General features: G+C 38.1%; 1 protein-coding gene and 4 non-coding genes across 7 annotated transcripts; 3 read left to right on the forward strand and 2 right to left on the reverse strand.

Annotated features, from left to right (window-relative positions):
• Positions 1-24,386: 24,386 nt before the first annotated feature.
• trnar-acg (transfer RNA arginine (anticodon ACG)) lies at positions 24,387-24,459 on the forward strand. Its single transcript has one exon. It is a non-coding gene; the product is annotated as a tRNA-Arg (tRNA).
• Positions 24,460-25,814: 1,355 nt separating this feature from the next.
• trnar-ucg (transfer RNA arginine (anticodon UCG)) lies at positions 25,815-25,887 on the reverse strand. The gene has a single exon. It is a non-coding gene; the product is annotated as a tRNA-Arg (tRNA).
• A 2,183-nt stretch (positions 25,888-28,070) lies between these two features.
• trnar-acg (transfer RNA arginine (anticodon ACG)) lies at positions 28,071-28,143 on the forward strand. The gene has a single exon. It is a non-coding gene; the product is annotated as a tRNA-Arg (tRNA).
• Positions 28,144-28,569: 426 nt separating this feature from the next.
• Positions 28,570-28,642, forward strand: trnar-acg (transfer RNA arginine (anticodon ACG)). The gene has a single exon. It is a non-coding gene; the product is annotated as a tRNA-Arg (tRNA).
• Positions 28,643-28,689: 47 nt separating this feature from the next.
• On the reverse strand, positions 28,690-57,491 carry kif7 (kinesin family member 7). 3 transcript variants are annotated; one of them, XM_017478750.3, is made up of 20 exons: positions 57,440-57,491; positions 56,061-56,462; positions 52,827-53,027; positions 51,971-52,045; positions 51,079-51,466; positions 49,464-50,004; positions 48,623-48,763; positions 48,317-48,511; positions 45,126-45,256; positions 44,297-44,424; positions 42,242-42,403; positions 41,681-41,883; positions 35,483-35,680; positions 35,073-35,198; positions 34,523-34,699; positions 34,083-34,298; positions 32,123-32,329; positions 31,751-31,949; positions 29,747-29,896; positions 28,690-29,417 (listed from the first exon to the last, which is right to left on the reverse strand). In XM_017478750.3, exons 2-20 carry the CDS (start codon positions 56,389-56,391, stop codon positions 29,047-29,049), a joined length of 4,140 nt encoding a protein of 1,379 aa, XP_017334239.1. In that variant the 5' UTR covers positions 56,392-56,462; positions 57,440-57,491; the 3' UTR covers positions 28,690-29,046. The 3 variants fall into 3 exon arrangements, with proteins under 3 accessions (XP_017334239.1, XP_017334238.1, XP_053539222.1); XM_017478749.3 differs by having other exon boundaries at positions 57,368-57,470; XM_053683247.1 differs by lacking the exons at positions 51,971-52,045; positions 57,440-57,491.
• Positions 57,492-71,135: the final 13,644 nt, after the last annotated feature.

Raw genomic sequence — 71,135 nt, forward strand, 5'->3', positions numbered from 1 at the left:
TTGACAATCAGAACCTCATCATAACACGAAACATAATAGACTAATGTTTAGTTCTTCTTCCTAGACGATTAACTTCTGTGTGCTGTTTTTAATAAATGGACCCTGAATGCTTTTTTAGTACAATAGAAGCTATGCCTATTTATCTCTCTTCTGACAAGCAGAAAATCTGACCAGAATATAAAAATGAATACAAATGATGGTCGAGTGCCACACGCAGAGCAGTTCTCATATATAATCCACTGCACAAAATAACACTCACACACAGGCGTATGCTTTTCATTTAAAATCTTTAGCTATAGGCTCTAATATATAAATACAGCATTTTGTTTCGAAATAAATAGAGTTAGGACAATATGAAATGTAGGCTACTGTGCAAAACGTGACAGGTTGAAATTAAATAAAGCTATACGGGTCGCCCTTGGATGGATGGACGGATGGATTTATCTCTAAAGGCCCATTATAGCCTATATGAAGATTATGTCTTAAACTCGGAAACAGACGTGAACCTTGATTATTGCACGTGTCGATTTTTAACATGAACTGATATGACAATTTGAGGAAAATCGTATCATTTCCTGTTAACGTAGCTTGTCAGATTAGCCATTAGGGAATAGCCGGACAACCCACTTGAACCCTGATCATCACCTCTGACCCTGGCCGACCCTCCAGAGACTGGCGATCAAAACCAAACTCACACACCGACAGTTTCATCTGACAGCATCTTATTCCAATTAATATAAATCCATATCGTATTAGTTTTGCTCACAAAAGCAATGCAGATTTCAGATATTTTACAGCACAATTAGAATAATTATCTGCATTTGAGCATTGTATTTAGGCCTATTGGGTGTAGCCTCTTTATTTAATCGAATCCACTTGAGATTTGGTTAACGTGTGACCTTAAAAATGGTAGATGTTACAAACCTAAATTGGGATCTATAGGTCCTTCTGGGGGAAAAAATGGATATTTTAAGCACTTTGATTCTTGTGTCCTGGTGGTCAGAATCAAGTAAATTTTTGCTTATTATTATGCTGATGCGTATTCTTTTTATTATGAATATTTAAAAAAATATATCTGCTATCTATGTGGACAACCAATTTAGGACAATATAAGTATTAATTTTATTAATATGGAGTATGTCGTCGTTGTCAGGGGGCGTGGTCTGGTGCCCAGGTGACCATAGCAACCATCATCACTCGCATAGATCAAACAGAGCTCCGATTGAACAAAAAATTACATTGACATTGAACTTAAATTATTTGTGGTTTTCTGTCCATTTATTTATTTATTTATTTATTTATTTATTTGCATTTATAAAAGAGCAAGGCTTACCAAGTGAGCAGATTCTGCAATTTTATGGTCAAAAGGTTACACAAAAGTAACCAGATAACATAGAGCTAACATAAAACAATAAGTAGTTATACATTAATGTAAGTTAAACTCCTGTAATAAATAAATAAATAAATAAATAAATAAATAAACAGCTGCATTGACAACCTGTATGCATTTTAGAAATGTTTATAAAAATAGACTAATATTTTTTTTTCAAATATACACTATAAAAGATTAACATTTTATACTGACCTATCTATAAATACATGTATAAACCACATTTTTTTATGTTAAAAACATATTGTTAATAGGACAAAAATCACATCTCAGACACTCAAGGTCAAAAGCAACTCTTTTTCCTTGGAAATGCACCACTGTTAATGCTTTATCTTTATCAGTTTTTATGGGCTATTAACTTGCAAATGTAGGTCCATGTTATTATTTATAATAATTCAGAAGAAAAATATGTATATCTGTAAATAATGCAACATTTTGTTTGGTTTTATACTGCTTCTATGGCAATTTGCCACTAGTGCTTCAGATAATGTCTTATATTTTAGCTCCAATAGCCACTGGGAGATTTCAAATTTGCATTTCAATTTGAAATTTTTTTTTTCTTCCATTATTTGTATCTATTTTACTTGCAGGATCTATAAAGCAAGCCTGATTGCAGTGTGCTGTAACTCTCTTTAATCAACCAGAAGATATCCCGTGACAACAAGAACTGCTTCATTTATTAAATCTATTTTAGGCTAATTACTCCAATTTATAATATATACATAGAATTGTAATATACCTAAGTAATTTTACTAATTGTATGAATATGCATATAATTTCAATGTTTTATAAAACCGTAACTGTAAGAGAGTATACTATTTGCTTAGATTTGCGTCAGTGTGATATTTTCTTGTTTTACGATGATGACATATCATTATATTTTTCTCAAAAGGCTGCAAAATGTATTCATAATATGCTGAGAAGTGCATTAAAACTACTGAGATAATGTGGCTGCTTAAATATACTACCTGTTTTCATGATTTTAAAAAAAATTAAAATTGTTATTCAGTTTCGTTTGAGCACAATAAAACAAATCATTAAACGTATTACTTTAGAGCTGATATATTTGTATTTTTTGTATTTATTTTTGCTGATGTACTTCAGTGGTAGTTAATTCATATACATAATATGTGGATTTAAAAGCAGGACCTGCTGTGGTCCCACATGAAGGACTCATTACCTAGTACACATTTAAAGATCATCATTGCCATGGTACTGCCATTAATTATTTAATTGTTGATTGAATCATGATTTTAATGATGCAGGTGTTTTAAGCAGAAGACTACTGTTTGAATGAGAAATTTGGTGTAAAGTACCTGGTGTGCTATGCATTGTGGATGTCCAGGGTGCCGATCTACAACTATGGCATATTATTTACCAAAAATATTTAACCTACTAGCTTTGGGAATAACAATCCAACTCATAAATATCAGTTTTATAGTTCACATGTTTATTGAATCTTATTTATCTAACACTGAGTAAAGAAAACATATACTGTTAAACAATAGAGCCACTGAAACTGTTATAGCTCTAATTTCTGCTATATTAAGCACAGTAAAATTAGAGATTGAAATGCTGAGCTTAATGCAAAAAAATTAAAGAAATAAAAAAATCAAAGAATGCCTTCTTGTTCAACTGAAATTTCAAGTAAAACTGAAAGACAGGTTTTAATAGATTTCATTTTCATCAGGGAACGGAATACATTTAATTTATTCACAGAGACAATGAAACACTGAAGGCACAATTAAAACAGGGGCAACAGAAATGACTCCCATGTTCATTAACTATACAGTTGTCTATTGAATGTCATTAATAGCAAACTACGGTTTTACTGTAAACAGTTCACACAGTAAGGCACATTTTCATTATCCAGCATTCTGCACAGCCTGCACAATAAATACTTAGCATATGCCCTTTGCAGTTTAGAAAATACACATTGTTCAGTTTTATACAGATTGTCATGTTTATTCAAGAAGCAAAACAGGTTATATATGAGTTTTCTAATATCATATGCTTTACTTGTTTTGATTGTCCGCTATGAGATAGCCAGAAGCAGTCATTATATATCAGGGACCAGAGTAGGTGATCTATATGAGAATGGCCAGGGACTTTGGAATAGGATATACTCTCCATTCGGTTCAATCTTGTCCTCAACATAGTCCCTAGAAAAAAAGAAGAAAAATTAAATGGCTTACTATGAACATTTTCAACTCTGACACAACACACAGTTGGTTCATCAACATGATTACACAATGTATACAGACATTTGATTAAAACAGTAGAGCTTGTAATCTACCAATTTCATATAACCTTTATTACCCCAAAAAAGTCCCAGAGTATTAACTCTATGCTTTTGGAAGGGAGAACCAACCCCTTAATCAGTTCTTTGCCATTCCAGATTGACTCAGCAAGAGAGAGAACATGCCTGCTCTGACATTGACAGAATCCCAGGAAGCATGTTATGTGTAATAAATTCTCTCAAAATCAAGAGATGTCTAAAGATCCAGTAGCATTATAAAGTTTGGTCTCTATGCACAGTAAATAAGTGGAAATTGATATTCTGAGTGACGCTTTTATGCCAAGCACTAAAACTATATTGTGGTTGTAATTTATGCCATCTGATAAGTTGGCAAATATGAATTTTTTAAGAAATGTGCATGTTTGCTCAATTTCATAAATGTGGTAGCATGCATCAATGATCATGTTTTACTGGAACTGTACAATACGTTTTTATATTTTGGAGTGTTCTTACATATCATTTCAACTTGAAATTTTACTTTATTTTGTTGTAATGTTGTTTAATACTGATCAATACATTTTCAGTCCGTCAAAATGATTAATAATTCAAGCTCCTCTACATGATCAACTGGCAATGTCATCCCCCCCCCCCTTTTTTTACTCTTCTTCTGTTTTTCCTGTTCGCCTCACAAAGTCATAAAAAACACTGCTGTACCTCATCATGCCCGAGTACTATGTAGTGGTGCCATTACCAATTTGACCAAATTATATGTAGAGAGGCTTCTGGACAATTTAATCCCTCCAGGAAACTTGGTGAGACCTCTTTCTCTGTTAATTTTCACCCTCTCCCTCATTCAAGCAAGCTCTCTCTTTCTCTGCCTCCACAATGTGGGGTTTCTTTCTTTCTTTTTTTATGTTCCCTTATATCGTTTTTCCCTCCCCAGCTTCCACCCCAAGCCCTCAGACAGCATGCAGCTTATGCAAATCATTGGCCTTTTATTCTTGATACTCGTCCTCCGACTTCAATGAGACCTCAAGAAAACACAGCCTCACATGCGTGCTCTCTCTCTCTCACACACACACACACACACACACACACACACTCTGTTAAGATTTTCTTTCTCACCAAAATTCTCCCAAGCTACTGTACACTGTACACACACACACACACTCACACACACACACACACACACACACACACACACACACACGCACAGAGCTCAGCATTATTGTGTTACACTACCAATAAATGAAAACATTTACTATAATTATCCATAAGCCCAATCACAATGCTCTGTGGAAAGCAAAATCACACTGAAGAAAAGTATTTAAATATCCTCACGATATAGCCCATATTATTTAACTTTGAACATTTCCTGGTTTGCTTTTGAAAAGTGCTTCTCTTATATTTGAATGTAATGCAGTAACTGATGTCCAGTTCAGTTTCTATAGCTGTATCAGTGTATTAGGAAAGCTTGGCCAGCGTCATAGACTACCAAACATTCATATAAACATGTACAGACAACAATGTGCCCTTGTTAACTAACCCACAATTTGTATAAAAGTGGAGTCTAGTCTTTCAGCTGCACTGTCGTTGTTGTTTTTTTTTTTTTTACCAAAAGCTGATCAGACATTGGGGAGTGAGACTCAGTAGATGGAGATAGACTAGACACTTAAGATAAGGGGGGGCTGTTTACCAAAGTCACTGTGAGAGGGAGAGGGAGGGCCTGATGAATATAAAGTGCTCATTGCAAAGCTGACTTTCCCAGGCCCTGGAAATGCACCCACACTCACACTGTAGTTGTGCCCAGCTGCTAGGGATGGCGTGTGGAGTGTGTATGTGGGTGCGGGGGGCAACTAGCCTGACTTCCCTCAGACACTTTGACAGGCCAGCCTTTTCAGCAACAAATTTCTGGGCCTGTCTGCCCCCTCTCCCTTGGCGACTGCCCTGTGCTGAGAGCCCCCTCCCTTTAGTTGGGGGTGGATGGGAACACAAAGTTGACAGAACAAGATGAAGAAGTACCCGGTCTGTCTGGGCTTGGCTAGACATCCCTCCGAATGAACTTGAACTTGACTCTGGTGCAGAAGCTCAAAGAGACAGTATCGAATTACTTGTGTAAATTTATTGTGTTTATTTAATTTAAAGAGGTATCAGGCTTAATTATAAGTGTGATGGGAACCAATTATACAACTCGTAGATTATTTAACTGTAACCAATTTGAGTTTACAGAAAAAAACGTGTATTCTCATTTGCCATCTAGAAAAAATATTTAGCTTTTCTTATATTGTTGGATCCACTAGCAAATTCATGAACATATACCCTAGTTTTAAGCATTCTGTAACTCATATTATCTCATAATGCAGCAATCGGTGCTCAGTGTATCTCCTTCTTTTAGGATTTGAGCTGAAGTCAGAGATTGACTATAATTTCTGCAGCTCTATCATTGTGTAACACAGCAGAACTCTAAATCAGTTTCTAGACAAACCGTATAAATGTCTATTATTATGGACACGTACAGAAAACATGTTTATCGTAATGGGTGCAAAAAGCTTAGAAAATACCGGTTAGCAAAGAAAAAGGCATTTAGGTGATTTTATTTCAGTATATATTTTTCTTGCAAAGTAGTACCATAGGTATGGTAGTGGCGCCATTATAACTCATTTTAGGTAGGATTGGAGCCTGGTCATAGGAGTAACATCTGTGCAATTTCTATAAATATTATAATAAATATAATAAGCTACAGTGGAAACATTATCACAGTTAGCATCACTGTCATGGTGAACGCAAAATCGTTAGCCTCCAAACTAAGTCTGCCAACCCATGTTCCTGTATGTTCGAAGACCAGCACATTTGGTGAGTTCCCTGTTCTAGCAAACTTGGCCAACAAACCCATCTCAGAATGCAATTAATGATCTGGGATCACCAGCAGAAGAACCTTCTTACCTTCATACATGGTTATGCTCACACTACAAAAAATTACATTTTAGCAAAGTGAAAATATCTTAAATATAGTTAAATTGATCTAGTATTTCATATTACATATGAAATAAATACATAAATAGGTTTACTAATTTTGTATATTGTCTATTGTAATCTTAAAATAAAATTAAATTTGACTATATATTCAAGATATTTTCAGTTGCTGTCATTTTTTTCTTGCAGTGTAGGAATTCCATGGCAAAACTTTCACGGCCAGTTGGCCAGTGACGAGGCACAGAAATGGGAACTGGCCGTTTGAAAGCACCCCTGTAGCCGATATATAGCTGAGAACAAGCATGACATCTCAGGATAATCACTTTTATGCTGGGATTAAAACAGGATCGGCAGCTGAGGTAGGCACAATGGATGAAAAAGGGATTTCACCATAAAACATCCTTACAGAGAAATCCCAGAGGTGGTTTGGTGAGATTCTTACTGTGTTGACTGATCAGTAAGGTGGTTGTAGGTATCTTTATATCTTGTCAAAATTCTGTGGTCTGCATCTAGGGCATGTACTAAACACATGATGACATGTATCACAAACCTAGATGAACATGAACATAAATAGGGTAGTTTTGAGACCTTCAGTGATGCAATAACAGGTGTGTGTAAGGTAATGCGTTATTGCAATTGTGTCATTTCCGCCATGTAACACATCATGGATGTGTCATCAGTATCATAATACTGAAAACAGATTTCCCTGTGTTAAATTAAAAGTGGTTATGATATTAAAATTGAACAAAAATCTTTATATTACTGGACATGAAAGATGACATATTAAGTTTGGGGGGCTTGACTGCAGGCAGGAGGGGGGTCTGCTGGAAATGATGTTAGTATGCCAGACAAATATTCCCAGATAGTCGGCTCCCATAGGCCTTTGCTATTAGCATGCCAGCTGCAGCATCTGCCACATGGGGCCACAGGCAGAGCCAGAGAGTAAGGCCCTCCTGCCCCTCCCCATACAGCAGATATCACCCTCCACTCCTCACCACATACACAGTGGACCCAAAGGTTCCCAGCATACAAACACCAACCCCATCATGTTATTATCTTAGATTTGTTCTTAATAATGTCCTTATTTAATCTGGTCAAAGGGAGACAACCCAAGGGTCCAGGTGAGTTTAACACAGAGAGATTTATTTTGTCTCTTATTCACAACTCTTTGGGAATAAATTATTCCCTGTTATGTCTCCACTACTTACTTTCACTTCTCTTTCTCTGTGGTTTTCTGTAACGCTGGCTCAATTCTTCTGGGTAATATATTATAATGGCGCTTTAATTAATTGCTCTCCCAACTGCTCTGCCATGGCAGAAGGGAAAAGAGAGACAGGCTGTCTGTCAGGTCTGCACTGTTAATTTTCCTGGACATCACGTTCAGACCCATTGTTTTATTTCTGTGATAAGACAAAAAATGTTGCTATTTATCTAATTACTAATATGCTACTTCATACCATGTTTTATGTGCTGCAGAATAGTGAACAGAAATGTAAATATCCTGCACTGAACACACAAACATCACTTGCAGATGGTTGCTATTACACGTTCACACACGTGAACCACCCGTTTATCCATATGCACAGTAAAATAAGGACTCTCTCTGTTGTTTTTTCCTCCTCAGCAGATTGTCTCTCAGGGTTTGGCCGCTAATTTAGGCATCTGGCTCCGTCTGGGACTGAGCATCTTTCCCAGTCTAGTGCCTCCTGTGTCTCTCACTCCCCATCTATGCTGACAATGGTGGGAAAAAGGGGCACCATAGAATCACGTCAAGAGCTACACTCACAATGCTGCTATTGTAGAGGGCAGACGAGGATCAGAATAATAATGCAGTAACGTCTAACTGTTTACCAACATGTACCCTACAGCTGTAGACTTCACCCCACTCCAAGCCAACCATCTACAGTGAAATAAACTAGAATTTAACACCCAGGTAGGTTTTTTTGTGTCATGATATGTAATTTACGGACTGATTTTCCAGCACATCATTTGTTGGATAATGTTTAGAAAGCCATAAATGCATTTTTTTTGTTTTGACACTGAACAATTTGCTGTTTATTATACAGAGTGGAAAGGTCTGGCATTGCCAGGTCTTCTGAATACACACATACACACACACACACACATTAGCACACACACATTTGTATTGCTATGCTTTTGAGGTCCTTCTACAGATGCTAATTATTAATGCAGCTAATTAATACTATGCCTACACTAACACCAGATATTCTTATCCTTGTGGCTACATTTAATCCCCACCAAGATATAAAATTATTAAAGACAAAGACAACCAACGTACTGCACTACACATGAAGATTATTACATGCTGAGAAGCAATGCAGGTCAGTCCAACACACAGCTCAACGTGGTTATATATTCAGCAGTCAACTTCAGTATCCTAAAAATTATCATGATTTAATCCACAGTTTAATTGCACAGCATAAACTACATGTCAGATGTAGATTAAACCTTCAGTGCATACAATTAAAAATTAACAGAAAAAGGCAAGCATGCAGTTTGTGTCATTATCCTGATTCCTTGCCATAAACAGGTATTATTTCTCAGAACTACATCATTAACCACAAGGTATACATTTATCCTACACTGCTGAAACACACAGCGGCTGTTAGTGCTGAACCTCAATAACAAAGCTCATTTCAATTTGCATGTTGAAAACTGGAAAAATCTGGTATAGGATTGGCACCGTGCCAAGTGGCATAATTAACACTTAATGTCAGTGCTCTGCAGCAGTCATACTATGTTCTCACACACACACACACACACACACACACACACACTCTCTCTCTCTCTCTCTCTCTCGCTCTCTCTCTCACACACATACACTCTCTCTATCTCACTCTCTCACACACACACACACTGCTTCTCATCGAATAAACATAACAACATTTGTCGAATAAATTAATAAAGCGATAAGTGAAATTTTTAGTGCAACTACATATTTGTGTTTGCAGCCATATCTTATCTTTATGTGGTCACTTGTATTGTTCTGTGAATTTATCTTACACACATAGGCAGTGTAGATCTTGGACATAAAGGTCTGAGAGATGCAAAGCAGGAAGGGGAGCCTCCCCTCCCCTTCCTCGAGTAATACACCGCCTAATTAGAAAACAGCTATTAAAGGCGAAGCGCTCTCATTTCACAGACAATTCTGACCCTGAATGTAGAGAGATGTGCCAAATATTACATATATAAAAAGATAATGCATTCTGTTGTTCTGTTTGCAAATACATGACATTATATTAAAATATGTAGCACACAACAATGCACTTTTGAATGTGGGATTTTGTACTGAATTGGGATTTTGTACTGAACGGGATTTGGTCCATTTGCATAACCTTAACCTGAATAACCATCATCACACATGTCTGCCAATAGGCATGGTGAAGATTCATTTAATTAGGCATTCTAATAGTTTCCAGTGCATTTATGTCCATTATGGATGCGACAGCATCTCCCACACTATGCATTAATGTGCATGACATTTAGACTTACTGAATCTGTGCTCTCCTGCAAGTGCATCTTGTTTGTACTATCATTGCTCTGTGAGTGCTGTCATTTTGGTTTTTAGGGCTTCTGATTATTTATTTTTTTTATATATATATTATTCTATTTTAACCGGACGCTTTGGCTTGGATTGATATTAGTTTTAAATAGGAAATTAAACAAATAAATCCAGTTGTCTATCACGAGGGATGCTTTATAGAATATCTGAGAAGGCTTAGTTGGATGTCATTTCATACAGGGACTCATCACCTGAATTCAAGATCTGAGGCTGTCTCGCGTGACCTCGACATACGTTGGCGCGCGCGCGCACACACACACACACACACACACACACACACACACTTCTCAATATAACATGAAACAGCTCGATGCTTTTTAGAAACTGAGGCTGCATTAAAGTGTCCCTGCGCCTTTAATTGTGAGCTCGCGCGCCTATGCAATTATGCTAATACGAGCGCGTGTCCTCTTTTTCATTAACACACTGCGTCTGCGTTGTTGCTTACGTTTTTTTTAAGGCACACGAAGCCAGCAAAGCGCTTCTTATGGCTTCAATTTTAATTCCACTTTATTTGTCTTCCACAAGATGAGTCAACATTCTCTCTGTGAACGGCATTTTTTTATATGGCCAATTAGGACAGAGAATCAACCTTTGTTAACGACAGCCTTCTTGCTACAGGTAAGCTTTGTCCTGCCTCAGGACGTCGAGGATACGTTACAGACACGCATTCATTCATTTCATACATAAACAAATGACAAATGTTGATCCTAACAGGCCAGACTTGCTTTCTGGTTTGTCGTCATGTTTGTAGTCACACACATATGGTCTTCTTTATCAATGTCCTTCCCATGTTAACAACCTTCTAGATATTTCAGGCTTACACTAACAGCATTTTGGCACATTATACATGAAAACGTGCATATCTAATGCTTTTATGATATAAAGGTTGTATCATAATTACACAGACTGTCAAATCATTACATCTCCACAACATTTGCATGCCTTTCAGCATTTACAGACCCACATATAGGCTATAGTTGTGTCTGGACGTGTTGTTGTTGTTGTTGTTGTTGTTGTTGTTGTTTCTTTTTACTAATATTTGCTCAATTCTGTCATTTTGTATATACTAATCTTTCTAGAGTAGTATTTTGGCAGGAGTGTGTTTATTTCTTTATACAACCCCTGGTTCCATCTGTAATCTTACACTCATATACCAGATAGTATAGTACAGTGGTTCTCAAAGTGGGGTCTGGGGACACCCACGTGTTCTTTACTTTTCATTTTGATACCCTGGTGGAAATTGCAACCTGCCATTGTCAAAGTTTTTATATTTATTATTGAGTTCTTCTAGTTATTAGCCTATTTTACTGATCACTTGAGGTCCAAACCTGAATAACTCTAGGCCTATAAATAATGTCAGCTTGAATCTAATGTATCTTGTTAGTGGAAAGTTGAGGAATAAAAATCTGTGGTACCAATAAATAGCCAGATGATTACTGTAGACATTTAAATAATAACCCTAATATTTGAATAGTTGGATTATGTTTTAAAAACAAACAAACTGTGGTCTGTGGAATTTATTCTACAGTTACGTTGTGCCTGGATGGAAAAGGTTTGAGAAACTCTGGTCTAGTCTGTTAAAAGACATCCATTTACGTGTATATGATGATGTGGTTTGTTTTTCCAGATTAGATAAGTAAACCAGTAGAGGCTAATTGAACCAAATATTTAGCCTTTTTTAAATTGAAAAATGTTCAACTGAGGTACACCACATTACAATCAGTGTACACTACATTATTATGTTGAAAATTAGCTGTTGATACCTGTAAATATACCTATATTGTTTTACAACATAATAGCATTTGGAAGTCCTAGGAGCGGCCTTGACACCTCAGCATGAGATAAAGGGTAGATGATGTGCTAAATAGAGTGAGCAGTTCAACTTCTCAATATTGCAGTTGGCTAAGAGTAAAAACTAATTTTATGAAAACTACTCAGTAAAGAGCCTGAGAGCACTTCAAAATGGGTCAGCTCTGGTTCACTGGTCAAAAGGATGTGAATGTAAAGCAACACTTTTAGTTAAAAGTGAAGTAGTTATCTTATGATCTTTTTAAAGGAGGTTCAGTAAAATTTGACAAGCAAGAGTCTTTCTGTGTATACTGGTAAAGTGACAGTTCATGTGATGATGATAGTGTTCCTATTATATAATTTTTATTCTCTCAGAATTTTCATTTACCCTTTTACATTGTGCAGGCTGATTATACATATTTTAATAGAAGAAACTGGGTGATTTAGTTTAGTTAGAAATGACAAAATAAGTTGAGGAGGCTTATTTTAAACTGCGATCACCTTCTTACTGTATATTTGTAGTTATTTATGTAACCTTGTTATGATATTCTGTTGATTTTGACTGAAGGCCTGTCACTGTTGCTCATTTTGTAGAATGCATGCAAAAAAAAAAAATCCAATGAGTAATATGCTGTTAACATATTATCAAGAAGCAGATTTAGTACTTTTTCTGTATTTGGAATGACTGAGGTAATTGATGAGATGATTAGCATGGTTAGTGGAGAGATAAAAGTAAGCTCAAAGCTTTGCTATGAACTAGGACTAATGGCAAGCGCTTGGTCAAACAGAGTCAATGATGCAAACGTACCTCATGCCAACACAGCCATTTTAGGAAGCAGGCAGCCAGCATTTCCATCAAGATGGCTTCCTCAAAGCACAGCCCCTCATTCAGAGCTCCAATCTTCAGCATCTGTGGGGATCGTGGCGACTGGCAGCCTCTTTGTCTCCACTGGCACACGAACTGTAGCCTCTTGCACATCATTTTTCTCTTCTCCCGCCCTCTGCTCCGGGGGGCACACATGGCACCGAATGCTTCCGTTGATGGAGGGAGGAGGCTGGTAGAAAGAGGATGAAAGTTGACCATTATTTTTTGCTCTTTCATTTAGATGGCCCTTTTTTTTTTTTTTTGCTATTATGCTCTATCAAGACAGGGTGAATGGCCTGGCAGTCGCTATGGGGGTAAAGCACAATTAAAGAAAAAGCCCCTTTTAATCACTGCCAAATAACTGTCATGGCAACTACCATATAATCTGTCTTTAGATAGGGAAAAAAATATCAAGGAACAAAATAACTGTAATTCCTTTGTGTTCTCCGCAAAGCAAGTCCACAATAAAGAACTTGACACTTGTCTGCTTTAACATTTCTTTCCCCCCACACTAGTCTCTTAAACTGAACAATAAATGCAGTGTTGCAGATTATGTAACCCTTGGTTCTTTGGATTCTTATAGCTTATAGTTGTGTGGTTGAAGTAGTGGTTGCATGATAGGTGTACTATATCAGCTTCACCATCAATTGCTGTCCACCCGTAATTTCATCACATAACCCTTATTCAATTTAGCTGGGTAACCAGTTTAGTTAGAAAAGATCATTGTTAATGAATGATGACACAATTTCTTTGCTTGCATTAATTTTACATAACAGTAATATGTAATGCGATAGCTAGCCATACATTTTTATCATTATTGAGATGGAGACAGACATATAATTTCCTCTCTCTGCTCATTTATTGCACTGAAGCCCCCAGCCTAATGTCCTGGAGTAATTCTAACTGCGTATTCTGAAGCACACCAAAAGACATTCAAATTCAGTCTCACTCTCATTGATCTTATCTAGGATTCATACAAAATATATTTTGTGACTTTAATATGGCATCATTGAGTTCTGTGCATTAGCATCATTTCCACTTCCAGCTTCAGCTAGTTATAATTGACGGATATTCCAAGTGCTCTTTTTGATAGATGATGATAACCAACATCCTGTGTTTTATATAAAAATAAAAATAGCGTATTACTGCACAAAATATTATGTAACCACTGGTATGAAACAAAAATGGATGGTCTTTAAAAAAACAAAAACAACAAAAAAACAGAAATCTGTTTAATACAGAAAATAGTCAAATCTCAGAGTACTGGAGCAAGACGGGAAACTGATTTTTCATTTCAGGAGAAGGCTGGAAATCAGAGCTGCAGTTTATGTTGCCGGGATGCGTCAGAAAATCTGTGAATATCGAGGGACAGGTGATGGGTGTGTGGACACAAGAGTGGCATCACACACACACACACACACACACACACACACACACACACACACACACACACACACACACACACACACACACACACACACACACACAAACAAACAAAGAGATGACGTACAATAACGAGAGTAAACAAAACAAATGCCAGAGGGTAAAGAGGCTGGTACATGTGCTGACGTTTCTGCTTTCCTCTTCATCCATCCTCCATGTTCTGTTTCTGGAGCAGATGGTTAAAACTCGAAGCTAAAGCACATACTACATGTGCCTCTTCTTGAACAACATTTAAAAACGTGGGTGCAAAAACAATTAGCTGCTTTCTTGGAAGAACCTGGTTATATTTTACACTGCCAGGATGCTCGAATAATTTACTCATGTCAATAGTTAGGGGCAGTTCATGGTCAACATTTAGTAGTGATCATTTTCAGTGGCATATGTTCAATGTGCTTTACACTTGCTAAACCACACAACAACCCCAATTTGGATATCACAGGAGATCTTGGTTGTTCTTACCACATGGTGTTCTAGCGCATGGTAGTCCGGTCTCTCAAGCAAACACTGCGGTCAGGAAGGAGCTAGAGGTTTGAATGAAAAACATGTCTGACTTTCCACAGTATTCTTACGATTCTAGTCATTACACTGAAAATATAAGATCAAGTTAAATGTAAGCATGTTTACATAAAATTATAAATTTTATTTTCTTTGTGTTTATTTTTAATTAGTTAGGAACTGGCAATTTGACATGTCTGCTTATGACTCAGTCACTTTATTCTATCATACTATTAACGAAAACAGGCTCTTTGGGATGTACGAAATGAGTAATGGTAGTTACACATTATGATGACATATCTAATAAGCCCGTTCAGCTGTACATTTTGTCTTTGTGGTTTCAAAATAGATGTTGGTTCCCCTTAAATTGGGACTTGTGGTAATGTGATGCTAATGTTGTGGTTAAGTACCTAACTGTGACTAAACCACTAACGAAGCCACATCAATACAGCATACTGACAGCAGACCACTGTCAAAGCTTTGTATTATATAAGCTCCTTTCTTAGAACTTATCACATTATGAAACAGCTGGTCTGTACAAATGTATTGCAATCTCATGTACCACATTTAGAACATTTTGCCACCAAATGTAGGAGTTATTTAAACTTGACAACTTCCTATGCACATGTTCCTAACACACATTTTACTTTGTATATAAGCGAAAGTTTTATTTTCATGCAATATTTTGTGATCTAAAGCAAACATGATATTGTTATCCAGCTTGGATTAGGTATGCAGCATTTTTGAGTAGGGTTTGCACTCAAAAGCTGTCCCATTCAGAAAGCAGTTTAAGGACACATTTATTTTTCACAGTTTATTTCACATTGCATGTGTCCTCAGAGAGGGCAGCCCTATAATTCTGTTCACCAGATAATGATGTAAAATGGCAGATGTCAACTGGCAGTTAGACTACTGACAGTTAGTTAGCTTTGTAAAATATATTGTAAACTATGATAAAATTTGTTAATGTTCACGTATAATTTTTTTTCCTTGACTTATGCTTTTGCTTGTACTTGGTCATGGGTTGTGACATTCGTGACAAATTATGAGAACTACAGGTGTGCTTTTGTTTTGCCATTAATAGAGCGCTAAAGTTATATAGCTGTGTGTGTGTGTGTGTGTGTGTGTGTGTGTGTGTGTGTGTGTGTAAGTAATTATTCAAATGAGGGACAGGCAACCCATAAGCCGCCTCATCATCTACTGTCTTTGTGTTGGAGGGGGAAAAAATCCACACTGGCCCCTGAACCACTTTGGGCAGAAATCTGTGCCGTCGTGGGAAAACCCTGCGCAGGCCTTTCACAAGTCCCTCCAAATCAAACCAATTAGTAAGGACCGTGCTCAAGCCATTGAGCACCACTACACGCCTATTGAGCACCACTGTAGGCTTCACAGCTGAGAGTGCTATAGGCTGTAATGTAGCCCTGTTGGCTGAAAGAAAGTGGTTCATCACATTTGGGAGCCAGCGACAGAGTCCTATATACATGGGCAATCAGGATGAAGAGCTTGAGGTAGACTGAACTGACTTGTGAATGTGGTATAGGGCTTTAGCGTTATCCTACAAAAATCCCCTGTGTTGAATTTACGTGAACAAAATTGCCCAGTGTAAAGTGGGTGTTATTCCAAACCTGTAGGTGTAAATTCAACATTAGCCATTTCACTGTGTATTATTATTAAAATATTATCAAAGTGCATAGTTTGGTTTGAGTTCCCCAAGAATGTCTTAAGGCTTCACCCCGCATTGCTAAGAAAAATAATCCAGAGAAAACTGTGTGTGTGTGTGTGTGTGTGTGTGTGTGTGTGTGTGTGTGTGTGGGTGTGTGGGTGTGTGGGTGTGTTTAAAAAAAAAAAAAAAGAAGATTTAGTATTATGTCAACTGGACTGAGATTCTAAATAATGTCATAATTCTTTGAAACAATACAAATAATGCAAAAATACACAGTCTGCTTTCCTTATTGTTTTACTTTTAAAATAACAATAGCGAATAAGATGAAGATTGAGAATATTATATTCTTAGAGTGATTTAAACCAAATTTAATGATTAAACCAACTAATTTTCTAAAAAAAAAAAAAAAAGTATATATGTAAACTGTATGTGTGTGTGTGTGTGTGTGTGTGTGTGTATATATATATATATATATATAACAGAACAGGTAAACTGTTCTGCAGATAGGTTTTCTAATGTGCCTTAATATCTCACCTTGCTATGTGCAAAGTAGGGCTCGATTAGAATTGCAAAACAAATATATCATTATCCATAATCATGGAACCAATTCTCACTCAAATGACTTCTATAAACTGGAAAAAAAAAAAGCAAGAGCGCGAAATCATGCTGCTAACCCCGCCCCTCACATTAACGTTTACAGGTAGTAACTTTTAATACGAAATGGATCGTGCAACAACTTAGCATAAACAAAAAATTAAGGCTGCATACTGCTGTACTAAACAATTTTGGTAAATAGAAAGGGCGTAGATAGCATTGATGACATAGGCCTAAGTGGCACACATCATCAGACTGACTATATACAGTCAAAGTATTATGCAGCAGAATGTCCATTAAGGTTTCAGTATTCTAGGATGTTAACATTGTCTTCAGTGTTCTAGAATGTCAATATTAGTATTTAAGTATTCTAGAATGTAAATTTAAAAAAAAGCTATATTCTAGAATGTCAAAATAACAATTTTCAGTGTCCTAGAATGTCAGTACTCGGATTTCAGTATTTTATCATGTAAAAAATAAATAAATAAAATAAATATCCACATTCTAGAACGCCAAAACTATTCTTTTAGTGTTCTAGAATGTCAATCGTTGGGTTTCAGTATTCAGTAATGTTCACAACTAATGATTCAGTACTCTAGAATGTCAAAAAAACAAAACAAAACAAAAAAAAAACGTGGACACACAGTCGCTTACCTTCCCTATTATAGATCTCCACGCAGTGGTCAGTATTTTTCCTGCTCATGCTGTAGTGCCGGAGCAGTGCGCAGTACAGGAGACCGCTCCTACTTTCGGTTATCTAGCTTTATGACGGAGGAGAAACACTCATACAGCTAGATAACCAAAGATAGCAACCGACCCCATCACACACGACACAAGTAACGAGGAGCATCTCGTAAGAGCAGACCTGATAATGAACAAAGAATAGGTTAACATGTTAGCAAACGAATAAAGAGAGGCAGTTTGGTTTTTATTGCACTCTGAATCACAGCTCCGCACATTTGTATTAACGAAGCCTGAGCATTTATTCAACGTCATCAGCAGAGTTGCCTGTGCTGCCGTTTTGTAGGGTTGTCATTCATTTAGCTCCTTTAGACTCGAATAGTCCCTGTCCTCTAATAACAGCCAGCACAAGATTAATATTCCTAAAATATATAATTTTATCTGTCCTGTTAGCCTTCAGTCCTCATGATCTCTTTGGCCCTTTACGCGCTCCCTCTCTGTGTTTGCACAAAATGGACAGACGTGTTCATTTTTAGATGAAAGAATAAACATTAAAGTCTGAATAGAAATCTCATTGCGAGCAGAAGAAGTTTAAATTATTGTGTTTATTGATAGTCATTATTACTGATATTGTCCCATGACTTATACCATAATTAAACCAAAAGTAAGAATACAACGCATAAGTATTAACAAGGTTATATTAAAATCGTTATGTAATGCCCCCTCCCTAAGTAAGTAACATTTAATAGCCGGAAAATTGTTTTTATTTAGTGTATTTTACTCAGAGCATGGCGCCATAACTTGCCAAGTTGTACTGATTAGATAGACATTACAATGAGCTAAATGTAACTTCAGTTTAGAATCCAAACAATTTTATTATCTTGTAAAACAATACTGACATAAACGGAAACATTATTGTTGTTAATATTTGTTGTTAACGGAAACGTTATTGTTGTTCTAACATCACTGATGACAAAAAATAAAATTATATGGGCCTAACAATAAAAGTCTAAGTAGTTTTCTTCTTCTTCTTCTTCTTCTTCTTCTTCTTCTTAAATAAATGATTAGGAATTTAATGAGGCTTTAAAAAAAGTGTTATAATTTAGCTACTCTAAATTTAGACACCACCCCTTAATAATGACCCTACAATTCTCTGGAGCGCGCGCGACATATGACGTCATAGGATTTGATTTCTTTGTGACTGCTTGGCTTACCTGTTGTGTTGCATCTTAAATAAGATTTATAAAGCAGGTATATTGATTTAGACTGATGCATATACTGCATGACAACAATTGAATAACAAAATAAGAAGAACAAACAAGCCCACCTTCATGTTATATAAATATAACAAATCATATGATTACAATCACATAATATTTAAGATATGCATGCAATAATGAACACTTTAATTTTTGCAGTTTTTTAACCTTTAAAACACATTTCCTTACAATGTAACAGAGTTCAAAGAACGCCAACATTAATAGTCTGAAGTACATTTTGAAAACATTTTATTACACTATCTCTCATTATGTAAACATCTTATTGGCCTATATGCCATTATTGCACCCTTATGCAGGTCGTACACTGAACTTGTGGAAGGGTTTTGACATCCACAGTGTTACAGGAGTCGGATTTACTACAGGTTATTTCTACACGCTCTTATATGTCGTTATAATGAACATTACTATATACACGGCAAAATAATGTTTGTTTCTAATAGTTAACACTGTATTGCAGATTAACGCACGACATGTTTAGCAATAGCCTATTGCTTTTTCACTGCCTCTGTTTCACAGTGTAATAGGCTTAGGAACATGGAAAGGAATTGTTAGCACTTTGTCTGGCCTCCTCTCAGTCTGTACAGGAGATAACTATTCAAACATTTACGTGTCTCCATTTATAAACTTAAAAATAACTATAATCGCATACTGGATTGTGACCATTCTATATAATGATCATACAATAATGAGCGCGTTAATATGATCCAGAGGTCAAGTGCAATTCCTCACAATGAAATATGAAGTCTTACTTTTTTTTATGATGCCGTGCGTATTCCTTTCTGTCGTGCTCAGGATGCAAAGTGTTAAGTGCCCGAGTGTTGTGCACATCTAAGTGGTCTTCTCTGTGTCTGTCAAGCACGATACTGCTGCGCAAGATGCGTTACCAGCACTGTGTGTTGTACTTCTGAAATCTTCACTGCCAAAAATAAAAGAAATCGTGATCGTCAATGGCACCAGCCATGGCGGGTTTTCCTCTGTAAGTCCGCGAAGCCTGGGATGGCGTTTCTTTAAGATCCAGTGAGCAGGAACATGGGCAGTTTATTTCCAACATGGGGGATTTCCTCCCATGAAACAGCCTGGGGTTTGTGATTTATTTAAGATGCACGTGGCTTTGTCTGACCTTTCACAGTCAGATGTAAGCTTCAAGCTGGAGCGGACTCTTCCGTGCGTGTGGTGCGATGCTCTCTCTCTGGCTCAGGAGTCTCTAGTTTTCGGGTCTAAAAGCCTGCACGGTCGCTTCTTTCCCGCAGTGACGTCAAGAAGCAGCAGGCTACGGGCCAATCAGAGACAAGCCGATCAAAGATGACAGAGGATGCAGCTCTCTCTCTCTCTCTCTCTCTCTCTGGATCAGGTAGCGGATATCTGTGAGATCTTTGCTGTCACCGAGGTATTTTATAGACAATAAACTTTAAAAATCGATGGCCCAATTCCTTGGTGTGTAACCTTAATATCTACCAAGTAATGTTTAACACTGTAATGTTTTATATAATATGGTATGGCCAAAACAACACATTGCGATTAATTGCGGTCACGAGATGCTTTGCAATAAGTTATATTAAAACAAACTGGTGAACTTTTAATGTTTTCTTTAAATTGGGCTATCAATTTATTCATCTATTTATTTGAATACTAATATATGTATTAATTATAATTTTCCTATTTAAAAATTTAACAGTGCTTCGGCAGTGGGCCTCTTTGAACCGTCGACGAATTTCGTTTGTTTTTCTCCCTCATCCATTCATGAATTGATTCATAAATAATATCCATCTTTAGCCTACTCGTTCGTCAGGACTACAACATAGGCATTTATAGACTACAGTGCAGACCTGCAGCCCACAACATCTAAGAATAATTAGTTATAATAATTTTAATTAGTCGCAAACTTGTAAATAAATAAACGTAAAGTTAAATTGAATCTCCCATCTCAAGCGCGCGCGCACACACACACACACATACATACATACATACATACATACATACATACATACGTGTGTGTGTGTGTGTGTGTGTGTATATATTTATATATAAATATATAAATAATATAACCTCACTTAACTATTTACAGGATACATTAAATTAATAGATAAAATACAATTGGTTTTCATCATAAAGGAACAACAATGAAACTGACTGGCCAGTCCAATGGAGGTCCTTGACCCCTACCTTTCCATTTTGTGATTATAAAGTGCTCACTTTAAGAGTCCACCCTCTCGGTTTAGTGCAGGTCAGAAGAGACAAGACACCGGCTGTCCTTTGACCCTCGATCTGCTTGTAATCAGTAGTCCTGCAGCGTACACCATAGACCATCCTAGTCATTATTTGCCCCCCCCCCAAAAAAAAAAAAAAAAAAACGCAGTCAAGGAACACGTTATATTTTAAGGACATTAATATAGGCCTATTAGTGTAGTTGGTATGTGCTATTGGGAAGAAGAGTGTGTAGCCTAATTCCTGTTTTCCAATGCGGTTTTAGATTATTTTTAATGTCATCAGTTAAAAAGTGAGGTTTTTTTTTTTTTTTTTTTTTTTTAAATGTTCGGAAAACGAGATTTTTCTTTTCTTTATTAAAAAAAATGAAAACATTTTAGTGTACATCACGTGTCATATTTGTATAGGTTTACTTTCCTGATGACCTTTGGGAGTGGGGGTAGTAGACTAATTTACAGTAAAACAGAAATACCCTGTGAGGGGGAAAAAATCGTTGTTGACTAAATAAACCAATACTGTGCTTTTATATAATGTTAGCTATATAATGTATATAAAGGTTAATTCATCTTTATCTTTAACTTGAGCAGATGCTCTGATTGGATAATTGAGACATAGATACTATAAGTAGGCCTAACTGTTGTTAGTGGATCATTCACGTCCCGTAATGCGGGTTTTATTTTTTGTTTGCTTAATTTGAATTCACTACTCTCAAACTAAATTATATCATTGTTGCCAAGTTGTCTGAGAATCAAAATGATAGTAGGCTAAGCCTACTTTTTTGACGAGCCTATAAAATATTCAGGCCCACAAGTACGTTAATTATCCTTTAACTGTGTGTATGTTTCTGCGAGTCTTAATGTACCAACACTGGCCTCTAGCGGCGAGAGCTTGCTATCATCATCTGGTTGCGTCAAATGCCGGTTTTTAAAAACGACTCAAAAATACATTAAAATGTGTTCATAATGATGTCTGTTTCTCAGACTCGTGCTACAATGTTAATGTTGTATAATTCCACAAAATTGTATGTGAAATCTTAACTCTTAAAAAAAGCACTGTATATAGGCTACTTAACGTAATCACTTAAACAATTGAAATAATCCGCTTTTTTGTTCTTAACTCAGTCACACAAACACGGACACGCATACAACTCGTAAAACCTTTTTAATGACCCTTTGTATACTGCTATATAAATATACTATAAATGCAACATGAAATTTAAAGTTCGCAACTGATCTAGAGTACTATTCAATTAATTTACAAAAATGCAGAAATTCTTGCACATTATATTTTCCGCACATTCATTTTAAAAACATAATTTATTTGCGAATGTAAGCCTCGTGTTGCTCTTTTTGCAGCCATTTTTCTTTTAACTGTGTATATGAGAGATAGATATATCCAGGAATGGATACCCATTCTTTAAGCAAATACATTTTAATTTGATTTCCTGTGGTTTATTTTATGATCGTCGAAAAGAAAATATGCAGCCAGCAAGGATTTTCGTAATGAAAGCAAAATAAGCTTTACACTTAAGTATAAATAAAAATATGCTACATTATTTTGTGCAATTTTTTATTCTCGTGTCTACATGGATTACTCCAGATTGAAAAAGAAAAAAAAAAAGAAAAAGTGGGTTATCATGACCTTTTGGTTTATAAATGTTCTATATTTTATTTGGTTTATGTTTGGGGTTTTTTTTGGGGGGGGGCATAGTAATGACTTCCTTTTCTGTGTGTAAAATACTGCATGTAGACACAAATAAGCCTGTACTTCTCTTTACAGGAGCTCTCTATGTGTAATTACAAATCGCGGATAAATTAATTAGGCTAAATATTACAGATTTTTCGCCTGTTTTAATCAGTCACAGTCTGCCTGAATTATGTCTGTGCGCAGTTTGGCAGCAAAAGAAAACCCTTTTAAAGGCTTTGTTCACAGACATCTGTTTAAAGAATTTTTTTTATTTTTTTTTTAATCTGATGGAAAATTCTCAAATAACAACGCTATTACACAGCAGGCTACATAAGGAAATTATATAATAGATAGCTACAGTTTATCAAAAGGTTTGTTCTGAAATACATTTGAACAAATTCTGGATTTGGATTTGAAACTCCGGATGTAAATTAGTGAATAGTGACATCTAGTGGACAAATCATCTAACTGCAGTAATGTTTTATGATTTTTCGGTTTGAAAAGCAGTTAGTTACCATGGAGACATTCGGCACCCAGCCGTGTAGCCTGAGAAAGTTGAGGGCCCCCTTATTTTTAATATATTGTTGTATAATTTAAAAAAAAAAAAAAAAAAAAGGGACAGTAAATGCAACCTCAAACATGAAAGGACACACATGCGTCTATTCAACAGTCTGGATCGCCAAACCAAAACAATGTAAGCTAGGCTCAAGTATTGTGTTCAGCGAAGTATTACACATTTAACCAATAACACATCTAACACTGCTCTAAAATGTGTTATTATATCAACCACTACACAGGGTCACAGGGAGCCTGGAGCCTATCCAAGGGGACACCCTGTACGGGGTGTCAATCCATTGCAGGACACAATCGCACACACAATCACACATCCATTCACACACTACTGACAATTTGGAAATTCCAGTTAGGCTACCTACAGCACATATCTTTGTCCTGGGAGAGGAAACCGGAGTACCCTGAAGAACAGGGAGAACATCCAAACTCCAGATACACAATCAAACCCCCAATAAATGCAAAATAATTTGCAAATAAAAAACTTAAAACTTGTGATTGTATAGCCTGAGTATTCACCCCTGTTGCTGTGTTCTTTTGGAAAGAGACTACAGTCACAGTGTAAATGTTCAGTTCACTTGATGTCCATAAAATGATTTTAATTGATAACACGGATACTAAATCATTCTGCAGGATGGATTAGAGCCTTTATAGGGGCGTGTTTGACTCCCTTGATTATGAGCGGAAGCAGTAACAGTAATATATGTAAACACGGATTTGTCACTGACTGTATAATTTCATCTTGATTATCTACATTTTCAACGCTGACAATCTTGTGTTCAGCAAGAATTGACCGCGGCAGGACTCGAACCTGCAATCTTCTGATCCGAAGTCAGACGCCTTATCCATTAGGTCCTTTAAATCAAGACTCAATAGACTGATAATAGCTCATGAAAATTCTTATTTTCATGATATAGCTCATTCTTATTTCGGGCCAGTGGCGCAATGGATAACGCGTCTGACTACGGATCAGAAGATTCCAGGTTCGACTCCTGGCTGGCTCGGAAAGCTTTTTCTGTTAACTTGGATTTAAACCATGTTACACATAAATGTCAGTGCAAAACTACGTGAAGTGTACTTATAGAGCTGTTTGTGAACGTAACGTCTGCATAGTTTCAAATTCAAATCGCAGGACAAAAGGAGTTATTGACTCCCAAAAGAAGGAACCGATTCTGAAACAGTTTAAACGAGTCGTTAGAAATTCCAGACTTACTTCTTGTACTAACCTACGTAGGTTTGCAACAAAAAGCCCTACCTCTGGTCTACACTGGCTGCTTGCGATCATACGGAGCTGAAAGTCGTTATGGTAGTGGGTGTTTCCTTTTCGACACACGCTGACAGCGTTAGACCAAGAGTTCAGTACTGCAGCTTTACAGTATACATTTACATTTATTGCATTTGGCAGGCGCCCTTATCCAGAATTACTTACAGAAGTGCTTTGAAGTCTCTGTTAATAAATACATCCTGATACTGGTTCATTAGGTCATGGAATAAGGATACCATCAGTCTTAAATTCTGTTGGGGAGGTAATATAGTAAGAAAAGCACACAGACTACACTCTTTTAAAAGCGCTAATTTAAGTTCTTTCGCGGAGGTCAAATGGAGCTCAGAGGCAGACCTGCCAGGAATTAGTTGCAGTAGTCCAGTCTCAAAAGGACAGGGGACTGAACAAGCACCTGAATGGCCTGTGTGGATAGAAATAGACATCCTTCTGATTTTGTAAGGAAGAAACCGACATGAGCATGTCAGATGAGCGATGCAAGAGGAAATGGACTGTTGGTTATCTATGGTTACCCCAAGGTTGCTCTTAGTGACTGAACGTGAGATCAGAGAGTTATCCTGGGAGATCACAAGATCCTTGGGGATGAATCGCCTTGGATGAACAGCAGTTCAGTTTAGCTAGGATTAAGTTTCAGCTGATGAGGTGTCTGCCAGACACGCTGAGATCTGAGTGGAAGCATGAGGGTCTGAGTTGAGATAAAGAGTTCTGATAAAGATGTTATGTTAAAGGCCTAACATTTTATGTTAAGATGAAGTGTTAGGCATTTTAACCAAACAGTGGCCTTTTTTTATTATGCCGAATACAGATTTCATTACTTAAGCACATAGAACTGGTAAAAAAAAAAAAAAAAAACAGTCCAGGAATATTCTCAGATAGTCTTCAGTTTTGCAAATGTAAAGAGCCTTTATTGCACAGGGTCTGTGTGTTTGACATTCCTGCCAATAAATAGAAGAGGAAACACAAATAAGAATAAGGCTAGCTCAATTATTATACTCTTGTCATCGATACTGTCAGATCTGTTCATTTAGTAATCAGCACTAATAGCATGTTCTTGTTTTCTAGTATCTCTCAAAACCTCGACCCCGGCAGGACTCGAACCTGCAATCTTCTGATCCGAAGTCAGACGCCTTATCCATTAGGCCACGAGGCCGTCGCATTGAACGGTGGACGCGTCCCAAATTAAATAATAGCACTCTTCTACATAAAGGTGCAATTCTAATATGACCAATCAATTATTGACATACGACCGCAAGCTTCAGGATGAAAACTATTTAGCCATGCACCTAAAGACAGTAGCGTTTGCTAATAAATATGGTGTTGTTACAAACATGGTGTTGTTTGTAACAACAAAACAGCTGCAACATGTGGAACCTTAGAAATTCAGAATATGAGACAGGAATAAAACTAATGCATACAACACAAGTTCAGAATGAACTTAAATTGAAACCTTAGTAGTGTGCCTAACTCAAATAGACAACAAAATATGGGGTCCCCAAAAAAGTGTTTTTGTGGCTCAACTTGACTCATGTTATGGGTAAGCTGAGCCATCTGAAAAAGTTACTAACTATTGTATTAACCAGATTTTAAAGTATAACTCTAAATATAATTATTAATTATCATTACCCAATTCTGCTGATATTATTGGTGCACATTAAATAAATATTACAACTAATTTGTCTGCAGTTCTGAAACCAGAATATGGTTTGCCAAGTCTCTAGGATTAAGAAATAGATATGGAAGTCTTAAATTGAATGAAACTTCTATTATTTTGAGGAGCATCCACAGATTATTTGTTTCACACTTTTAGTGTAAACTCTCAACTGTATGCTTGGCATAATAGCAAACTTTTTAGCCTATAAATATAACATAAACTCCAACATGTCACTGAGTTGGACAAAAATGAGAGCAATCAAATGTAGAAAATCATAGGAATTATTTGACATTTCATACCTCTAAGTTGCAGGGAAATATGATGTGTTGCGCCCTTCTTGCAGTTCCTCCTGCTTTTTGAGGTTGACCTAACTTTTTCAGGAAATCACTCCATGGGAAGAATCCCTTCATCATGCTTCTCAAATGCAAAGGTTAGCTTCTCAGCACTAGTGGCCCAACAGATTTTAATAATGATATAAATGAATTATTTATTAATTTATTTATTAGCCCCAATTTACTATACTCAAGTTTCTAACATCTATTCTACACAACTGGGTATTTGAAATCAGATTGTTTTACTTATATTTATGCTTTAACAATAAACAAGCTTGAGTCTTTATGTAGGCTAGTTATGTGTTTTGTTTTTATACAGTGGTGCTATACAGTTATGCAGAAATATAGAAAATTCTAAAAGGTTCATAAAACTTTTCACACTCAAGTCCTAAAAGTAGATAATGGGAACCCAATTAAACAAATGAGTCAAAAATATTATACTTGGTCATTTATTTATTGAGGAAAATGATCCAATATTACATATCTGTGAGTGCCAAAAGTATGGGAACTTTTAGTATATTTAGTATCTAGTAGCTTTCAGTATCTGGAGTGACCGCCTTGTGCAGCAATAATCGCAACTAAACATTTCCAGTAACTGTTGATCAGTTCCTGCTTTGAGGAATTTTAGTACATTCCTCAGTACAGAACAGCTTCAACTCTGGGATGTTGGTGGGTTTCCTCCCATGAACTGATTGCTTCAGTTCCTTCCACACCATTTCTATTGGATTAAGGCAACAATGTCCTTTTTGGAGAACCGTGGCTTTTCTCCTTGCAGCCCTGCCATGCACACCATTGTTGTTGAGTGTTCCCCTGATGGTGGACTCATGAACATTAGCCAATGTGAGAGAGGCCTTTAGTTGCTTAGAAGTTACACTGGGTTCCTTTGTGAAATCACGGACTATTACACGTCTTGTGCTTGGAGTGATCTTTGTTCGTCAACCACTCCTGGGGAGGATAACAGAGGTCTTGAATGTACTTCATTTGTACACAATGTCTGACTGTGGATTGGTGGAGTCCAAATTTTTTTTTTTTATTTTTTTATTTTTTTTATCAATGCCATGATACACTTCAACAAACATGTTTTGTGAAGATCAGACTTTGATAGATCCCTGTTCTTTAAATAAAACAGGGCGCCCACTCACACCTGATTGTTATCCCATTGATTGAAAACACCTGACTCTAATTTCACTTTCTAATTAACTGCTAAACCTAGAGGTGCACACACTGTTGTCTCTCACAGATATCTAATATTGGCTCATTTTCCTCTATAAATAAATGACCAAGTATAATATTTTAATTTTTTTATTTTAGTAGTCGATTCATAAATATATTCAAAGCATTTACGTCACCGGGCCAGTGGCGCAATGGATAACGCGTCTGACTACGGATCAGAAGATTCCAGGTTCGACTCCTGGCTGGCTCGGAATTATTTTCTGTAAATTTACATTTAACCAATGTTAGACATGAAGGCGGAACGTCATTTTAAAACGGAAAATATGAAGTCTACACATTAAACATAATTTATTTTTGTGTCCAAACCAGTTTACTCGCTGATAATAGTGTTAGCAGCTCACTGAAACTCGAGACGGAGCAAAGTTAACGCTATCTATAATGTCCACTTTAGTAACGCGATCAATCTGTCGCGGTTAGATATCGATTCGTTTAAATGTTACTGCTGTTATATTTCAGTCAGGACAATCCTGAACATGCTGGTTATGTGTAATGTTAGCTTGTTAAGATAGGGTTAGGCATTTTAACGAGACTATACACATACGACTGGCGAAAATCGCATTTAAAATCGATTAAGTATAAAATTATATATATAGCTGGAGCCAGAGCGGCTCATATCGGGCCAGTGGCGCAATGGATAACGCGTCTGACTACGGATCAGAAGATTCTAGGTTCGACTCCTGGCTGGCTCGGAAAGCTTTTTCTGTTAACTTGGATTTAAACCATGTTACACATAAACTGTTCATTTACTGTTTTATACACTACGTTACACCCACAAATTTAAACAATATCATCATAATGTATAAACGTTTTAAAGTGTATAAAATGTCTCATGGTTCTTTTAGGCCAGTTATTATGTAATATTATTTTGTAAAATATCCACAGAGAGCAGACACAAGACAAAACCTGCTCAAGACATTTGTCATTACATAAAGTGCTTTTGTACTGTACACAAAAATGTGGTAAAACTCAACGGTTTTAAAAAAAATTCCATAGTTTAAATTTAGCACTGTATTTGTACACAAAGCAGAGATGCAGTTTAATGAAATATGAAGGCACAATAGAAATAAAACTAAACAGATTTTAATGTCCATTGCTATAACGGATTTTTCCGAACGTCAATGATTGCAGAGTTTGAACCAACAATTCCTGGGTTTAGGCTTGACCTCCGGCTCTCCCTGCGTGGTTTGGTAAGGGACAATGAGCCTGTTCCACTCCAGTATGCAGTGTTCATGTTCACATTAGGCTGGACAATTCTGTTGACTGGCAGCTCACAAGCTACCCTCTGCCTAAGCTCCTCCATTACATGCTGATCTTCAGTGGGGAGGGAAGAGCGCCTCCATGTGGGGGGCAGCGGCGCATTTACCAACTCCCGCATTTCCTCTCTTGACTTGTGAACTCTGTCAGGTTCAGGAGTGTACTTGTTACTGTCTTCACCTGCCTTGCACTGCACCCTGTTTAGTCCACCTACAATGAAAATCACCAGATTAAGATGATGACAAATGAAGTTTTATACATATACATATACATATATATATATATATATATATATATATATATATATATATATATATATATATATATATATACATATATACACACACACACACATTTATAAAATAAATGTGTACATAATTTCAGACTAAAGCAAACTAGCTCAATAGCGCAATGTTTAGTATGAGTAATTTAGGATATAAATTCTCAATTTACATTACAGACACCTTATGGGAAAAAATCAATAATGACACTATGAACTAGTACACTGTAGTCATTATGGCATTTAACTAAAGGCTCACTCGTGCCCTGATCTCCCAGTCCACACATGTCCCTTATTTTGTTGTTGAGATCCTGATTGGCTGCCTTGTACAGGTTCAGTTCTTTGCTCAGGTTGTGGATCAGTCCCTCGTACTGTCTCTGCCTACCAGCCAGACCTTCATCCATTTGATCTGTGGAAGAAGACCAGTGACACTTGTTTCACTTGTATGTAAGTATTGTACATCCACAACATATTCCAATTGATTACATGAGAGCGCATTCACAAAACAGAACTGAAACCTTGTAACTAGAAAAGCTTACACAAACTACAAATTCAAACCATCAAATTATTTCATTAGGGCATATTGTCAGATTAAATAGTCCATATAGGATACTGCTGAGTTTTTTTTTTTTTGTGATTGTTGCAGCCAAAAATGCTCGATTTTGCTGCAGTTTTTTTTTTTTTTTTTTTAACTTTTTTAAAATTTCCCGTGCAAATTGAGTTGTTTTTTTTTTGCAGAAAACTATTAAATTGACGAATTTGCAATTGCACAAAATTGTTTTGCATGATCTTTCTCAGTGATGTTTGTTGGTAAATGAGACCTTTTAGCTGTACTCGTGTTCAACATTTGGGAATCAAAGAGGGCTTTGGCTGAATGCATGTTGTGATGATGTCACACGATGTGTCTTGGCCAAAATCTGCAGAAAATCTGCGTTAAGTTTGAAAAATTGCACGGCCCTCAGAATATTGCGGAGTTTGCATGATTTCACGGTCATTTCTGTGATCACAAAATTGAGAAATCCTGGAGGGACTGATTAAAAAAAAAAAGTGATACAAACATTAAGAGACAAATGTATTAGAATCATTTTCAATATTTTCTTGGACCAAAAGTAAAAATGGTGATTATAAACTGACAAATACACTTCCCTAACAATTGATGACTATGCTAACCGTCATACCTGCTATATTGCCTAATGCTTTCTCTTCCCTGCTGCCAGGAATCTGCATTTTACATGGAAAATATAATTTCCCTGCCTTGTTCACAGCTCCTTCTTTATAGCTCTTACATAGTTACAGGAATAACAGCAACTTAAAGCCTGGCTTCTGCCTCTTACCATGGACCAGAACCCTGAACCCTCTTCAGACATTTGTTTTTGTTTGTTACTGATTTGCATATTCTCAGAGATGAATTTATGGGATTATAATTAAACTATCTTTAAAGCCCAAGGGAAAATAAAAGTGATTATTTTTCAATTATGTTTAGTACTATCTAATTATGTTGGTTTTATGGCACACAATATGCAACTCAAAGGATGAGTAATGAATGAACAATTGGTTACTTTTTCAAAGATAAATAATAGGACAGCAAAACATCAATCAAGTGTGCTCATTAGAATATTACGTTCTGCCCAAATAATTCCCAGAATTATTTCTTTCCTATAACACTTTCCTAATTAGCAAATTCAGCTGTTTTCTGTTTTCATGATGTTTATAGCATAGTTTTTAAAGATGTAAATATGAGGAAATGAAAGCTGAAATTTTGATCCGTCATCTCATATTCATCTTTTCATCTCAAACCCAAATGTCTTCAATGTATAGCAAAAATGACAGAACTGGCCTTGCTGTTCCAATAGTTTCAGAGGGGACTGTAAATATTTTACACCACGTTCCCTGTAAAAAAAAATATTTTTTATTGTCTGTTGTGCCCTGAGTAACACACTAAATAAAGAAATAAATAAATAAATTTTGTGTGTTAGTCAGGGCACAACAGACAGTAAAAATTATATATATATATATATATATAAAAGGAGCATTGCTATACAACCCAAATACTCTCCATTTCATTTGATGTTCTATGCTGAAAGAAGAAAACAGATCTTCTTTAAAGTATCACTACAGCTTTTCTTACATAACCTGGTAAAACTGAGCCCACTGCTTTCCTATTACCTACAATATAAGTCAATGAAAAATCTTATTCTGAATAAATGAACAAAAGGCAAGTGTCTTAGTTAGTGCTTTGTTTGCTGATGAGTTTGACGGTCACCTCGGCACTGGTGCAGCAGTAGCTGCACATTTCTTTCATGCTCTTTTTGTTGCTGTGTGAGCCGGCGGTCCGTGTCCAGTTGCTGGCGCTCCAGAGCTGCTTCCAACCACCCGACCAGGTGCTGCTGTTCCTCCACACGCATCTCCTTCTCAGCCAGTTCCAACTGCAGCTTCCGCTCTTCCTCTCGCAGGGACACCACCTTCACAAGAATTCAGAAGAAACATGGGGCGGGGCAGAAAGGTAAAGTGTAACTATGCCTTCTTATAAAAGACATGAAAAATACAAAGGTAAAAAAAAAATGTGCACTCTAATAATACACTCCCCCTAAAAGTAGACAATAATAACAAATCAATAAGAAGAGAAGGCACAGACCTTATCAAAGTACTTGCAGAGTAGAGCGCGCGTCTCTGAAGCAGACAGGTAGGTGAGTTTGGCCATCAGGTTCATCTCCCACTGAGTGAGCATGCTACCTGATGCCCTCAGCTGCCTCTGTCTCTGTGTGATGGCCTCATTCTTGTACTCAATAGCAGCATCCAGCGCCTCTATAGCCTCATCTAGCTGTAACAGGGTACGCTCCTCCTACAGGTAGAAGACAGTGAGCATTTAGAGGTGATTCCCCTACAGGAACATCTTCAGAAACCACAAAGCAGTCTTTGAACTACTGGGGTGGAGCTTGCTGTTCTAAACACACTGACTGCTGAAACACAAGCTTAATGCCAACTCTCTTACCCATCACAAACCTTAAGCTCTTACTAATGCTGTATAACAGAGGTGACGGTGAAGCTATTCTTTTCACAGGAGTGTATCTTGTACATTTAGTACATAGCCAGAGTGTATTTTGTTCATGTTTTTGTTGGTTACTGCTTATGGCAAGCATCAACAGACTTGTGACCACTATTTTTCACGCATACCTAGGTTACAATAATATTAACATCATATCTGAACAACAAAGCAAAACAATATAAAACAAAAGAAACAAAACTCACAATTTTTACCAGTGGTTTGCGTCACGATTTTGCATAACGGTTAGAGGTCCCTGCAGTGTAGGTGGAACCCAAAAAAGGATCTCAAAAGCAATTTAAAATACTGTTATGATAACAAAATTGCTGTGGCCCAGATCCGGCCCCCACACTGTGGGAAATGATGGCACTTGGGCAGTCCACTCCTGTTTGCTATTGCTTGCTTGTGGCCCAAATCTGGCAATGCTGCATGTGCCACATATTTGCCAAAGGTGGCCCAGATTTGCTTTGTGATATTTGGGCCATATTCACTATTTACCACACGGGCCACTTTAGGGTCACATCTGTAAGCACCATAATTTTGCCCAAAAAGGCCCACTTGTAATTTGGGATATTTGGGCCATATTTGCTAATTAACATGTGTCACTTCAGGCTCATATCCATTTTGTCCAGGCCAAAAGAAGGCCAGCAGTGCCGCATCACTGCCTAAAGTGACCCACATCCGGATGCTATCTCACTATAGTGATTATCACAGTAAAAGCCACAGATAGGGCTGCACAATTAATTGAATATTGATCTAGATTATGATTTCGACTGCCCACGATTACATGAACATGATCGACTGTGATATTGATGGTTAAAGTTCATCCTTCGCTCATAGAAAGCTCCACTGCATATCAAATCAAGCGCTTCCTAAACTTTCAGCCAGTCACCATGATGATAACTTCCGGGTTCCAGTACAAAATGACATCCTCCCTGCACTGTCTGTTTATTTAAATGTGAAAGTGCAATAAAATTATGTTGTCCTTAAAATCAATGAATAATCGTGATCTCACTATTGATCAAACTAATCGTGATTATCATTTTGGCCATAATTGTGTAGCCCTAGCCACAGATAACTATAACAACCTCTTGCCAGCATGATGATGTGTTAAACTTTCTGTCACAAAATAGTTTAGGTATCAGTATTAGAATACTTGGTCAAGTGGAATGCAACTTGGGATATAACATCATGTCTGCATACGCAGTTTAATTACATAGATCAGACAATGCTGTCATTTGTGTGATTTTGTCATTATTATAACCCTTCATACAATGCTTAGGAAGAGTTCAAATGAAAACTTAAAGGATGAACAATCATTTTAGAAAATCAGTCTTTCTGCCCTAATATAAATTTATTTTGTATTGAGCTTAGCTAATCTGTCAAAACTCATCTTCTCATGCTATGTCAATCTAAGTACAGTAACTGCGGAATTCTATCAATAGTAAGAGTGATGCAATGCAATGCGAAGGATGCAATGTGTAATGAGGTCGCTAACGTAATTTGTTCAATGAATGTAGCTAATAAAGCAGTGTTTATGCTGTGTACCCACCTCAGGAGACAGCAGGTTACCCTGGCGGAGCTTGTCGTCCAGCTCTACTCTCTGTTTGAGAAGGAGCTCTTTCTCCTGACGCAGGTTGGAGATCTCCTGGCGGATGTGCTGTGAGTCTTGAGCACTGCTACTGCGCAGCTGGCCGTTCCGCTCGCTCAGTTCCCGCTCTAGCGATTCAATACGGTTTGACAGTGTCGCCAGGTCCTTACTCAGAGCCTGCCGAGTGAAATGAGCATGCTGGACTTTCAGACAGTATTACTATATGCTTCAGTAATTAAAGCGTTATGGACTTGAGTCTGGAAATTGTTGTGAATAAACAACGTTCAGGTTTGTAGAAGCGTAACTGCATATATATTTAAGGTTGTAATTTTGATATAGGGTCTTCAGTGGGTTTAACACTTGATGAGTTTTTTTTTTTATTAGAACTTTGTCAGACAAACCTGGCTGGACCGGAGTCGTTTGGTCTCCAGGCCGCTACGTTCCAAGAGCAATGCCTCCTTCTTGGCCAGGATCTCCTCTCTTTTGGTCAACTCCCCCTCCAGGTCTTCCAGACCTCTCCTTTGTTCCAGAACATTCTCCATCTCCTCGTCTAACCATCGCTTCTGTTCTTCTATCTTCTGCTCAAAAGATCAACACCAGTTAAAAAAAAAAAAAAAAAAAAAAAAAGACACTGCAACAGAACTCTGCAAAATTTTTATCTAAAATGCTGTTACTCTTAGGGGAAAGCATAAACTTTGAGACATGATGAAGCATGTTTACCAGAGACCGAAATTACACTGTTATCAAAACACGAGCTCAAATCTGAGTCCAAGAGTGAGTCAAAGCATAGAGTGTAAACATAAAACATGCTGAAACAAGCCATGTAACAGTAACGCCAAGTCTGCCTATAATAAAACAAAACCACATGAAAAGCACAAGCATAAGGCAGGCCTTAATAAAGATTTAATTTCTGTTTTGATAAAGCTGTGGTTAGACTTTCCAGGTCTGTACCTGCTGTTCCTCTAGTGAGATGACTGAGCCATTACTGCCGCTCCTTCTTTGCCTTTGGAAGGCAGCAATTTCTTCCGTTTTAATCCGCAGAATCTTCTGCTGCTGCTCGTTCTTTATCTCCAGCTCCTGAAAACAGACAGGTAGCATATACTGTAATCACAAAATTTCTCCACTTCTGATACAAACTTTTAGGATCCCCATGTTCCAAGCATAAACTATACAGCTCTATTTTTATGTATAAACTGGCTGTAAAATCAGTTGGTATTTCACCTGATGTATCGGCCATCACTTGACATGAAGTGTAACTACCCTAACAATCTCGGAATAAGCTGTCGGATAAGTGAGTATAAGAAATACAGGTGGTACTGTTAAACTCCTTAGGCGGAAAATCCCATGGCTAATGTGTTCACCTTTACACGATGTTTGCCTCTTTGCATCTCACTCTCCAGCCTTCTCTTCTGTTGACTCTCCTCTCGGAGGCGCCGTTGTAGCTGGTCCTGCTGTTGCCGCAGGCTCTGCACGCTCCTTTCCAGCTCCTGCACGCGCCGCTCACTCTGCACTGACAGAGAGGCCAGCTGCGCAGTGTCCCGCTGCCTCTGCTTCAGCACCTGCAAACATGTGAAACAAAGACATCACAGAGCTGGAGCTTAGACAGTTGACGGTGCCGAAGTTCACACAGAACCAGGAAATGGTTTTGGAAATATTACTATGTGGGGATTCTTTGGCCAGAAAATCTTAAAATCACACTTAACAACCATTTAAGAAAACACATGAATCAATGTCACAGGCTCTGAGGCACAGACATTCTCTGTCACCATTAGAGACAAAAACCAGAGGTGCCAAATTGCTAAGAAGAAAATCCTGGCAGGCAGACAGGAAAAAAAGGATCTAACCACAAAAACCCTAGCATATGTCAGTGGATAGGACAGCATATGTTAACAGCATAAATGATATTTAATTGCAATCTGTGGACATGTTTGGATTTATAAGACTCCAGCTGAGTGAATAAGTTTACTTTATACGACTGTTACAATATATGCACGTCCGGTCCGCAATGTCAGATGTTGCAGATAATAAAATGCCTACTACTGTAGAGGAAGATATGTAAGGGATAAAGTAACGGTCACACTAGCCTTTCGGCATGCAAAATTTCTGGAATATGGGATATGACATCATACACCAATGTTAAAATATACCATCTGTTCCTGTATGCAGCAACATCGCAATCTAGGCAACCTCTCCTTTGATGTTGATTTTATATTCTTTTAAAGCTGTGTTGTATAAATCGACATAAAACAGGATGATGCGACACCGCTATAATCGTTCTGAAGAGACCACGCCATAACGTGTCGATCTTCTATTGGTCACACGTCTTCACGTCACACCAATTCACAGGTCAGAGTTCACCAAACTTGAACTCTGAACTGCAGCGAAATGCAAAACTTTTTCACATGAAGCTTGCATTTCCGGTTTCCAGCATTCACGTGTGTATGAATGAAAGTCAATGGAACGATAAGTGTAGTGTGACCGGCACTTAACAAATGGCAGGCCATGCTGTTATACAAAAATAATGCAGACACTGAAAGAGAATATTAAATAGCAATGCACAGTACATTCTACCTTGGGTTTTTAATTATTGAACATGCCTGATAATATAGAAATGAAAAAAACGGCTTTTAACTAAAAACAAAAAGCACATTACATCTTTTGTATACACTTCTTCTAGTGGGTGTGATGTTGGAGAGGATGTTGGGGGAATCTAGCTAGCTAATTATTTTTTTCCCTAGATATGCTCCAAGCAACAGTAAATAAGTAAAAAAGCAAAAAATCTGCTGCAATGACTTTTTAATAATTAATGACTCCTTTTTTTTAACCAGCCAAGGAGACTCCAGTCCGGTCTTCTTGTTGGTTGTTGGCTCACAAACTTCATCTAGTTAAAGTCAGTACAAAGCTTCCCTTCAGTGAATAACCTTTTTAAAAGGTAATTTAAATGGTCAGACTACTGCTTTAAATGAAAAAACATTACTAGCGGTCAGTCAGCTTTAAGTATGAATTTGAAAAGAAAAAAAAAAAAAAAATCATATATTTGTATCCATGATCTAGTTAATGTGTTATCAATGTGTTATCAATATGATATAGCATATGAAGGATAGATTTAAAGCTGTTAATGATTCAGCAGGGTTCAGAGTGTTTCCAGTGTAATATGATGTAATACAGCAGCAAATTATTTACTTCACTTGTAATTTTAATTTTATTTATTTAAAGTTTGACAAGGCAGGATATTGTAGCACAAAGGAAAAACAACAGAACAGTTACTTTTCCTTTTAGCAGCACAGCCTGAATTGCATCAAGAATACCACATAATCATGCATTATAACTATCATCAATTATAAAACAATTTAAATGTACAAAAAATAAAAGACCAATTCACTTTTCTATTAGCAAACACAACCTGTAATGCATTGAAAGATCTCAGTCACTTCATCAAGTACCATATATATGTCACTTGTAAAACAGTTTAAGAGCACAAGGAATAAAAGAAACTTCATGCCTTTTTGTTTTACTCCAGTGCACAATATATTCCCTATGCTGCAGAAGTGAATAATTGGTTGTCGGAGCTATGGGCAGGAATTGTACAATGGCCATGAACTGTCCGTGAGTATGTTAGTATGGTGGTCTCATCATGCCTCTCACTCAATGATGGGAGAGAAGAAGTCAGAATACCTATTATCCAATAATAGCATTTTTGAACCCTCTTTAACTCATCAGACACCTTTAGGCAGTCCATCCAAAACCGGGCTGGCATAAGAACTGGCCGTATAAAAGTCACACATATTTGCATTAAACCATTGCATGGGAGACCCGCTCTCTTTGCAACACTTAGATAATAAATCCTTGGACGTGACTTTGCAAACATATACTTGATGTGGGCGTCCCATGACAGATTAGATGAAATCTGAACACCAAGCACATTAAAACTGGAGACTCTACTGATTACATGACCAAAAATTAAAGGAGAAAGAGGAGAGGGGATGTCATCACTCCTAGCACTAATTACCATATCCATGGTCTTAGCTCCATGCGTTGCCAGTGAAAATTCCTGTCCCAAATCTGCCACAAATCAATCAATAAGTGCTAGCTTTCAGGGATAGAGTCCATGCCCCCTTCACTGTGACTGGCTGGCACAGACATGCATGGAGGGGAAAAGAAAGCAAGTGAGAAAAAAAAAAACCAAGGAATAGAGTTGATAACACTAAAAACAATTACACACTTTTTAATGGATACACGAAGTGTTGGTCATCATTTATTGAGATACAATGCATGATTCAGCACTGTGAAACTGTACACTACAGATGGGCTGTCAAACTCGGGTCCCAGACCACCAGATTCAGCCCATGAAGACCTCATCAGGTGTGTTAAATTAGATTATATTAATGAGAAAATTAGAACTTTGTAGTGCTGTGATCCCTAGGACAGGACTCTAAACACTTCTGCACTGGATAGTATTCACATTTCAACAAATAATTGACACATGCAGATGAACGAGTTCTTGTAATACTAAAGGCATTTTATCTAAATAAACTAACATGCATTGCAAGGATTTCTTTTCCATGTGACATTAGTGTTCCTGGAGGTATTGTAAGGTCTTGTGATTTTGGATTACACTCCTAGCTCAAGTGCCTGAGGACAATCTTTAGAAGAGAAATGGTGAAAGGATGGTTATAGCTGCAGGCATAACATGCTTTGTCCCAATGTCTCAATGCTCCACTGGGAAATCAACACTACACCCCTCCAGTAAAAAGGATAGAGCCACTGCTCCCTTCAAATTTAATTGCCAAGATAAAAAACATGTGATCTTTGGTTCAGCAATACATTGCTGTTATGTTGGTAAATAGATTACATGGGTGACAAAGTCAACAAATTAAAAGTCAGGGATAAAATGACAGTATGATTTCATTGAACAAATCCAGCATGTGCTGAAAGGGACACTGGCCAAAATAAAAAAAAATTTAAAAATCACCATGGATACATCTGCTGTAAACTGCAGAACAGAGGAACTTACAGGAAAGCTTCAAACAAGATGAGAATGTTTCTGCCATTTTTTTACTGTAGCCTCATGCAAAAAAGGCTCACACAGTCTAACAAACATTATTTTAAATATTAATTGCATTCAATGGTCAGTCTACTTTAAATGTATATGGTAAATGGTCTGCACTTATATAGCGCTTTGTAACCTTAGCGGCTCTACAAAAATTCAACCTTTCACACACACACTCACACACCAATGGCAGCAGAGCTTCCATGCAAGGTGCTAGCCTGCCATTTGGTGCAACTTGGGGCTCAGTGTCTTGCCCAAGTACACTTCGTGGAGACCTGTGGGCTGGGGATCGAACCACCAACTCTACGATTATTGGACAACCTGCTCTACCACCTGAGCCACAGCCAAAAATGTAGCTCTCTTTCAAGCTACAAGTTAATCTATTAAAATAGTCCCTAAACCAGGAGCACAGGAAGTTGTTCTACATTGGGGGTGGTGGAATTTTAAGCATCATACATGTGGCGTGTGCTATGATGCCACACGCAAACAATTCAAATAAATTCACTAAAATGTGTTATTCCTTTAACAGAGAAATGTGTCTTGATTGCACGGTTACGGTTAAATGCTCATTAATTTTATTCATTTTCTATAAAATCACGGATCTGATAGTATTGTACATATGACTAACAGAAATGGCACGTTTATATTAATGCACTTGTTCTAATACTTTATCGTTTCTATAGTAACCGCTCATACCCTATCCCTTCTGACCTTTTTCAGGCCATCTCTCCCACACTACTACTTGCACTCACACACATCTTTAACACATCCCTCTCCACCGGCATATTCCCTACCTCGTTTAAGCAGGCCTGGGTTATCCCGCTGATTAGAAAAAATCAACACTTAACCCTGTTGCTGTTGACAACTACAGACCTGTCTCCCTTCTCTCCTTTCTGTTCAAAACCCTTGAAAGAGCTGTTTTCTATCAACTCTCCACTTTTCTCAAACAGAACAACCTCCTGGACACCAAGCAGTCTGCCTTCAAAAGCAGTCACTCCACACAGACTGCTCTGCTTTCCGTCACTGAAGTCTTACGACTAGCAAGATCAACCTCAGCACCTCACTACCTCAACATTCTCCTTGCGGTTTATGTTCCCTCGTGCAACCTGTGATCATTTAACGACCAACGTCTCGTAGTGCCTACTCAACCTTCAAAATCATTATCCCTCAGTGGTGGAATGAACCTCCGAACCTCAATCCAGACAGCAGAATCTCCAAAAAACGGCTAAAGACTCTCTCTTAAAAAAATTAATAAATCAGCACTTACACTTACTCCTCTACTCTGTGGACTTTGTTTCTCTAGAACTCAAGATCAATTATAAATCTTGTATAGAAGCACTACTTAGTATAGCATTGTTCTCCGCTTGATATATAGCTTTGCTTGTATATCCTCATGTGTAAGTCACTTTGGATAAAAGTGTCTGCTACATGAATAAATGTAAATGTAAAGACATACACAAACAAAAGGCTAGAAAAAACATTATAAAACGCACTGTTTAACAATGACAAGAATATAATCAACGTTAGGTGCTTTGTAACGGTCAGTAAGTTTCCCGACATGGAGGCAAATTCATGTTATTGATTACATTACAGTGGTTATATTCAGTTAGTCTCTTAACAGAAGCTGCTTTTGTTTTCTCTCTTGAAGTTTGTCATGTTACTGAGAAACCAGAAAGCACAAACGTCTGTCCTGAAGACTTGAGTTTCGTGGTTGGTCCATAATATCAAACATATAAAATGTGTGATGTGTCGTTCATAAAATTTTTAAAAAATTGTAATCCTTAGTAAATCACTGTGGCCTAAGAGGAATGGTATCTTTGACATACAAACTCAAAATACTCAGTTTTAAAGTTAGATTATTTCTTTCTTTGTTTATCTATATAATTATTATAATTTTTTGCAGTTGCAGTTAAATGAATAAGGTTGGGGGAGCTGCACCCCCAACTTCCCGTGACCTCATCCGAAACACTGGTTCCATAAAACCAGGGAATGATTTGAAAGAGAAACACTGCTCTACCTGACAAACTTTGTAAACAAGGAATAAAAAACTGAAGGGGTGTGCTGTTAGAGGAAAATATGCAACACAAGCTGATTGATTTTCCTATAACTGCATTCCCCAAAGTGTTTTATTCTTCTTACACCACAGTCATTTCCCAATTATTACAATTTTGTATTTATAAAATAAAAAAAAGTTTATTTTTTATCTGTTTATAGTAACATGTAACATTGTGGAACATCCACAAAACAAGCTAGTTCCTGTTATAACTTACATTATAGCAGCTATAAACAGTTCCCTCACACCTGCTGACCAATCACTATCAAGACTTCAACAGCACTGCGTTACAGCATTTTCATGACCAAGTAAGGGTTATTGAAGGTGTCAGAAGTCCATTTGGAAGGAGGCATAAATTAGGCTTAACAGAAGTAATTAACATGACAGATGTAATTAAAAGCTGTTTTACATTCACTCGCCTGTTTTACTTCATTAAAACACATGTAACGGCCTGACCTGCACTTTGCTTTGTGCAGCTGCAATCTTTCTCCTACACTCCTGGGCTTTAGAGCGGTCAGCAGCATCACGGCTGCCCTGCACCTCCAGCTCCTGAAGTTGTTTGTGGGCCTCGGTGAGCTCGGCTCGTGCCTGCTCAGCCTCCTGCTCCAGCTCAGCTACCTTTCGGCTGTATTGCCTGTTCATTGCTTGGGCATCTTTCCCTGTGAACACATCATGAGGATCCCATCAGAGCAATGAATAGAGACATACTGGGGCAACAATCTAATAAGATAAACGAGTGTTTACACTCAGTGAAACAATAACACCAGAGCAGAAAGAAAATCATTATGTAAGTGATTCAATTGTGCTTAGATATTTGCTCTGCTACAGAAATTTTACATTTCATTGCTTCATGCATCTTTTACTTCATTCCAGGGAACTTTGATTCAGCCCTGGGACACCATGTACATTTATGCAAGGGTTTCTCATGACTGGGGCTGCTTTATAGCTCTATAGAATTTAAAATCTCTCTCTCTAACACACATACACACACCCTTAAAGCTGGATGATCAAAATTACCTGTTTTGACCAACTCCTTGATGAGATCCTCCTTCATCCGGATGGTGACAGAGAGCTCTCTAATCTTCTGCTGGGCCAGGAGCAACCCTCTCTCTGAGCCCATCTCCCACTTGCAGCCTCTAAGACTCTCCAGCACCGAGCTCTCTCCTACACTGCTGTTAGCTATCCACACACAACACAGTCAGACTATCCGTACACAGGGGTGCGAACTGCTCCATGCTCATCTATCAAATATTGAGACTTCAAACTCCATCATATAAATGCTAAGTACACAATGAAAGCTAAGAGGCATTGCACAAATTAAAACTAGGCTAAACAGAGTTTGCCATCTTTCATTTTTAGTCACCTTAGCATTTTTGTGGGGAAATAAAACGAATTTAAAGAAATGTTCCTGTTGCTCATTCAGGGAAGTATAATTCTGATGCAAGGATATACATGGAGCATATTAAGAACTGAACTGTTCTGTGGAAAAAAATGGACCACTCAGACATTGCTTCATCATTGGATGTAAAATCATTTATATATCCTACAATACAGTATATTTATAGCAAGGCTGTTGCACAGTAATAATTACTTCCAATTAGGGAAGTCATGAGAACCGATACTTCGGTACCAAGTCGGTACCAACATTCTTAAAACGTGACAGTACTTGTTTTTATGCAGTAGTGTTAGCACCTTTTGTAATGAAAGTACCGAGGTTGCGATTCTTCCGGACCTGAAGGGGGCAGCAAATACGCGCAAGTGTTTTAGTCGTTCCACAAGTGCTGAAGAAGAAGAGGAACGCCTAGAAACACACCGGAAAAACTACAGAAGTTTAGCTTTGCTTAACAAGTTTAGCTCCGCCCCGACTCGTTGAGAGGAAAGCTAGTATCGGTTTCCGGTGTGCAAACGATGCTAACATTCATTTCAAACAAAGCGAGGAAACACCTGGAATTTGCCAAAGCACCTGAAAGACGGTCCTATATTATATTTGTTTGAGGCATTGTGGCCGTGAAACCAGCTAACGTTATGCTCCATGTAATGTTTGTGATAGCCTGTTATTTGTTAAAGACGCTAACGCATTGCAATGTTATAAACTACCTCCAAATGGGCCACCATGCATCGCCATTCAGCCCGTGTCCTGTCAGCTAAATGTAGCCTAATGTCTCTTATAATTATTCAAACGTTCATGCTTTTGATAAATCGTTTTGGTCTGCCACCATATCAGTGAATTTAAAGTAATGCTTACATTCAGAGTATAAGGTGTGTGTCTGTGTGTGTGCATGCACGTTTGTCTGTGTGTGTGCATGCACCGGAGGCGCACGGAGTGCACCTCCGGAGACTCATTGTCAGACAGTGTTTGATAACTAAAATACCCTCCCGCCTTTTAATATTAATAGCAAATGTGCTATAGTTAAATACAATACTTGTGCTCATAAGCAAAAGGTTTTGTTTTGTTCACTTTGATCATGAAATTTGTGATATATTGCAGCCTTTTCAACTGGAGATATTTGTAATTAGAAATGTTAGAGAATGCAAAAGCAACCACTGTCTTTGTTGGTTTTGGTATTCACTAAAACAATGACACTCTACTCCACTTATCCAACTTTAGATTTTCAGATGTGTAGCTATTTTAATAGCCACTGCCTGATTTGTGAAGATCAGCACACTTTTCGCTCATTTCATTTGTGTATTCAAGAATCATCCTATGTTAATGGGAAATGTGGCCTCTGTATCACCTCATATTTATACCCCAATGGAACAGGAAATCACAGATGCCTGCTTTAAAATACTAATGGAATCATGGTTCAGTTAGAGTCTGTTCATTAGAATTTCTAGAGGTGCCAATAATTGTGACGTACAGTTTTGTCAAAAAAAATATTGCTGATAAGGATTTTTAAAAAAATTATTATAATAAATTGAATTAAAGATTAAACTGCTTTCATATTTTCAGTATGAGATTAAACTAATTAATAGTAAGACCATTTTTTCCAAACTATTTTAACCCATCTCTACCAAGGGTGCTAATAATTTTGAAGCTGACTGTACTTTAATCCATTTCAGTGCTGAACTCACAAGTACGTCTGCTGTAGTGTAATCCTGGAGGGTGGCCAGGCCCCAGGACCTGAGGCAGGGTTCCCCTAGCTCTTCTGGGTGATGCTTGAAATGGTGCATCCTTCTTTGACCAGGTAATATTCATGCATCTGTAGCAAAGAAATATGAATACAGACTCCAAGAATCGACAATGAAGCTACTTACAAAGAATTAAAGCTATACTTAGACCAGTGACTGCACTATTTGGCAAAGCAAATAATATGTCTTGTAATCATTCAACCGATCATTAGATTGGAGTGGAGCGTGTGTGCAAGTGTTTTTCACACCCACCAACTCTAAATAACAACTCTAGAATCACATTTCAGTACGCTGCCTACATATTACATTTCGGTTCAGGGCACTCTTCATGCTAATTTGCTGCCTCCTTCTTTTTACCCTGCGTTCAAAATGGCAGTGATGATTTTTCGCCTCGCTTCACTCAAGCCACTGAATGTTGCTTTCTTGTGGGCGGTCCTACCTTGAGATACTGCCAGTTGTTATGGTTTCCCCTAGCTAGTGGAATATGGCCACAATCACGCATTACTATACATCATTCACATTGGTAGTTTCCAAAAAGTTCATTTCTGCTCAGCATGCTCAGTTGCTCACCATGCCCATATATTGTTAATGAATGACTTTCAGATACTTTGCTGTGTTGTGGTCAATTTAGGCACAGGGTTACACTTGATTTGAACCCCTGATTTACAGTTAGAAGCAATCACTAATGTGCCATAATTCACAAAAGGTAAACATTTCAGAGTGATCCTGCTTATTTGTCAAGAAGCAACAAGATAAAGAGTACCATCCGTACTTGCGTTTGTCTTTGACTCCTCTGTTGAGAGTGTTCTCGCCTTCTCTGTCCTCTCCACAGGACTCGCACTCCTTGTCCCACTGGGCCTGTTCAGAAAATGAATGGCTGTCTATTGGAACACTCAGGCCAGTCTGAAAGCATAGAATATAGAGCACATTATTTTTTTTACTGCAAAACACACTATAAGCCAGACATTTAGAGAAGATTATCATAGGGCATCTTACAACAAATAACTGATATAGTGTCCCACACTGAGTGGGTGTGGGAGGGTATTCTGACAAGATGGTATACGATGATGTCGGAATATCAAATAGCTACTACACCTTTAACATTGTGCTACACCAGTAAATGATGATGTCACAAACTATTTATAGGTTTGATGCCTCACACAAATATCACACAAAACATTTAAATTAGGGTAGCAAACAGAACATGTTAAATACAAAAACAACTGAATAACAGTCCTGATGGCACTGCCCTCACTAGCTAGCTAACATAGTCCGCTGTGCTTGAATGGTGGTTATATAGTGAGATACCGAAAACCATGATTTTTTTTGCACAGATATACAGTATATGAGACCCAAGTAGATAATGGCCTTTTATAAACAGCAATGTGTAGCCACTTGGACATGCTGGTCCTCCCCTACACAAATTATTGCCTATAAAATAAAATAACAAAAACAAGTGAATATAACAAAAATGCCACATTTTCACACGACAGTACTAGTGCATGTTTTATGTCATTGCTTTAAAAGGTATGCCTATATATACACAGTATCTCACAAAAGTGAGTACACCCCTCACATTTTTGTAAATATTTGATTATATCCTTTCATGTGACAACACTGAAGAAATGACACTTTGTAAAGTAGTGAGTGTACAGCTTGTGTAACAGTGTAAATTTGCTGTCCCCTCAAAATAACTCAACACACAGCCATTAATGTCTAAACCGCTGGCAACAAAAATCGAAATTGGGCCCAATTAGCCATTTTCCCTCCCCAGTGTCATGTGACTTGTTAGTGTTACAAGGTTTCAGGTGTGAATGGGGAGCAGGTGTGTTAAATTTGGTGTCATCGCTCTCATACTGATCACTGGAAGTTCAACATGGCACCTCATGGCAAAGAACTCTCTGAGGATCTGAAAAAAAGAATTGTTGCTCTACATAAAGATGTCCTAGGCTATAAGAAGACTGCCAAAACCCTGACACTGAGCTGCAGCACGGTGGCCAAGACCATACAGCGGTTTAACAGGACAGGTTCCAATCAGAACAGGCCTCGCCATGCTCGACCAAAGAAGTTGAGTGCACGTGCTCAGCATCATATCCAGAGGATGTCTTTGGGAAATAGACGTATGAGTGCTGCCAGCATTGCTGCAGAGGTTGAAGCGGTGGGGGTCAGCCTGTCAGTGCTCAGAAAATACGCCGCACACTGCATCAAATTAGCCTGCATGGCTGTCATCCCAGAAGGAAGGCTCTTCTAAAGATGATGCACAAGAAAGCCCGCAAACAGTTTGCTGTAGACAAGCAGACTAAGGACATGGATTACTGGAACCATGTCCTGTGGTCCAACGAGACCAAGATAAACTTCTTTGGTTCAGATGGTGTCAAGTGTGTGTGGTGGCAACCAGGTGAGGAGTACAAAGACAAGTGTGTCTGGCCTACAGTCAAGCATGGTGGTGGGAGTGTCATAGTCTGGGGCTGCATGAGTGCTGCTGGCACTGGGGAGCTACAGTTCATTAAGGGAACCATGAATGCCACCATGTACTGTGACATACTGAAGCAGAGCATGACCCCCTCCCTTCGGAGATTGGGCCACATGGCAGTATTCCAGCATGATAACGACCCCAAACACACCTCCAAGACGGCCACTGCTTTGCTAAAGAAGCTGAGGGTGAAAGTGATGGACTGCCCAAGCATGTCTCCAGATCTAAACCCTATTGAGTATATGTGGGGCATCCTCAAATAGAAGGTGGAGGAAAACAAGGTCTCTAACATCCTCCAGCTCCGTGATGTCGTCATGGAGGAGTGGAAGAGGACTCCGGTGGCAACCTGTGAAGCTCTGGTGAACTCCATGCCCAAGAGGGTTAAGGCAGTGCTGGAAAATAATGGTGGCCACACAAAATATTGACACTTTGGGCCCAATTTGGATATTTTCAGTTAGGGGTGTACTCACTTTTGTTGCCATTGGTTTAGACATTAATGGCTGTGTGTTGAGTTATTTTGAGGGGACAGCAAATTTACACTGTTACACAAGCTGTACACTCACTACTTTACATTGTAGCAAAGTGTCATTTCTTCAGTGTTGTCACATGAAAATATATAATCAAATATTTACAAAAATGTGAGGGATGTACTCACTTTTGTACTTTTGTGAGATACTAATATGTATATATATGTATATATATACATATATATACATATATACACACACACACACACATATATATATATATATATATATATATATATATATATATATATATATATATATATATATATATATATATATAGTACTGCGCAAAAGTTTTTAGGCATCCTATTTTAGTACAAACTTTGTTATAGATTTTTTATTTTATGACTTCTACATCAAGTCAGTACAAAAAACATTTTAGATTCCCAAACAATATTGCTTTGTTTCATTTACTACTGTTTACTGCTCTTTATGGTATTTTTTTTTTTAATTAGAAACATTTAATTTAATTATTTTGAAGGCATCTTTGCTCTACAGCTCTTTGCAAGTGCCTAAAATTTTTCCACAGTACTGTATATAACCCTAGTCTGTCTAGAGTTATTAGACAGTCTAGAGTTATTACTGTCTAGAGTTTCTTGAAGAATCAAGAATCAGTTTAGCTATGCAATTTTCTCTCACTATATTAGACTAATTGATGAAGTTCTGTTATGTAAGTAAGCTGACTCATGAATGCTAACAATGTTATGGATGGATGATGGATTTAGCTGTTAAGACACAGATTTTTCTTATTTAAAACTTACAAACACCAAAGTGCATTATATAAGTGTTGTTGTCTTTAGATAACATGCTTTGTGACAAAAAGGCTGGCTGTTTAAGTATCATAGAATAATATTTTCACTCCTACTGCTGACCCTCAATTCACTGCACCATCTGTGACAAGTAAGCTATATATTTTTTTGACTGACTTGTTTTATAACAACAAAGAAAGGTAAAAGTGTCTACCTTTCGTGCAGGGGATCCTCCGACCTCTCCATTGCAGAAAGGTGTCAGATGGCCTGGGCCAAGGCTTGCTTGCTGTAATGAGTTAATAGGTGCAGTGTGGGGTCTCTGTGTCAGCTGCAGCAGCCCCGTCCCTGGATGGGCCAGAAGACAGTGCAGCTCCTCTATGAGGTCCTGCTGCTCCTGGAGCTTATCACTCTGAAAAAAGGGCCAAAGCCAATTCACAAACCTGAGCTATATTTCCAATGAAAACATCAAAAATATATCTTTGACCCCTGATGAAAGTCAAATGTACATGAACTCTCTAACCTGCTGTTTGTACTGTTCCATTGCATCTTCCAGTGCAGCGAGGAAGTCTGTGTTCTCCTGCTCTAATCGCTGGATCTGTACTTGCAGCTGGGAAATGTAGTTCTCCCGTTCCCTGTTCCACTCTTCTTTCACATCTGGCTCCTAGGAAACAGAACCATGTAAGCAAATTACAACGTAAGGTATGGAATAAGAGATCATAAAAACGGTAGGGTTTTTCTACACAAAAAGCAACAAATTGGTCTCTGCCCCACCTGCCTCTGTACGTCCCTAAAATGGAGAAGAAAAGTCGCTTGTATATCTTAAATGATAACTATAGTGACAGCAAAACTAAATACAGCTAGTGTTTGTCCATAGGCTACATATTGAAAACAGAAAACTGATGACCAAATACTTAAAATTACTATCATTACTATCTGAACTTGATTAACGACATCTTGAGTTTGCTAGGCAAGCTGAAACTGTTGGCCAACGCCAGCATGGTTTTTGCACCATGACCTGAACTTTGCGATTCTGACAGGCACCACGTGCGCAATGATTTCTCGGGGTCGAGCAAGCACGCCACACCGCCTGCCACTCCATCTGTGTCATTCTGCCTGCCTACTTGTATCTCATAGAAAATGAATACAGGATGAGTGACTGACACTTCTCATATGAAAACCGACCAAGAAGATTAGTACTGCTTCCAGCTTTGGTTAGTGTCAGACATAATGAACTGACACATAAATATGGACTTACTGAGACCTATTCCATAAAATATTGGAGTGGGTACAGTAATGAATTTAGGCCTCTAGGTGTACTTATAGTCAATGTATGAATAAAACTGTACTGTCGGATGGCCCACCTGGCACTTTAGAAGCTCCCGTCCCTTTTTCAGAGTGGTGGTGTCCTCAGTGGAACTGCTCTCAATGCCACTGTCCAGCCCTGAGGCTGTACTCAAACCGTTGCGCTCCTCCTCCACAGCGCAAAGCCACTCCTTCACACGCAGTAGCTGGCTTGGGTTTAGCGTCCCCTCACCCTGCAGCTCCATCAGCAGCCTGTAGGCTGAGTCTGTGCACGTCCTATAGTGGGTGCTCTCCGCCTGCAACTTGCTCACATCTGGTTCGAGGGAACGCACCTGGCGTCCAGGCTCTGATCGAGCAAGGATTCTGGTCTCAGAGCGCTGCCGGTTCTCCAGGGCTTGCTTTAGAGCTTTGATCTGGAGTTCCAGGCTTTCCACTCGATCTGGCTCCCCATGACAGTTCACCATAGCTCGGTTTTGAATGTTTCGAGCTCGTTTAGCATAATTAAGGGTGTTAAGACTTTCGTCAAAGTCAGAGGATGAGGGACTGATGCAGGCAATCATGAGTGTTTTGGCATTGCCTCCAAGAGAGTCTTTTAAGATTCTGAGGAAAGGGGGGGTATACAATTCTGTATTATATAATTCTTTCAAAGAACAGCTAAAAACTAATAATGGAAGATGTCACTTAGCATAAAATAAATTATGCTAACTGGTGCCTGGGGTTGGTCAATATGACAACATTAATATTGATCTCGAAATATCACAATGCGATTTTATTATAGTACAGCAGGTATCTTCAATACTGTAGTAACACTCGTTACTCAATATATAACTTGGTTGTTACTCAATCAGCTAAAAAGCAGCTGACTGGATGTTAAAATCTATTTTTGTATCCATGGTTATGTTTCTCCACTCTACACTACACTAGCCATCTTAACATAATAAATATTAAAATTTCTTTAAGCAGCATATACACCATATGGCCAAATATTTGTGGACACCTGACCATCACACCCATATGTTGAACACCCCATTTTAGATTTAGTCTCTGCCTTTCTGTTATAATAACCTCCACTCTTCTGGGAAGGCTTTCCACTAGATTTTGGAGCATGTCTGTGGGGATTTGTGTTCATTCAGTCGCAAGAGCATTAGTGAGGTCAGGAACTGATGTTGGGTGAAGAAGTCTGGGGTGCAGTCAGCGTTCCAGTTCATCTCAAAGGGGTTCAGTGTGGTTAAGGTCAGGACTCTGTGCAGGCCACTTGAGTTCTTCCACTCGAACCTTGGCGAACCATGTCTTTATGGACTTCGCTTTGTGCACAGGGTCATGATCACGCTGGAACACATTTGGGCCTCTTATTTCCAGTGAAGGTAAATTGTAATGCTACAGCATGCAAAGACATTCTATACAAATGTTTGCTTCCAACTCTGAGTCAACAGTTTGGAGAAGACCCACATGGGTGTGTTCGTGAGGTGTCCACAAACCTTCGGCCATATAGTGTATACCAGCACAACTGATGCCTAATGGCATTCCTTCACTACTAGCACTTTTAAATAGTATTCCTTTATACAGACCACAACAAATAATTCTCTAATGTCTAATTCAAAATAATAACTGTACAAGAATTTGTTCTCTGGGGTGCACTGTACATTATATTAAAATTTAATCTAAGCTTCATACCTTGTGATTTTTGAGTCCCTGTAAGGAATATGACTGCCTTTCCTTTTTGGGTCCCCTAACGCCCCGATGACATTTCCCAGAGCAAGAAGTCCGCTGTTGATCTGAATGCTCTCCTTGAGTCGCTCCCCAGTGTTGCCAGTTTTAAGAATTCGCTCGGATCCGGCCAGGTCCACAAAGTGGAATTTAGAGGATAGGATCTGTGAGTTCCTGCTGGCACCCCGAGAGCCACCGCGCCTCTGCTCCATCAGCACGGTGAAGATGGTGTGAGAGCGGCTGGAGTGAGGGTTCATCTGAGTGGCTCCTGTGTGGCGGGCCGTGTTTCCGGATTCGAGAAGACTTAAGACCTCATCAAGCCCCTCCACCTCACATTCTTTCACTCCACACAGAACTATGAAGAAAAAAAAAAAGCACAGAAAAACACTTTCCTCTACCTTTAAGGAGACTTGTAGTCAGGAGCCTAGAGGTAATAAAGTTGGCCGCATCTGCAGGGGAGATTCACAGAATACCACCACTGGGACAGGGCAATAATAAAATCATACAAGCTGATGTAAGTACTTCAAATGTATAAACTGAATGTTGTAATATAAGTTACATATCATCCTTTCTTGCTCTTTGATGCAGAATTGTATTACATTGCACAAAAACCAATGACTGTATCAGTTTTTATGTCCTTTGAGCATTTTATGTGGATAAAAAATAATCACTAAAACATGCTGAAGTTTTATGAAAATTGTGACACACATGGTTAAGTCTTTCATACCACAGCAACACATTATCATGTCAGTATCTAGTATTCTCCTCCAAATCTCTTTTCCACGATATAAGGGGTAAGGCTATGTGGGCCTCAATAGGAGCTGTTCACTCATAGAAACAGTAATAAACAAGCACTTACTTTCTACAAACATGTTGTGACACTCAGACATGTGACATGAGTTGGAAATGTTATTAATTGGGCCACAGCATGACTCTGAAATGAGTTCAAATTAACCAACCTTCAGTTATACTGCAAAAACAACTGTACTACATGACAAACTGCAAAAACAGGATGCTTATGTACTGTTAATTATAACTGTTATATATTTGTCTAACACACTGCTTTCATGACTGTGCATACAGGTTTTAGGGAGGAAGTGAATGGCATAAGAGACTTCCTCTGATAACCAGTATGACAAATTAAGGCTTTTATCATTTCAAATTATGAGTAAAATGTAGTCAGCGCTACCATTTCCTATCTAAAGAGGCAGGCTAATTTGAGCTCCATTTATTGGCCATGTATCAAGAAATGGGAACTGCCTGCAGCGTTCTCAGCGACAACCGTGGGCACTCTGTATTCACAAACAAGCCCACAAACACAACCGTAAACTGTCTATTTAGGCTCCACTTATTCCAAGAGCTTTTAAATTCTCCTTATGATCCAAACGTTATCATTTCACTGGTGAGGATGTTTACTTTATCCATCATTTCTGAGTGATTCACATCTGTTAATGCCAATTTCAGCATATTTATCATTTGATACAAACTAAAATAAATATTGTTGTGACAATATTATATATATTTTTTTAACTATAATGACTGCTCACTTATACAGTATATTTATTGGGTGCATACTCAAATATAAATATTACCTGCACACAAACTGATATTTGAACAGCTGTGCAAATCTGTACATAGCAATGAAGAACATGACATTTTCGCTTAGACATTTCACAGATTCCATGGGAAACCCTGAGCTACCTTAAGCTCCTCACCTATACTGCCCTTGTCATCCTCCCGGATATGAATGTCCTTGCTTGCTGTCTCCACCTCCAAAAGGTCTCTGAAGATCTCCTTGTAAACCTCGAGGTAGGACACTCTGACGGAGAAGTCGCTGAGGTCATTCTCATCCAGGAGCTTGAAGATCTCAGCCACTGCTCTGGGAATGATTCCTTGCTCGTCATCACCGAAGGAGGCTGCAGCCAAAAAAACAGCAGTGAGTTTGTAATCGCGCTCCACAGCCAAATGCCAAAAAGCAAGATCTCAGATGGCAAGAGGGGCTGTGCTTTCGAGCAGTGACAGCTGCGCCGGGGGAAGTGTTGCTGGCATCCCAAATGTGTGTGAACTCATAGGAAGATTTTAACAAGAAGCAAGCAACCATCTTCAAACCCAGAAAATCGCTGGCCTTGATAGAACACAAAAACTTCATAGTTGTCATGAGAAACACTTTTTAAGATGAGACCAGTAAAAATAAATTCAAATACACTGTGGCATATCAATATGTCATGATTTCTTTCAGGAAATATGTGATGGTGAAATTACATTTTTATCACGTACACCAACCATATAGGTGCAGTTGTCGGTAGTACAGTTACTGACTATAGCTCATCTGTTACTACACAGTGTATCAGTCCAACTGGACCTCATCCATCAGTGAAAGGGACTCTCATAGGACCACGACTAACCAAAGATTTCTCAACCAGTTTCACTCTTGTGCTGAGAATCATCAACCAAAATATCCTGCCAACAACAGTCTAAAACTGAGCCCTTGGACTCTTGCACCAACATCGTAGGTGTAAATGGACAGACTGTCCAGGACTAAGAATAATCCAACAACACAAAGTATATCTTCTCAATAGTGGTCCTTTTAGACAAGTGGTCACCAACCCCGTTCCTGGAGATCTACCTTCCTGAACACTTCGGCTCCACCCATAAAGGTGCCCACCTGACCATCTAATTATTGCCTTAAGACGTCCTTGATCAACTAAAACGTTTTGCTTGGAGATGAAACCTGCAGGAAGGTAGATCTGAAGGAAACGGGCTGGGGACCACTCTTCTAGACTACTGGAACATCTACAGACAGTAACTTTATACCTATAAAGCACACCCATATGGTAACTATTGACCCATTATATATTTTTATTAGATATTTAAGCAATAAATCAAGACAAGGCATGCCGTCATAGGAAAATCATCAATGAAGGGGTAATGCAAAGCCAGGTTACTGTTACCACCCGCAAAGAGTTTTACTCCTCTTATAATCACAGCATTTGCCAATGCTTCTACATTTTTTTTTAAAATCAATGTACAGCTATGTTGTGGTTGTCCACATATCACTCAGAACTAGGGATGTCAATTTACACAAATTCCCATGATCGATCGTCATTTAAATTAACGATCAATTAACTGATCGTTAACCTTAATACTGCAAGATGCGTCTACTGCAGTGGCATATAGCCATCAGCATGACAGGGTGTGCAAATGCCACTCAAAATGCCAGATTCCTCACCCAACAGAAGGGGTTTTTTACTCTACATAATAAGCTAGTAGGATTGTAAAATGAATCGATGTGATTATGATCATTTGATAAAATTACTCGGAGAATACGAATACGTACTTCACTTTTTACGCGTACGCTAGGAACAGCATACCATACATATGATGCAAATTTCGTCATCAGCAGCGTACGTGTGTACTGTACGTGCGCCGGCAGATTTTTCTAACTGTACGTATTTTGTCGCCGCAGATCGCACATGCGCATTTAATTCTTCTGCACTATTTAGTTGTTCCAAAAGGTGGCAACAGTGAGCCAGGGCCGTTGTTTCTCATGCGGAACTAGTATTAATGCTTCTCATCGTCTATACTTCGCATTTCTTTCACCAACAGACTTGAATTTGCCATCCCTCACTATTTTCTGATTGAGTGGTCGCACAGACCATCTTCTCTTTTAAAAAAATTCTTTTCCCTCTAGTAACAACAAGTGAAGCAGCATGTCTTCCTCCTCCATTGTTCTTCGTGTTGCTGTGATTCACACCGGAAGACCTGTTTTACTGCTCTGCTCTGACTCTTGTAGGCCAGGAGGGCCTAGTGCAAGTTGTCGTAATGTGCATGCGTCGACCGCCTGTGTACGCGTACATGTCAAACGGAGTATATTTTGAAAGGCTATCCATACACCTGTGCACATACGCTAGCGTATGCGTAAAAAAAACGAAGTATTCTTTAGGCTTTACTCATGAATGTCCATAACATGTTACAGGCCTATGCCATTTAGTTATTACTTTGGCGGTCCTGCTTGAGGTTGAGACTTACATACCTCACACGGATAACGTTTCATTATCTATATGTTACATGTTCAGAAGCTAAATGTACCCGGTAGATGACATGCTAATCCATTTCAGAATCCATTCTTGAAGGAATGCTGTAGTCCGGCTGAATGCAACGGATCAACTCTCGAAAACCATCACCTTCGACGACACTCATAGGCAACATGTCATTTGCGATCATTTCATACAGTCATTCAGCAATTCCTTCTGCCTTTTGAGCTCCAGTTTTCCCCCCGGCTAAAACAAAGGTTATTGTTGGTTGTGTAGCTTCATATCCTGTCACGAAGACTGCTGGATGCACCTTTTTCAAACAGTATATCATGGTGCTCGTTGTTGTATTGTATTTTAAAACACAATCACAATGTTTGCAATTAACATTATCGCCATTTAAAGTAAAATGATCCCACACATATCTACGGCGCGCTCGCTTCATTTTTCCTCGTGTGTCGGCTGTCGATTAATCGTTAGCATCCCTGCTCAGAACAGCTACAAAGAGCAATGTCTTCACCAGCCTCTTTTTCCTCTCATGATAATAAGCAGCTCATTATGTTACCCAGAAAGCACAAAACCCTCCATTCTCAAGACTATGTCATACCAGAAAACCCAACAGAACAGTTTTACCTGACTGTTACAAAGCACTGACACTGGAGACTCCTTCCACAAAAACTAATCTCCTCACAGAAAATTTCACCAAATTAATATCAACCTGTGATTCGCCTAATTTTCAAGTCGAGTTGTTACAGAACATTCTGAACCCTTTCACCAGTCGAGAATTCAACAGCGCTGTAGTATAAGACCAGAAACAGGCTGCACATCTTGTGAATTGTGAGATTATATATCAGCTAAATGCATTGCCTATTGTTCTTTTGGGACAGTGAGGCAAACTGCAGGAAAAAAATTACTTACATATATTAGCCTCTCCAATCGTGTAGGTTTTGCCTGATCCTGTCTGACCATAAGCAAAGACAGTGGCATTAAAGCCCTGAAAAAAGGCTTCAATGAGGGGTTGGACACAGGCTGCATATACATCCTCCTGGACAGCACTTTCCTCGAAAACAAAGTCAAAGTGGAAGTGGCGATCATGGCCGAGAGTAACCCGTTTATCTTCAGGAAGTGCAGTGATGCAGCTCTCATGGTTGTGCAGGAGTTCTTTAGGGAGCAGCGGCCGTACTCGCACCGCCACCTGCACCGCTGTGTCCTCGGCCTTGCCCTGCTGGGGTGCCACTTTGGGAGACATGACCTCTGTAGATCTACAGCACAACACTGCTCAGGATGCTGCATCCATTCTCCTTTCTCTCCAAAAGATCACTGGAAGAAAAGAAAAAAATATTTAAAATTGATCACATACAGAGCAAAAACATTTCTGTTGGAGCTCCTAATTGGGCTATTATTTTCACGATGCATGAGACAATGATTATAAAAATTAAGACTGTTGTGAGATTATTGCAGTGATATTAAATACTACTGAATACTTTAGCAGTACTTAGTTTGAACAGCTCTTTATCAATGCACCATATAGCAATAATTAACACCGAACAGAATAATTTTAGGCTTTTCAGAAACTGAAAATGGATTTTATATCCATTCTCTAGATATGAAACCAGTTCTGTGCTTTGGGTATTTTGTAGAGTTTGCATTTTACACACAATTCACATCACTTTCTATGCGAAATGTTGTAGGTTAAATACAATCCCCATTATTTTTTCCAACAAAAGCAATTTAATTAGCAAAGTGTGTACTAACAGTATACTTATTATTATTATTATTATTATTATTATTATTATTATATTAAATTGTAATAAATGATGCTTTATTTGGCATTCTGCAGCATTAAGATTGTTTGCTAACTAAGATATCGAGAACACTATTTTTATTTATGTTTTACGTTTGAAAGAAACATGACGTTACATTTGGAAGCACTGGGATAACATAGACATGAGAGAGTATTTCTAGACGAATAACATGAAACGCACTGATAAAAACATACATTTTCCGTTTTTACAAATTTTATAGACATACCGTGATACGTATAACGTTGTTAGCTCTGATGCTACAAGTGTTAGCTAGAAAAAAAATTATACCCGCTAGCCAGCTAAGTTACACGAGAACCAAAAAAAAAGTTAGCTGCATTAATTTTTTTAACTTTTAACATTTAAAACGTTCAGTTTTTAATACGAACAGCATTCTGACTGTCTGTTAATGGTCGGACTTACGGTTTACCTGCTATAACGAAATTTGTGGCAAACTGTGATTTGCGAAAGTCTATAATAAATTTACAAACTTACTGATTCCGACTCCATGTTTTTTTCCCCAAAGGAACAAACGCGTTTTCTCCCCACCCGTATTCCATAAACCCCGCCCCCTGCGGTATGATTGGCTAGCATCCCGAGTAACTCTCTACTATTGGTGGACATGAGGTTTAATGGAATACGAGTGGGGGAAACACCACACATCCCATCGCATTTCAACCAGAAGTAGGATGAGGAGGAGGAGTTCCTAAATCTGGTTTAATCTGGTGAATTTCCGAAATCTCACATACTACTACACAGAATTACTTGTGGTTCCCATTAAACATTTTCATCAACTAAACCATTTCAGTTGTGTCAAATAGGGTTGTGGTTTTACATTACTTTACAGTGGGACACTGAAGAAATGTAAAGGTTTTGGATTAAATTAAACTAAAAGAGCTTTTGTGATGTTCCATGGATTCTGAATCAGAGGTGTGATCCACTTAAATGCTTCTTTTGAAGCAGTTTTGGGTTATTACAAGGAATACGGAAAACTTGAAATCTGGCCACTCAATTGTAGTTAGATACTTAAACCCAGACTCTGTAGTGTTCTCCAGAATAGGGAGTAGAAATGTAATAAAAATACATGCACTGCAGCAGAAGAGATTTCAGTTTGTTGAAAACCACTTTCAGTTTGGCGAGAACCCCATTATACAGAGTAACACAAAATCCAGTATACTATCTATCTATCTATCTATCTATCTATCTATCTACAGTGCTGTGAAAAAGCATTTGCTTCCTTATTTCTTCTGTTTTTGTGTATATCTCATACTAAATAGTTTTAGATCTTCAAACGAAATGCAACATAAAACAAAGGCAACCTGAGTAAACACACAATACAGTTTATCTTTCTTTCGTTCTTTCTTTCTTTCTTTCTTTCTTTTATTTATGCAAAAATGTTATCCAACACCTATCACCAATGTGAAAAACTAATTGCCCCCTTAAATTTAGAATCTGGTTGTGCCACCTTTTGCAGCAATATCTGCAACCAAATGCTGGTTGGATCATCTTGCAGCATTTTCACCTTACGGGCTGAACCCCAGATAATCTCCTTTAAGATTTTCTGGTAGAGAGCAGAATTCATTTTTCTCTCAATTATTGTAAGTTTCCCAGGCCCTGAAGCAGCAAAGCATCCCCACACCATCACATTTCCACCACCATGCTTAACTGAGGGTATGATGTTCTTTTTGGATTTCTGTGTTTGGTTTACACCGGATGTAACAGGACCCGTCTTCCAAACAGTTCTACTTTTGACTAATTAGTCCACAGAACATTCTCCCAGAGGTTTGAGGATCATCAAGGTGTGTTTTGACAAATTTCAGATGAGTGTTAATGTTGTTCTGGGTTAGCAGTGGTTTTCACATCGCCACACTTCCATGGATGCCATTTTTGCCCAGTGTCTTTCTGATAGTGGAGTCATGAACAGTGGCCTTTATTGATGTAAGAGAGGCCTGTAGGTCCTTTGATGTTCTCCTTTACTCTTTTGTGACTTCCTGTAAGAGTAGTTGCTGTGCTCTTGGAGGAATTTTGGAAGATTCTTCTGGTAAGGTTCACTACTGTGCCAAGTTTTTCGATTTGGAGATATTGGCTCTCACTGTGATTCTTTGGAGACCCAGAGCCTTTGAAATAACTTTTAAGCCTTCCCAGATTGATGTATTTCAATCACCTTCTTCCTCATCATTTCTGGAATTTCTTTCAATTTTAGCATAGTGTGTTACTGGGTAAGACCTTTTTACCAACTTCATGCTGTTGAAAAAGTTCTATTTAAGTGTTGATTTGATTGAACAGGTTTTAGATTAATCAGGCCTGGTTGTGTCTAGAAATTAACCAAAGAAATGTGCAAAACCCTGATTGCTAGCTTTGCTAGAGTTATATACATATACAGGCCTATTTCCACTGATGCACTGTGTTGTCAAATTAAAAAGGAATAATATTAACAATGGGAAAAAGTAAAGTGAATAAAATGCGATATATAATTTTCAGCATGCAAGTATCATAATGTGTGAAGTAGAGGGTTTAGAAAAACACCAAGTTTAAAATAAACTGAAAAGTTTAAACTTACTGAACAGACAAGGCTGATCTGATTGAAGGTCTCAAAATGTGAAATCAACTGAAATATAAATGTTGAAACAATATCAATGTAGCCCCACCCCTGCAAAAATGACGCTCTTGTATGTGCCAAAACCTGTTTGCCCAAATCAGTTAAAAGAAATAAAAAATAAAATAATATAAAATATAAATAAATTCTATGGAAAATGAAGAACGTCCCTTTGTAATATGTTATCCTTGGACATGAGTATTTGTATAAACCAAGGCCTCAGGCTGAGCACACACTTCTCTTACTGCTAGTCTTTCAGTTCTCACCACCATGTTTAAAAACTAAATGAAGAATTGGAGGGAAGAGGAAGGAAACTCAGAATAATAACATTTGTTATTTCTCAATAATTTGCACCATGAATTTGATGTAACCTGTTGTAATTTGGAAATTTTGCCTGATTTAAAATTTGTAAAATTTTCTTTAAAATTGAACAGCTTATTGTGTTTCTCAGATATATTTTATATATAGGCATGTTGCCTTTTGATCATAGTTAATCACAGTTAATATTATTTAAACTGTAGTCTACTGGCATGAAGTGCGCAAAGTATTCTCAAAAATTCCCAAGGACACACACACCTCTCTTTGTATGCCAAACCAATCGGAGTGGTAGCCATGACTACACGTGATGTGGATATGTATTATAACATCTCTCCTCTTTTCTCATGATAAATGCTTCATTGATATAAAAAAAAAAGTATAATAAATAGTGTTTATAAAACTGCACTGCCATTTAATGGCCAATCTCAAGGCTGATAGATGCCGACAGATATTATATTGTATGCAGCCATCCTATCATGCATTGTTACAGCCATGACAGAGACATTTCTGTTTTAATGTCTAGAAGACTGTGCTTGAATTGTGATAGAAGCTGACAAAGGAAATAATATGATCCATTCTACTGTGTGTGAAATTACTTTGATTTATAATGACTTCTTATTTATTTGGTCAAGAATGAGACAGAAACTTCAGTGAATTGTCTTTATTTGACAGGTTGGGGAAAAACATTTTCATCTTGCACATAAAAGAAGTTGGCTGTGAAAAAAAGGAGGAAAGAATAATTACCTATAACGACAGGAAAAAAGTCAACGATTTCTATGTCTCTCATGCTAAAAAGAATATTTCATATTTTCCACTGCTATCAGGTCTCGATAATGAACCTTTACGCAAGGAATGATTATCATTATATCAGCCATTAATACTCCTTGTGAATGAAGGCAATCGTGCGAGTGTGTCCTGGTCACTGAGGTAGACTATGACTTGTTGTTGCCATTGATATATTTTCAACAACAAAATCACTAGTCTTCCACAATATCCAGAACTATTTCGGAATCAATGTGTAGATCGTGTTTATCATGTATATCACACAATGTATTGTGCATATTTATTGGAAACAAGAATATCAAATGACAGGTTATTTGAAGAAAAAGACCTAAGAAAGCATAACTGGCCTGCTTACTATGTGGAAAGGACAGCCTCTTTCCACTATTGATGAGAGTGAAATTAGGCAATCAGAGGTATCTGTTAGCTCATGTATACAGAGCTGTCTCATTCTCATTCATCCAGCAATCCTGTGACATTACATAAGCAACAGTTTGAAAATATGCAGAGGTTTCATTTGTCTTGAAGGAAGGCTTTGACCTCCTAGACTGTGGAAGACTTAAATTAAAGGATAAGAATAAACAAAGGGAAACATTATTTCGTTACAAATTAGGAGACAATTTAATTTGATATACATACTGCATACTAGCAGTGTGATTATACATTAGTATTATGATGCACTGTATAATGATGATTAAACATGAAATAACTGTATCATTAATGGTATGGTATGGTAAAGATATTGACATCACAAATATATTTCCAGGTCCAATATATCACCTGATATATGATGCAAATGGATGAAACCAATAACTACTGAATAAACTACTGATGTCTGTTAAAAAATATATTTCCCTAAAGCAAATATCTGAATCCTTGCATGGCTGCTGAGTTCTAAAGACAATATCTTATTGTCTTTTTGAAAGCAGTGACATAATGAAACTTGTGAGTCAGGGCTTATATGAATATTTCATATCATTCTCATCAACTCGATGGCATACATTTTATAGGCGTATATTTTTATATACACCCACATTTACACACAGATTTCTATTCAGGTGAATTCCAGTCACATGCTTCTTGAAATGTTTCAACCCAGAGCTGAAAGACCTTTAAGGGAACGATCTGAGAGAGCCTTTTGTAATTTAAGGTGACTTACGCAAGCCTGAAAAAATATCTTCAGTTAATAATGTCATGCTACTGAGCCACATGCCCTTTCCACAAACCGTCCAGTCCAGTCCTATATTCGCCATTATGTCAAAGTTCCGTCTCTGTCCCTCGTCTGTTCTGCGTTTTTCAGCCCGCTGACTCGTTCTGCTGAAGGTAATTAATGTGTATGAAATGCATTTATTGGTTTGTGCCAAGCCTTTCTAATTCCAGCAACTATGTAATTATGTCTGTGGCTCAGCAAACAATATCATAAGAACACAGAACAATTGTAATCAAATTCAGAAGGATGGATGTCTCTCTTTCTCTTTGCTTACCTTATTTTACTTGGATCCTTGTGGCCTTCTGAGCATGTGTTCATCCACAGCTATTCATCTGTTTGAATATCATTAACATGAACTGTTAAAAGCTCTGTGGAAAGAAAAAAAAGTACACAAGTGAGAACTTGTAAAAATGACTGAAGTGCTCAAAGTCTAGGGAATTAAAAACAACTTGTCAAAGTAAGGCAGCTTTGAAATTTACTTAACCTTCAAATCCTGGTATATGCCTTGCTGATTTAAACTAGTTCTCTTGAGACTATAGTTGTCTTATACAACCAAGGTCCTGGGGGACTATAATGGCTGCCATGCTGAACAGTACTGCATTATTAAAAGCTGAGAAATTATATCCCTAGATGCGATGAAAGCCTTACATTCTGCTCGACTGCTGATGTGGCTCAGCAAGGAGAGACGGCCAAGCACAGCAGTGCGTTCCGTCCCTCCACCATCTGAATGGAAACTAATGACCATGATAAGTGCCCATGCAATTTGGCAGACGTATGACTTATAAAGCACAGCCAATCTTTCTTATGACCACTTCGGATAAGAGGGGAAGTACAATGCGAGCTATAGAGAACAGTTCAGAAAGGAAAAAAAAAAAAAACAAAAGCTAAAATTGAAATAAATTATTTTGAAGAAAATCAACTCAGCCACAAGGGATTTGACCGAAATAAAATGTCATTATGAGTGGCAATGTCATGGGGGTTTTAATCACAATCTTTCCTCAAAAAAAAAAAAAAAATCAATAAAGATTTATTATTCTTTTCAGGTTTTCATATGCATTCAGTAAATATGGAGTAGCCTGCATCAGAGGCAGTCATGAAAAAGTCGCCATGCTGATGTTGTATTGATGCAGACATATTCATAGATAGTCAGATAAATATAAATATGAGAACAAATACATAACTTCTGTTTTTATGAATACCTGATCAGTAAACTCAGAGCTCGCACACAGGTTTCATATACAAGGTCAGTAAACCCTGTCTAATAATACGACAAATAAATATTTCCTAAATTTTGTGATATTTTTACACACTTTACTCCATGCCATTATGGCCAGAATTCTACACTTGTCGTTATAATTCTGCATCAGATAAATTGAAATGTTATTGAAATGGTAATACAATGTAAACAACAAAAAAAGACTTATGGCTCAGATGGATAACAGTACACATAATGAAGTGAAATTAATATTTCTGGGGGAGGGAAAATAATGTAATAGCGTTTACTTAGAAAATCGTGCCTTTAAGGCAGAACACTGTCCTCACCTTATGCTATGATTTGATTATGCTGACATATCAAACAAGCTTGCTATTGAGAGAATGCGACAGAAATATTTTACACAGCTTTTTTTTTATTTTATTCAGTGCATCTTTCATTAATTTTTATTCTTGAATTTATGGATTTATGGAAATAAGCAATGGAACCTCACTCAATCTTTTTCTCTTTTGACCTCTTTCTCTCTCTCGGTCTCCCTCTGAATGCTTCCCCTCACACACAGGAGGTAGATTAGGTTTAGAAGAAACCAATCAGCCCAGACAACCCGCAGCATTCCTTCCCTCTGTGTGTGTACGGGCAGAAAGAGAAAGATGCAGCACCATGCCGGCACCATCAGATGCACCAAGCAGGCTCCATATTAACCCTAATGAAAGATGACAATAAAAATAATGGTGACATTTCTTATCAGTTTAGTTGGTGCCACGGTATCACTCGTTAGGGGTGATGTGGTGCCTGGCTGGTGTATCTGTATTTTTTCCGAACAACGTTTCTAAATGGTTGTGATAACTACAAACTCAGTCACAGCGAATATATTTTTGCATGGCCTGTCTGTCTACAAATTGCACTGAGCTACAGCTGAACACTGGATTAGCTGGATAGCCACGTCAGTTTACAGTGAAAAATCAATAATCATTAGAAAATGGAAAAACATAACAAATTTTCATTTAAAAAATGGTTTGGAGTTTTCAGGGTTTCAACCAAAACATACAGTTTAAAACATTGTTTTCTTTCACAGTGTTGTCAAGAAAAAAAAGGAACAAGAGATTGCTTGTTGTCTATTAAAAAATATTAAAGTCTGTAAAGGAAATTAGTAATGGCTGAAAGTAAGCCATGAGCCATGCTAGCTAGTTCCCACTAGCTTTCATTGACCTTAAATACAACACTTTTTCATATTTTTTCAGTTATATTGAGTGAAGGACTTGACTCAGTGCAAGATAAGGACGGATCTGGCCTCACACTCTTGTTGCCCACTCAGCTATATGGCACAAGATAGCCACCAAGGTTAGAGGAACTCTTTGTGGGCATCATGCCACACCCCCACTTTTGCTGCCCACTCATTTTGATCACATTTTCTTCTAATATTCTCCATGAGTCTCCATATGGATCTCTGTAAGATACTTTCTGACCACGACTGTTGTTTAAAGCGCTATATGAATACACTGAAATATTTAATGAGGATTAAAATTATTTCTAACAATGCTTTCATGTTCACATTGAGCTGTTGTCAACCTACTGTCTTTAGATGATGTTTCTAACCCAGAAAAAGTCACTTGGTAGCTTGGGCATCCTAACCATTTCCTTGACTCAGTAAAGAGCCTTAGCATCTCCTCCCCCTCCCCTATAATACCACATCAAAAACAGTCTGTGCCCCCCACAGCCTCTAGGGACCACAAGCCCTGCCAGTCTAGTGCTCTACCACAGACTGTAATAGTGCATTAAATGTGTCCTTAAATGGAGTCCCTTTGCACACATTCTATTATGTTTTGATCTCAGTTTTTTCCCCAGTGTCCTGGTGCTTCAAAAGAGCTAGTCATCGCCTTCAAAAGCACATAGGCCTCTTCAAAGATGGCTGCAAAACTGTAGCACTTCCATGTCTAAAGTCATCCATCCTCACAGGCTATGTTTATTGTGCACTTTGGCAGCAGGCTGTATCTATAAGTGGTGTGTGCCTGTGTGTGTGTCATGCACTTATAATTACAGTATCCCAGGAAATACCCCAAAATAAACATATAGCAGGGGTGGAAGTTTCAGTTCACTGTACACAAGAGACAGCACTAAATAAACCTAAATGAATCATAAGCAAGTCCCTTTAATATAATCTGTGCATGATGTCTATAATGAAAGCTCAAGATGAGGTCTGAAACTGTATTTCAGTAGCTTACAAGTGGGTTAAACCGTACAATTAACAAATCACAATCTGTTAATTGAATGCAGTTTGTTAATGTAACCTTTTGAGGTAAAGGTTAGCACACGCACACATCAAGCAAGAATTTCTGGCTTATTTACTGTCGATTTGATTTAATCAGGTGAATCTGCTCCCCACCCTGACCTTTCACAACATGCAGGATATTTACATGCAGCTGCGTTTTGGCGTTTTCCAATACAGCAAACATTTCCAAAACTATGGCATGCATACATAGTGCAAGTCATAATTTGTTGATTAGGACATCGTTCGATTGAAATAATTTAATTTGTAAATATTTTTTAACCCAGAAGCCTTACAGTATATTCTGCATGTCTGATAAATCATCACTTTAAATAAATTAGTGTCAACAAAAAACCCTTATTAGCGTGAGAAGATTGTATTGTATCTGTATTGAGTGTATTGTATCTGTTTTAGTTTTGGGAGCTGTCCACCTCTCGGTGCTGAAACACCCTTACTGAGGGTCTTCTATGAAGGTCTGTATTTCTGACACATATGTAACCCTAAACCTAACAGAATAACCACTAATGATAATCACATACGACGATGTGACTAAATGAATTCGGCTGGAGGAACGGAAATGTCCCTGTACAACAATACACGCTTGATATTTAATATATAATTTGATCCTGTAACCGTTAAATATTCTCTTAAACTAAAACCAAAAGCATTCGTCTGCTTTCCATGAGCTGCAGTTATTATGATTATTATTATTATTATTATTTAGAGAGAGATTAACACTTAATTTATCTTATTAATTTATATATACATATTGTGCTTTTAAACAAAGAAGATAAATAGATTAAAGGATTCTATAAAGAAGATAAATAGAGATAAAGATAAATCAGATAAATCATAAAAAATAAGGCGCACGTGGACGAGAGCAGGTTAAAATAAAACGAAAGCGCGAACAAACAAAACAACAATAACAACAACAACAAAATACATGTAAATAGGCTATGAGAATGAAATACATTAAAAATACAATTAGCAAAAAAAAATGCATGGCGTTGAGCACAGGTTTAATCTCAAACGATTAATCTCAAGAATTGTTTTGTAGTCGGATAATAATAATAATAATAATAATAATAATAATAATAATAAAAACAAACATACCGAGGTAGAAAATTAATATCGCGAATTTTCGACTGAAAACGTGCTTGAAATATAAAAAATCTACCTGTTGCACCGATGCCACTAAACTGCGCGCGCGCGCACGCACACGCACACACACACACACACACACGCACGAGCACAGAGCCACACCAGGACCAGTCAGCAAACCCGTCATGAAGGAAGGAAGAAGGTGGGATACACACGTCTGATCGAGGTCCCCTTTTCCCCTCCATTTGCCTTTCCTGGTGTTCACACGTCATCGTATTTATTCGCTGTTGTTGTTTTTGTTTGTTTTTCTTCGCATATCGACCATCTCTGATCGCACTGATAATCTCGCTTGCTTGTGCACAAGCCGCTCCTTCTGCACCATGTGAGATAAAAAAGCTCCGGCTTTCACGGGAGCGCCGCTTCTTAAAGGCCCGGCAAGTTCACCCCGCGTGACGTCATCGCGACGCAAGCGCCATTAAAATAAACAAATAAATGAAATAAAACCTTCCCGCACCTTCATAACAAGAGACCCTGCGGGTGGGTGGGGTGGTTGGGGTGCATGTATGAAAGAAAGAAAGGTGGAGAGGGGTTCATTAAAAGCTGACATGAGATTCAAATTCAAACCCAGTCACAATTTAAAAAAGGCATTATGATTTCTGTGATCATGGTTCAAAAACTGTATATGCACTTTCCCCCTCCCTGAACACAAATTCCAAGATTTCCACATACCAACCCCCCCCCCCCCCCCCCCCCCCAAAAAAAAAAAAAAAGAAAAAAAGAAAACAACAACAGTTTATACGTCTCACCTTTACATCCTTCTTCATCCGGATGTAAACATGTACCTAAGGACTGCTGCTGTTATCTTAAAGACTATGATGAACACTGCACTTCAGAAGAGAGGATGGGTTCTCTGTTGAGGCTGGTTCCTCTCAATGTTTCTTTCTTGTTTTTTCTCAGGGAGTTTTTCCTCACCACTCCCACTCATTTACTGATCTAAATCAAAACCATCATATTTCTGTAAAGCTGCTTTGTGACAATGTTTATTCAGAATGAGGAAAAGTGTGATCTCAAATGTGATCTCTGCTGATCTCCTGGGAATTTCACACACAACAGTCTCTAGAGTTTATACAGAATGGTGCAGAAAACAAAAACATCCTGTGAGCGGCAGGTCTGCAGGCCGGGACAGGCTGGTTGATGAGAGAGATTAAAGTTTACTTTGTATACATCTATAGTAAACATTAACTGAAATAAACAGTGAAAATTAACTGAAGCTCTTGACTTGTATCTGCATGATTTTATGGATTGTGTTGCTGCCACATGATTGGCTGATTGGATAATTGAATAAATGAGCAGGTGTACAGGTGTTCCTATTAAAGTGGATGGTGAGTGTAGATTTAGATTGTTCTCCAGTGTGCAATCCAGAGGTGGCGATGGCAAGAAAGAACTCCATATAGAAGAAACGTTGAGTGGAAACAGGTGCAAAAGGGAACCTGTGCTCTTCTGGATGACACAAGATAGTGTGATTATGAGTCATTACTCTTCCTGTAACTGCATACTAGCAGTGCTGTGTTGAAAGAAAAAACTTGTGAAAACATAGCCTACACAAGTTACGGTTAGCATTGTGGTGGGGTCAACACTTGTACCATTTCTTATTAATCATTTGTAAACAATCAAATAAAGTAGACACACATCAACTCATTCCTTCTCTCGTTCCTCTTCATACAATATTGGTCTGCAGATTACAATACAAAAGGCTACCCTTGAAGACAGTACCCCAGTGAAAAGTACTTGTCTTGTACCCTGAAATGCACAATTTAGTGCGTCCACAGAGTTCATTCTGTGATCTGATATAATCTAAGGGTCAATTTCAATAAGACTGGGTTCAAATTATGTATAATAACACAGTATGTATTGCTCCAATGTTAACCTAAAGCAGCCAGCATACTCCTATCTATCTAGATTATCATTATCCAAAGAGATTCTTAACATTATCAAACAGATACTGAGCAGGTCTTGCTCAATGGCCCAACAGTGACTCTCTGGCCTACATGGGATTTCAACTCAAATCTTCCAATCACTAGTACTGTAAAGTACTGAATAATTACAACAAATAATTATAAAACATATATACAGTAAACTACAGTAACATATTTACTGTAAGTACTGTAATTTTTAATGTATTACTGCATGTGTCCCAGTAATTTACTGTAGGTTTAAAATAAATTTTAAAAAATAATTTATCATCCACTACATTTGGCTGACAGTTTTATGCAAAGTGACTTACAATTGAGACAGGATACAACTGAACAGTTGAAGGTTAAGGGTGTTGCTGATGGACCCAACCATGGCAGCTTAGCAGTGCTGGGATTTGAACTCACGACCTGCTTACCTATAACTAGTTTACACAGATTCAACCACCTCTACTATTAATCGACGAGTTCAGTGCTTTACATTAGCAAGTTTTTACTAATATATAAATCAAAGAGGGTTTGTGCTCGTCAAAAATAGTCACTAAAATAAAAGGCATAAAAAAATCCACTAATTTTCAGATGCCGACACACAGACGACCATATCTTTACAATCTCTGCCTAAAGCGTTACATATCCCACTACATTTTCTGATATTTTACTATAAAAATATTTATAGTGTAATACATACTGTAAATTTACAGCAGGTTGTTATTATTTATTTCTTTTTTTACAGTGTATGCCCCAGAAGCCTGATTTGCTGTATATATTTGCTGAATTTATGAATATACTGCTTGTCCAACATGGTCACGAGGAACCTGGAGCCTATCCCAGGCAGCATGGGGCACAAGGTGGGGTACACCCCGGACCCAGTGCCAATCTGTTGCAGGGCACAATCACACACTAGGCACGCTTTGGTCATGCCAATCAGCCTACCCTGCATGTCTTTGGACTGGAGGAGGCAACCGGAGTACCCAGAGGAAACCCCCGCAGCAAACTCCGCACACACAGGGCATGAGTCTGTGTCGGGAATCGAACCACCAATCCTGGAGGTGTCTACAGGACATACAGAATTGAACACATCTGTAGAGGTATAACTTGTTATAAGTACATATGGTTCATAATTAAGCCTGTGTCTTTGGTTTTGGTAGCACATTTCTCTACTAGTTAAGACATATGAGGTGGTAGAGGCAGTGCCTGGATGATTATTTTCATGTGCATTTGATTATGTAGAAGATATTCTGGTGGGTGCATGGTATAAAAGAAATTACCATCATAAGGAAACAGTTTTTGAAGTGCAAAAGGTTTTTGCTAAGTTTAGTCAGGGACTGAAGCTGAGCTATTTAATGCCCTTTGTTACTGAAGGAGGGTGGGACACAGTTGGGGGCAAATTGTTGCCCTCTTGTGGACCCAAAATACATTACATTTATGCATTGTGTGTAGATCTAACCTCTGCCCCAACTTCTTTGGCCTCACACAATTCACACACTCATAGCACACACACACACACACACACACACACACACTCTCTCTCTCTCTCTCTCTCTCTCTCACACACACACACCACCAGTCATACCTCCCGACCCCAAAAACGCCACCAGTCATACACACACCCCCAACCATCCAAACACACACACACACACACACACACACACACACACACACACACACACACACACACACACACACACACCAGCCCTGACTAAAATCCCCCATTTACATTGACTCACTAACTAAATTACACACAGCAAGCACACACAATCACCTGCTTGCTGTGGGCGTCTGCTGCCCCTAGACCACCCACCCCCACCCCCACCCCATTTCCTGTTTCCCCCTCTCCTTTGGCAATGTGCGGTAACCATGACAACGAGTATCAGGGAGCCATAAGTACAGAGAAATGTTTTGTCTGCGGCTGTCAGGATATCCCGTGTAAGCAAACAGGGATGCAAGCTGTGGCAATACATGAAAAAAAGGAAATAAATAGCAAACATCTACTAGTGCAGGGTTAATGCTGCTGCAGGTACCAAAACAGTGACAACAGAAGATGAGGTGTGTTAAACGTTCATATTTAGAGAGGAAATTACAACTGCTGTCAATTTGAAGCCATGCAGCGCAGACCAAGTGAAGCGACAATTAAGGCAGAATAGTCATGTTCCTAAGCAACAGAGGCCTGTCACATTGATGGCTAATCATCCAAGCAATCCCTTGTTGGACTTTTTAGTCAAACCAAATGCCTCTGTAGAGAGGTTTGTTTGTTTCTGTGCATGTCTTTCATACCCAGGATTCTCTGCATCTAAGGTGACGCTTGTTGCTTCTATTTTTCCACGTTTCATGTGCAAAATTTGGATTTCGTGATGATACATTATACAGAGTTCCTCTAAACAAAATACCAGAAATTAGAGAAAATTTTGATAACAGAACTCTGTGTCATATCTGTGTTAGGTGTCAGATGCAATCATCAGCTGTCACGACTATTTATATCCCGTGACAACAGTGTCATGTTACTGTGTCTGGTAATTTATATGACATAATTTAGCTGTCATAAAGCTATTTTTGACAAATGTACTGTAATTAGCTATGCTAGTACTTTTACAGTGTAACATGTTATGTCACACATTGAAAGCCCACAGTGGTACTGTAGTCAGCATAAAGGTCCTGTAATGACAAATGTATGTACTAGATGCAACATAATCTGGCATGCCATCAAACGTCACATTACCACTGGGTATACACAATTAAC

The sequence above is a fragment of the Ictalurus punctatus genome, chromosome 10 (assembly GCF_001660625.3).
Source record: "Ictalurus punctatus breed USDA103 chromosome 10, Coco_2.0, whole genome shotgun sequence".
NCBI lineage: Eukaryota > Metazoa > Chordata > Actinopteri > Siluriformes > Ictaluridae > Ictalurus > Ictalurus punctatus.

Coding starts and splice junctions, on each gene's coding strand:
- kif7 (XM_017478750.3), bottom strand. CDS start 56,391: ATGTCTCCCAAAGTGGCACCCCAGCAGGGCAAGGCCGAGGACACAGCG. Junction 29,897..31,750: donor ACTGCTGCACCAGTGCCGAG/GTGACCGTCAAA, acceptor CTTCTTCCACAG/ATCAAATGGATGAAGGTCTG. Junction 29,418..29,746: donor ACTGGGAGATCAGGGCACGA/GTGAGCCTTTAG, acceptor TTTTCATTGTAG/GTGGACTAAACAGGGTGCAG.